The sequence below is a fragment of the Brachyhypopomus gauderio genome, chromosome 19 (genome assembly GCF_052324685.1).
Source record: "Brachyhypopomus gauderio isolate BG-103 chromosome 19, BGAUD_0.2, whole genome shotgun sequence".
Classification (NCBI taxonomy): Eukaryota; Metazoa; Chordata; class Actinopteri; order Gymnotiformes; family Hypopomidae; genus Brachyhypopomus; species Brachyhypopomus gauderio.
The window spans coordinates 12,290,421-12,362,509 of record NC_135229.1 but is presented as its reverse complement, the minus strand read 5'-3'; the positions used below and the strand labels follow the sequence as shown (position 1 = coordinate 12,362,509).

Here is a 72,089-nt window from a genome sequence, read left to right as displayed (position 1 = left end):
TCTTTATGCTGGCTGGAAACACAAACACGGTGGAAGCAAGTAGTGGCATATCATTTCACTGGCAATACTACCAACGGAGCACAGTACACTAAAAAAAAAAATCGTAAAAAAACGGTAAACGACTGGCAGCAGCGGCTGCCAAACAAAAACTTTAATTTTAAAGTAAAAAACCCTGATTTAAATTAAGTGGAAAAACAATAAATTTACAGAAAAATTCATTAAACATTCTGCAGAAATACCGTTATTTTACAGATTTTTCCTGGATTATGATTTAGCACTTTTAATAAAGTGACAGCACTAATATTTTTGCAGAGAAATATTGTTATTTTACAACTTTTCCCTGAATTATTACAATTAAGCACTTTCAATAAAGTGACAGTACTAAAAGTTTTGCAGAGAAATACCTTTATTTTACAACTTTTCCCTAAATTATTACAATTAAGCACTTTCAATAAAGTGACAGCACTAATAGTTTTGCAGAGAAATACCTTTATTTTACAACTTTTCCCTGAATTAGTACAATTAAGCACTTTCAATAAAGTGACAGCACAAAAAGTTCTGCAGAGAAGTACCGTAATTTTACAGATTTTTCCTGTCCATATTCATCGTGACTTCCAGGACAAACTCAAATGTGGAATGCAAACTGCAAAGTTATTTTATACAAATGAAAAAGTATATTATACCAATGTTGAGCACCTCAATGTCCTCTATCATCACTTTTAATCATTTAAATCCCCAGGACTGTACTCAGTGTCTTTCTCCATCACCAATATCAGTAGCCTGAACACAACTACAAACACATAACACTGATGTGACATGAAAGATACACTCCTTCTCATTTACATGTAGGACATTTAGCAGACACTCTTATCCAGAGCGCCTTACGAAGTGCTTTGCCATCTGTTCACAGAATTAATTCTAAATAGTACATAGATAGGTCAGAATTCAAGATACCCTCGAACCAGAATACTACTAAACTACAGAAATCAATGCAAATACCTAGAAGTACACAAAAACATAGGCTGAATATTGCTAAACTACAGAAATTAAAATGGATACCTACAAGAAATGCAAACTCACATAGGTACTATATCATACAACGGAAACAACTATGACAAGTGCTAGAGATTTAGTCTGTTCTACAGATGAGTCTTCAGTCATTTGAAGACTGCTAAGGACTCTGCAGTCTGGACAGTCAATGGAAGCTCATTCCACTATCTCGGAGCCAGGACAGGTCTTGAAGTTTGTTTTCCGTGAGACTTTAAGCATGGCGTTTTAAGCCAAGCCGTACTTGAGGTTCAAAGTACTCAAGGTTTGGATGGGGCTTTGACCATGGCCATCATGTAGGGAGGGGTTGGTCCATTTTTGGCTTTGCAAGCAAGCATCGAGGTTTTAGATCTGATGTATGCAGCTACTGGAAGGCAGTAAAGAGAATGCAGCACTGGAGTGACATGTGAACTTGGGGAGATTGAAGACCAGTCATGCAGCTGCATTCTGGATCAGTTTGTAGAGGTCTGATGACCCATAGAGAAAGATCCGTAAGTAAGCAGTTGCAGTAGTCCAGCTTTGAGATGATGAGAGACTGTAAAAGCACCTGGGTAGCTTCCTGTGAAAGAAAGGGTTGTATTCTCCGTATGTTGCAGAGAAGAAATCTGCAGGATCTGGTCATTGGCCTCTCAGAAGTGAAAAGCTGAAGTCTGCCTGTTAAAAAGTTGCAGACAAAATCCAAAGTTAGCTGCTGTTAATTTTGTGCCAATAACATTACAAATATTATAGTACAAATATATAGCAAAGCCATTTCAAAAAGGGATCACACTTCTGTGTTATGTTGAATCATGACAATGATAGCACTTAATCTTGGAAAACACATAAACAGTGAAGAGGGATTCAGGAGGTGGCAGATCCTGAAGATCCAGTGTAGTGGTGCAGCAGGGAGAGTCACTCACCTCAACATAATGGCCAGATTGATTTGTACTGTGAGCTAGGCTGTGATGCTCCTGCTCTGGGCTGTGATGCTCCTGCTCTGGGCTGTGTTGCGCTCCTGCTCTGGGCTGTGTTGCGCTCCTGCTCTGGGCTGTGTTGCGCTCTAGCTCTGTACAGTAAACAAAATGTAGGCCAAACTTGGTGCATATAATTTTTTTGCTTTACATATTTAACATATGAGAAAAGCATATTTATTCCCTAAGGGTAAAAATGCAATGGACAAAATCTTCACAATGATCCCAATAATGGTGTTTTAAGTTTTTACACAAACCATACCTGGTCTCCTTCACCCTTTCTTTCTTCAGTGCAGATCTGCATTAGCTTAACTGAGAAGTGGTCCAGCAGCAACATGAATTTTAATTGCATAGGATTTCCTCCATTAATCTGGAAAGGTTTCGACAAAAAAAATGCTGCAGTTTTAAGTCTATTCATATTCATTACATATTGTAACGGTGTTGAGTCAGAAGGACCAGAATGAATCATGACACCAATGTTAGCGAACTGTTATTTTATAAGCAACACGCTAAAAGCATAAACAAGTGCCAAATACACTGATTCTAATGGGAAAAGGGAGGGGGAACACTAACACATACAACACACATCCAGGGAAACAGGGAACTCACCGCGGGTCCTGCTGGGAGGCCTGTAGACTCCACCCCTCGTCGCTGCCCATTGGCGGACGGTACAATATTCAGCCGCGCAGAACGTGATGGAGGCGGATTTTTTAAACCTCATTAATGTCTGCCACTCAAAATACAGATCCAGAGTGCTAAAAATGTAGAAATTACGTCCGATGAGACTGAGACCGAATTTGAGGAACTAGCTGTCGCTAGATTTAGTTATGTTCAATGAACCTTATAACAAAGACTTGATTACCGCATAGAGCATTATTTAACCCATTATGTATTTAACAGTGACCGAATTAAAGTATTTTAAAGCATCGGAAAATATTAGATATTAATATTTTATTGTTTTCATCTTTATCAAATGAAACATTCACGTGAAATGTGTTTTTAAACTGGGCTAACTAGCTAGTTAACTAGCTAACGTTGGCTTACATAAAGTAAGGACGTTTTCTTACCTGATGTCACCAATAATGCTTCACTTAAATTTTCTTCCTCTGTGCCCCGTTTCCATCTTATTTTGTTGAATCATCCAACGATAATCCGCTCAAAATAATAATTTGGCAGGTAGATGTAAAATAATCCAGGTAGCTAGCTAGCCACCACAGCTCGTAGGCTGACCATCAGCACACACTGAAATTTTCAAACATGACCTGAGAGGCGCAAACAGTTGTCATTGGCCAGTTTCCTGAATGACAGTCAGATTAACCAATTATGGTTAAAAGCAATGAGCTCAAATCACGTTTATGCCCCTAGCCTAGAGATAACATTTATATTTAAGTGGTTGTTCAACTTGTGTTTTTATTCCAGTGTGTAACTATAGGCACACACATTTTTAAGTTTAAAAGCCTGTTCCATTACAATGTACGTCTACCAGTATATCAGTTCATCTGTCTCTCAGTGTGTTACAGGTTATTTCCTTGGTTATGTTCAAGTATAGACCCAGTGTTTAGAAATGTTTCTTTTAAAAGTCCAGCGCCCAAACAAACTGCCATTTTCTATTGCCATTGACTGCACAAGAACTAAAATGAGAACAGACATCAATAGAGATGGAACAATCAACAGAAATCTCCTACAGCCATTACTACAGTTACATACTTTAGATATGCCAATGTAAAAATCTAATGTCTGAACTGACATTAGGAAGTCACTCTTCATTCTATAGGCATCATAAAAATGAGCATTTTCAACTGCAGAAATTATTTTCAATTACCATCACGTTCTGTGGCAAATTAATATGTCCGAACCTATATATTTTGTTCATTTTTCTCCTGAACATCAATGGATCCTCTGAATTACGAGGACGCCTAACAATCAAAATACGAGTATTGATACATGTAAGCCACATTCATTTCTGACATTGAAAATCATGTTTAAACCAGCAGTGCCAAAAGACATAAGATTTTGATTAAAATGACAGAGAAAAAAACTTTTTAGTTCTTACAGACATAAACCTTTATATAATCAACCGAATGTTTAATTGCAGATAATTGCTGTAATTATACATGAATCTGTATATAATTTAAGAAAGCAGAAAAATACCGTATAAATAATACTGTATTATTTCCGTAAAAAAACGAGAAAAGCATGTAACTTGTAATTATTGTCATAATACTTAAAATAAAAGACATTTTGTCAAATTACAAATGTCTGTAATTTTACAAAGTTTTGCATACAATTGGAAAAAATGTTAAAATACATTAAATATTTACAGTTATTTTACATAAAATTAGGATTTTTTTTTTTTTACAGTGTAAGCTCAATAATTTCTAATTGTTTTAAACCTCGCAAAAACATGGACGGATTGTCCTGAGAGACAGACTGCATTAAATATCCTGCCAGCAGCAGAAACTAGAAAGGGCTCTTTAAATTGAGAGCGATGTACGGTGAGTTAATGAAGCTACTGTACCCCTGCTGTGCGTAAATGCGCACATTGCTCCTCCAAACTTTCCATATGTTTTTTTTTCATAACACAGTAGAGAAACTGCCAACCTCTGAGCAGTAGCCGTTCGTCCTTCTGTTGACTGCTTGCTAGCATGGTCTGCATGCCTCGTAGCAAAGTGACGGCTGATTTCGTACTCTTTGAAAACTGCAACCGTTTCTTGGCATATCACACATACAGCCGTTGATCAAAGCTCAGTGAGAAAAATATTTTGTTGTCCACTCAACACACTTTTTAAGCACTCGGCACTCAGTTCCCACTTTCTTTTCTTTAGTCCACTCATTTTTACCTTTAAAAAGCCTAACGGGCCTTATGGTACGTGTACGTTCCGTCCAAAGCATTTTTGTTTTTTAATCAAGTATTTGGAGAGCGCGAGCTGACTGGATTTTATTGTTTTTTTTCCTTCACTTTGCCGTGTGTTATATTTGCAAAACGACACATTATATTTCCAGAATTATTTTCTGTATGAAAAATAAAATAATAAAATAAAGCCTTAATAGAGAATTTAAAAACGAACTGATAGTGAAAATGATTCCCAAAAGTTTTTACATAAACCGGATGTAAAAAAGGGACATCTTATTTTTAATAGTTGCATACTTTTTGTTGCAAAGCTAAAATATCAATGAAAATCCAGTAGGCCCTACTCCAAAATCGCGATTAAGGCTTTTAAATACTTTTTAAGGGCCTTCATTTTTCCAATATTGATTTATCAACTTATAGTACTTTTTAAGACCCGGCGGACACCCTGTACAACCACAAAATAAAAACTACAATGGTGATGACACTTACATCAATTTTAGACACTTTTACTTTCTGTGATTTAAAGATTTGATTTTAAAGATTTGACCAACTTTATTTGGTTTAGAAGTGGTTTGTATGTCAAATTATTTTACGTTAATTCTATTTTAGTTTATTATAAATCTTGGTTGCCTAATTGTCTAACTGATATAACAAAGTTGGGGATTCACCTCACCTTAGTGATGCTAGTGAAATGCCAAATTATCCCCTTGAAAATTATAACCCTTGCAAATATAAATATATCTAGCTTTGGGATTATTAATAAGGCTAAATCGAGGTTAATGGTTATTGTAACTCTGTTAGTCCTCGACGACGTCTTGATGCTGATTCTAAATCAATATAACTATATAAAACACAAATATGGAATGGCGCTTTTTAATTAATAGCGGTCCTTAAACTGTGGTGGTATAACGTTATATGCCATATCATATGATATAGGTAAATGACGGACGTAGTATGTTCGAGGTTATGAAAACTGCCCAGTCGCCTACTGAAAGAACGCACTGCTTTAAGATTTGAGCAGAACGTATTGCATTGAAATCTAATGCCTACTGCACGGCATTTCGGACGGAGCCACGGATCCTCCAACGTTAGAGCCTTAATATGAGGTTATCCGAATTGAGCATTTGGAACAGGTGAAGTGCACAGGTTTCTCCATGTAATCTGTCTGCGCAGTCCAAATACGATGTTAACGCAGTCTAGAACCGATATAGACCATAAAATCTACAGTATTAATGCTGGAAGCATGTTTGGACTAACATATGTTTGAACTTTACTGACCTTTTATTTGAAACTTGGAGGGACTTCTGAGATTTTGCCTCTGTGATTTGTTGAAGCTCTTTGGGTATGTCCCCTTTATCAGAAACAGGTATCGTGTCCCACTTCTCCTCAATTGCACGTTTAACTGAGTATCGCAGAAATGACTGCGATGAGTGCAAGCGTCATTACCATTTCATGGTTATTTACTTGTATTTAATAAAATTGATTCAAAATGTAAAATAGCCCAACTGAACGAACGTCGAAGTGCTATTTTCAAGGTCAGTCAACTAAAACCATTTAGGATGGAATGATAAAAGAGAGCACAGTTATTTGCTGGCAAGGATAAAACAAACTGACTAGCAGACATTTGGAACCTCCACGTATTAGAAACAAAGCAGTAGTGATATTTCTCAGGTCTTTCCGAGGATATTCACAAAAATATTTAATAATTGTTGACAAAAAAGTAAATTGGCAAAATAAATGGACAGTCATTGTGAATTCAAGAGAAAAAAATGCTGACAACGCAAAATTATAGGTGTACGTTGTACACTGACATGAAAATACCTAAGTAGGACATTCGATGGGTAGCACAGATTTTTATAACACCGGAGTGGATCTGATACATGTCCAGGGCCAGAGTGGATGTGATAAATGTCCCAGCCCAAACTACTGAGATTAACATGGGCCAGCCCAATGTGATTTGCACTTGAAGACTCGGCCAATTAGTAGTTTTAGTTATTATCTAACTGTCACTATGACAACACGGCCAATTAGTAGTTTTAGTTATTATCTAACTGCGTCCCTACGACAACACGGCATATGAAGTCACAATGCAGGAGACCTATAAAAGTCGCCACAGACAGTGTTTAATTTAACCACAGATGGTTTGATCGTCACCGAGGTTGAAGTAGCGACTACAGCGGTTCAGCGATATCTTGTGCGACTATTCCAAGTGATCATCAACAAATCAACAAATGATGAGGGTAAGTTCATGTTCCTTTGAGCTTTTTCCATAATCTCACTTTAGTCCGAGTAAGTTCGAGAGAGCCGCTTCTCAGTTTATTTATTGAAAATGACATTCCTCGTCGAGACAGTTCTCTAAAGTTGCTTTGTAGCAACAGTGATTGTAGAATATTGCACAAAAATAGAACTAAATTGCTTTCGACCACAAATGGCGACTCACATTAACATTAATTATCCGGTTACATCCCAGTTACTTCATTTTACGGCCTCTTATCACATTTAAGATGTGTAACCAATTAATATTGGTTATTAACCATCTGAGGTCATTAAGATAGATCAATATTCTCTCCTTGAGAGTCCAGCGGTGTTGAGAAAAAAAATCAAATTATGAAATGTTCGTATTCCCCCTATCCTGTCTGCACGTTTGTCCGCAGCCTGTATTTTCACAGAAACGTGTTTAATGCATAATGTAGCTTACTTTATAATTATTTCACTCGCCACTGGCGACAGCATTATTTTTTTATGGGTAAGGATTTTTTGTAATTGGAAAAATATCCATCCTTTTCTTTTGAGTTTGTATTTTAAAAGTTAAACGATAGACTCCAGCTCCCGCTCACGTGTTCGTCTCTGCCCATCAACAAATGCAGGAATCCGATCACCAGCATGACTCGCAAAACGGAGCTGAAACTTTAGCACTAAGCGTTGAAAATGGCCAAGCGAAAAATATCGCATTTTTTCCCACACAGTCTACATCTCTGTCGGACCCAAAGAGGACACACTTCTTTATAACTGTACATAATTTTAAATTAATTTTAATGGGATCAAAAGTCACTCGTATGCATACTAGGAAACTTCAGTAAAGTTTGTTTCACGTTCGAGTATTCGGAATTTTCTTCAATAACTAAGACAGTATTGGCAAAAGTGCTATAATAAAATTCTTGTTTCTGGCAACCAAGATAAACATCTACAACTTTATTTACGTCAGGAATAGACGTATTTTAAATGTGCAACTTTCACCACTGCAACGTCTAAGGCACCGTCTACAAATGACCTTAACACAGACGCAAGTGGCGGTCGTGAAGGCCCCAGAGCACTACACACTGTTTTTTGTAATAATTTCAATAGCTTATAAACGGTCCTTCATAAGACCACCAAACAAGTTGTATTACATAAAGTGCATGGTGTACGGCAACTGACAACTTTTTTAAAAAAGTGGGTCGCGACTTAATGACAATGGGGGGGAAAAAGTGGGTCCCGGGCTGAGACCAGTTGAGAACCCCTGCGATAGTCATCATGAAACTCATTTTTTCTTCATTTTCTCTACTACAGTCTAAGAAAGCTGGGCCAGCAGAAGAGCTTCCTGAGGGCTGTGATGTGTCTGCCCCCAGCGTGAAAAACAAGCAGGCAAAGAAAGACCGTAGCAGATGGTTTTCAGGTGAGATTTAGCGTGATTACATGTTACCAAAACGTGATGCATTATGAGGTTATTTATTCATAACTATAATTTTCCACAATTTATGTTTTTAGTGACATTTGCTTATGTGCATCATTAGTCTCTGCCTCATAGATGCTTAAAGTAAATGTTTCTTTCACCACAGCTATTTGCTGTACTAGAGTGGAGGAGGCAGTGATTGAGGATCTCAACACTCCTCCATGTGGGAAAAGTGGTGGAGTCAAATCCACCTCTGGGATTAATCCAGCTGTTCTAACTGAAGAGCTGAGGAATACACTGCCAAGCAATGTGAGTACGAATCTCTGTATCTGTCTTCCTATCTGCCTGTGTGTCTGAGTTACCATAGCAACATGAGCCTTTGGCCATGTCTGGTCAGACCTTCACAACAGTAGATGTTCTTTACATTAGCATTTTACTTCTTAAAGAAATAATCAGCTTAAGGTTAAAAAAAGTAATAATTAAAAATCATTAAGCTTTTGGATACTGATGAACTTTTTACACTTTCCTTTAACCTAACTAGATGAAAATGGAGGATTTGATTGAAGTGCTGGAAAAAATCTCAGCATGGGTCAAAGTGGCAGTGAAGGAGGTGGTTGCTCAGGACCTCATCCCTATAGTGAGGAACCTGATGCTGGAAAGGATTGCGGCTCTGGACCGAGTAAAGGCACAAATGAGCTGCAGGGAGACTCGGTCAGTGCTGTCTGACCTTTCTGAGGAGGCACTCCAGTCGGGCATCGTGAGGAGATTTGTGAAGACTGCTTCAGAAACTTTTCTCCAAGAACGCCTTGGGTTGACATCCTGGACCAAGCCTGACACTGATCACTACGGTTCTAGAAGCGCATCTGTGACGGAGGCTGACGTGGAAGTGAAGCTGTCACTACAGAGATGCTGCTCTGAGCTGTCAGCTCTGATTGCCCTCACTCTGTTCGGTGATGTCGCTGGCATCACCATCTCTCGGACAGAACAGGACCATACAGGCTCCGCTCTGCAGAGTGCAGCACAGACAGTGGACGTGGGGCTGGAGAAGAAATCTTGGTGGTTCAGGTTTCCAAGATTTCTGAAGCGGAGATTCAAGGTATCTGTTTTTAAAATGTATTTATTCCCAGTCACACCATTAGCTTTAGACTCTGCTCTTCTGAATGATTTTCAACCATACATTTATGCTACCGTCAATCATATTTTGAATGATTTGTTTATATCAAATTGTCTGCTCTTTTTAAAGAAACGGACAAACTAAGTGCATGTTCACACGGAGGACCAGGTGGTGGACAAACATATTCCAGATGGTACGCATTTTAGTATTTCATGAAGTTTAATTCATGACAGTATTATTTATAAAGAACCGAGTCTTCCATGGTTTAGTAGTCTTCCATGGTTTAGTAGTCTTCCATGGTTTAGTAGTCTTCCATGGTTTAGTAGTCTTTCCTGCTGCACAACTAATAGGGCATGAACAACAATAATGACAACAGCATGGAAGACTACACACAGCATCCCTCTCACGCCGTCTATTTGCTTTGACTTTGCAGGTTTCCAGTCTACCAGTGCTGAAGCACCATCCACCTCTGACAAGACCATCCCTAAGCTCAGGAGAAAGTCGATGCTGTCACGGTGAGGCGGCCCCCTACCGGCCGTCTCTGTCCACAGCGGCTGTTGTTGTTATTGTCTGGTGACGTCATGTGTGTCCCTCAGGTGGGCGGAGCCCGTGATCCGTCTCACCTGAGGGTCGTTTGTTTGCCTATATATGTCTTGTCTTTGTACCAGTTGACCGCTGGTCATTATATCCTTAATTTGGATCTATTGCACGGGTTTTAGGTTTTGCACACTTTATATTAAACCACCCTTTTTCCCTGAGACTTGGCGTGATCGCTTCCTTTTTGTTGCTCACACCTGCCCGTCACAGATGCGTTCCAGATTGGCAACGGCTTTCTCCAAGATCTGCAGAAAATGAGGGGAAAACACCTACTTGGGTTACATTGCTGGAAGTAGAAAATGTGTTATTCAATTAAAATGAAGAAAAAAAAGAGAACCAGACTGCTTCATTGTGATACCTGCATGACAGAAGGCAATATGCATTGTGTCCTGGTCCACAAATTGCATTACTCCTCTTCTCCTGGAAGTCTGGGTGAAGATCAGGTTGCACAGCTGTCTGTGGTCTCTACTCCAGGAAGAAGCACTGGAGACCTACATGATGGAGAGGAAGAAAGAGACAGAAAAGCAAAATAAAGACTTTGATGGGGTCAGAGACCTGACCCATCACCTGGACTGTGTATGTGTGTATATATAAGAGGAATAACTCACTAGAGGTCCTTCGTCCTCAGGGGAGGAGGGCCGTCTTCCAGGGCTTCCCTGGTGCTGGCCGGTAGAGCCCACGGTCATCGGCAGAAGGGGGGGAGGCAGGTCCTACTGAACCTGTAGGAGGAGGACAGGAAAAGTTGTAATGCTGAATGTGATGTTTAGCAAACAATAGCATACAGTTATGTTTGTGTATGTTGTACATGTTTCAATGGCGACGTATGTAGTCCTGCTCCAACGTAGGTGGTAGAGTCTAACAAAGTTGGGGCCGGGGCTACTCATTTAAATGCCGAGCATAGGATCTTTCAAGGGAGAACTTCACGGGGGCAGCGAGTGTGGCCAGACATGCCGCTAAGCTTTTACTGCACAGTTTTACCAATGTTTTATCCAGTTTAAGGGACTATGTTCATGTGTGTGCTGCACAAATTAAAAAACAATGGGTGAAGTCTATCGTTGGAGTTAAGTCATGTTTTCGGGGAAAACCCTGGCCTTTTCAGTGTATACATTGTTGTGAAGCCGCATCCACCCCCCCCCCCCCCCCCCCCCCCAAAGGCATCTCCACAAAGACCAAACATAGTTCAATGTTTGAACATAGTTCAAAACATTTTGTTTTTATGTGGAAAAGTAAAAGGCATGATACATAGTGAGATTAGAACTTTGTATAAGAATCTATTAAAATGCTGTGTAGGTGATTAAAAGCCTGGAGGTGGGCGTGGAGGGGGTCCTCTTGGTGGGTCTGGTCTGGTGGAGAAAACAGCAGGGTCCGGTGTCTCCAGGGTCTGGGTGTGATTAGACTCATGTGACCTGAAAAGGCCACCTGAATCGATGGAGACACCCTTATACGTCACAGAAAATTCTGATTGCTGAAAAACACAAATAAGAGTAAAAATAAGTAAAGATGCCTTTAGGAATCATTTTCTAAATACCCCATAAGTAAGTCTAAATGTATTCAGGTATGAGCAGTGTTGGGAACATTACTTTAAAAAAGTAATTATAGTTACTCACTACTTGTTCAAAAAAGTAACTGAGTTAGTAACTGAATTACTCTATAATAAAAGTAACTCGTTACCAGGGAAAGTAACTATTTGCATTACAGTACAAAAGTTATATGCCAATGAATAAGGATTTTTTGAAAAAGCAGTTTTCACAGTCAGTTGAAATGAGTAGATCATAAAGGTGTTTAAATGTTGACATTTATTGCACATCAACATACCAGTGCAGGATAAAATCCTTTATAATCCCAAAACTTTGGAAAAAAAGAAACAAAAGTAAACAGTTACACTATATAAAGTGCATTTACATCTATCAAATTAAATTAAATTCTCTCAACCTGAGAACTGGTTTGTTCACAACAGAAGTAAACTTAACAATTAAACCTCTATTCTTAATTAAATAAATCAAATACCCAGTCTGGTAGACATTCAGGAACTTCAAGTATTTTCTTAAATAATGTTTATATCGCCAACTTGAATATGCAAATTTTTCTTCAGCTTACTTCTGACTCGCCATTTCTGTCTCTTCTCCGTTTGTGTCGTGTCACTGGAGTGCTTCGGCACGCGTGTAAAAACACTGGCTCTGATTGGCTACCATAACGCTGCCTTAGCCAATCGCTTACTGACTTGTTAAGATAAACAGGTGTTACACCGAGAACTTGTGACCTATCGAGATCTGTTACTCCTCACTAGCCTGGGCAGCGGTCCGCTCGCATTACTGTTAGTATATCAATATATAGTAACGCACCGCTTTTAATGACCAGTAACGTCAACGGCGTTGTAACGACAGGAAAAATCCCTTTACTGACAAAATGACGCCATTACCTAACGCTGTTAAAAATAATGCATTCTTATTATTGTAATAATAATTATATTATAAATAATTATTGTTATTTGCAACACTGTATATGAATAACTGATGATTGATTGATTGATTGATTGATTATTATTAGTTCCATGTAATTTTTTGTAATGAGTTTACTGGTCTGGCCCCCTTGAGGTCCGATTAAGTTGTATTCGGCCCCCAGACCAAAATGAGTTTTTTGCTACTTTGACGATGCAAAACCCATAAAATGCAGGTGGTGGAGGTGAAGCTTCAGCACAAGTCCATCTACAGTGGGTGGCAGAGTGAGCACTGGTGGGTGCTCAACAATTCTACTGGATAGATGCAGAGGTGAGTCATGGGAACAGGTTCACAATTTCAGTAAGAATGGACATGCTACTGTCAACGTCCCTTCAACCTAATCTTTTCTTTGTATTTGTAGCTTACCCTTCACCACTTTGCCAGCGCTAGTGCCGTGGCCTGCATCAAAGTAACGAAGAGTCTTGACTATAAGTATCAAGACCAGAGGACTTAACAACATCAAGAACTGATCGTCGGGATTATTAGAACAATCACCATTGTCAGTGTGCAAGGAACTGTGAGGAAAGCCAGAAAGAATCACCATCCGTGGACTATTCATCATCACCGTGGACAACCATCAGGATTTCAGATTCGACCGTTATGGGATTTTTGGTTATCAGCAGCTGATTATCAGTGCTCCTGTCACCCTCATCAGACCTCTACAACTAATTCAGAATGCTGCAGCATGACTGGTCTTCAATCTCCCCAAGTTCTCACATGTGACTCCTCTGCTACGCTCTCTTCACTGGCTTCCAGTAGCGGCACGCATCAGATATAAAACCTTGATGCTTGCTTACAAAGCCAAAAATGGACTGGCCCCTCCCTACATGATGTCCATGGTCAAAAGCCGATCCGTACAGCGAATACTCAGAAACTCAAGATGGCTCGACTTGAAACTCCATGCTTAAAGTCTCATGGAAGACAAAGCTCCAGACTATTCTCCGTCCTGGCTCCAAGATGGTGGAACAATATTCCATAAGCTGCTAGGACTGCAGAGTCTATTGCTATCTTCAAGCGTAGACTGAAGACCCACCTGTTTGTTGAGTTCTTACCAGAGCACTAACTCAGCTGATACCACTTGAGGTTGTTCTTTAAATGGTATGTCTGTCGATGGTTATTTGTGCTTCTTGGCAAATGTCTAACTTACAAAAACACTAGATAATGACATGGACTCCTGTAGTTTAGTAGTAGTCTGACTCAATGGTATCTTGAATCCTGCAGTGTCTACTGCAGGGGTCACCAACATTTTTGAAACTGGGAGCTACTTCTTGAATACCAATTATAGCGGAGGGCTACCAGATTGATACACATCAATGGAACGAAAGTTGTTGAGGGGGGGGTGGGGGGTCGATTGCTAAGCGGACATCCAGCTGCCAGATGCTCAGGTACCAGATCAGGAACAGAGGATTCACGTGTCTAACTGAACTGTTCAAATATGAGTGCTTAGGGAGGTGTTGTGATGCAGAGAGAAATAAACCACATTGGTCTCCCTGTTACCGTGCGTAGATGTTTTGCAGATTTGCAGCAAGGCAGGCTCACTAGTCGTAGCTCTTCACAGAAGAAGAAGCTCCTGAGAGCCCTGAATGCCTGTACTTCAGTCAGATGCCCTGCGTTTGGAGAGGACTACGAACAGGTTCAGTTAAACAACCTCTGAGCCATTCAGAACACATCAGAACCACATGCAGTAGTCTGCAGGAACTGCACACAACCTTCTTTATTTTCTCACTCTGTTGCTGCTGAAGTCCAGGAGCAATGCTCTTCTGATGTACTGTCTTCCACAGGATGCCCATGAGTTCCTGATGATGTGTTTGCTTCAGCTGAAAAAGGAGGGAGAGACACTCAGGGTTTCCTCCTTCTCTTACATCTGCCCTGTTGCAAATTTTTCAGTGGTGAGCAGTCTGACATTATCCACAAACATGCTGTAAAAACTAAAGTGACTATTGACATCTTGCTACCCTGACAAGGCACTACATCAGTGACGTAGCTGAGGAGAAAGGAGAAAGCTGGTTAACATTCAATGATTCAAAGGTTTCAAAAATGAATGAGCCAGCAATCCTTAAGCGCAGGGCAAGAACAGCCTACCTGCTCTTCTACATGCAAAGATAGGAGCTCACCTTCTCACTGAGGTATAGTAGGGGCAGTATCCCCCTAAACCCAACTCCATGCCAGGTCCAAGTGAAGATGACTGAAATGATGACTGACAGAATTTCCAGCATCCTGTCCTCTAAGCCCTGTTTGTCCTTTCAACCCCATTACCATCTTCAACCCCGTTACCCTAGTCTCAACCCTGTCACACCTACATTTTAATACATAATTTTAAAAAGGCAGATGCTATTTGCACCCGGGTATATGCAGCAGTATGTGTTATTTGCACCCGAGTATATGCAGCAGTGTGTGCTATTTGCACCCGGGTGTACATAGCAGTGTGTGCTATTTGCACCCGGGTATATGCAGCAGTGTGTGCTATTTGCACCCGGGTGTACATAGCAGTGTGTGCTATTTGCACCCGGGTATATGCAGCAGTGTGTGCTATTTGCACCCGGCTATACGTAGCAGTGTGTACTATTTGCACCCAACATTTTGATTTATCAAAGATTAGTACTATTCTTTTGTGTTCCATTTTACTTACAAATTATTTTACAAGAAGTGAAGATACTTTTATTTGGGGTTATGGGGTAGACCTGTTTGAATTTTGTTTTTCACTTGTGAGTCTTTTTCTTTACCATGCTTAGAATTTAAATAGCAATTTAATTATCCTAAGTCGCTTACCGCTAATGGCAGTAATCACATGGTAAATACTACATGTAATATACACTGCCAGTGATAAATAATGTTAAAACAAAATGTAACACAAGTTAATATCTGTCTGTAGCACCCTGATATGTACACCACATTGTATGTGTCACGTTATGGTCCCCGACCCCTCCCTTTGGGCGTGTGTTTACGTCGTCTGCGTCAGTGGATCTCCGTGGGTGCGGTTGCGTCCTGTGATAATTCGTTTTACCTGTGGCTCGTCTCGTCATCATGTGGGGTTTATGTAGTTTGTCTATTTAATGTGCGTTCACGCAGTGTCTTGTGCTCGTCGTTGTTTGAGTCTACGTGTCTCTATATGAGTGTTAAACGTGCGCTGTCTGCGCTATATGTGTAAAGACAAATAAAGTAACGTCTGTAGCGAACAGGATTCTGTGTCTCGTCCTTCTCCCAGTCGCCAGCGTTACAGTATGATGTATACAAATATTCTTCCTGCCAGTACATTATCAGCCTCTTTAATTTTATTTAATTTCACAGAATGCAGAAGACAGATTCTATGACTAATTCATTTTTTCTGGATGGTTTGTACATTTTTTAAAGAAATAAATTGGGGTTTTTATTATTTACATCATGTTTAAATAAATTTTAATTTTGTGCATTGGATGGTAGCCCTCTTCACTCCATAATCTCAGTGCTCTCTGGAATTCCTCACAACTGTCGAAGGAGTATCCTTCACAAATGTTCTTTAGCTTTTCTTCCTTCTTGGGAGAAAACACAAATATTAGCTTATATAAAATAGTCATTACATTATAAGTCTGGCATATTGACTCTGTCATGCAAAAACCTTAATTCAAAAGGACTGTACATCTTTTGTTATACACATTCATGTCCTTTGTGTGTACTGAAACAACACAAAAATAGAGAACAAAAAGACAAAATTATATAATTTTACACAAAACTCAAAAAATAGACTGGACAAAATTGTTTTTGTAAGATAGCAATGCGACTGTCACGTAGGGCTACACCCCCCTCTCTGTCACTTCGGGTTCCTGTCCTTGTGTCTGTGTTGTTCCCTGCGTGTCTGTCTCCATGGTTTCCCCTCGTCTGACACGCCCGTGTCATCAGTGTCTTCACCTGTGTGTCTAGTTTAGTTCTGTGTATTTATAGTCCCAGTGTTTCACTTATCGGTTATTGGTTGTTTTGTTCTATTTGGTTAGTTTGTGCTCTTGTTATTCATGCTCTTTGGTCGTGTTGTGCTCTTGTTATTCATGCTCTTTGGTCGTGTTGTGCTCTTGTTATTCATGCTCTTTGGTCGTGTTGTGCTCTTGTTATTCATGCTCTTTGGTCGTGTTGTGCTCTTGTTATTCATGCTCTTTGTTCAGTGTTCTACGCTTCCTGGTCTGTGAGTTCTACTCATTTCGTTGCTCAGTCGTCTGTGTTTTCTGTAGCCTGATTTTCTAGTTTGTATGCGTTTACCCCGTGTTTGGTTTAAAGTGTTCGTTCGGTGTCTTAGTTTAATTCTTAGTATCGTCATGCCTGTTTATTTGTCAAACCTGGATGGCTCGCCCGTTATGACCCCTGCCTGTTTGAACGACTTTGATCATGATCATTCCTCTTAATAAATCTCGCTCTCCTCAGCGTTTGTGTCTGCCTCCAAGCTCTGTAGCGCCAGTTAGTGTTGCCACCTGTCCCGGTTTTCACGTCGCTGTCCCGGTTTGTCCCGGTTTTCCTTCTTTTTAATATTCGGTCCCGGCAAAAAATAAAAATCATTTAATGTCCCGGTTTTCACTAGGTTAGTTCAAACGACTATTTAGACTGTTTCTGCACACTTGAAATCTGTCTTTTTTTTCTCGCTGTGTCCATTTTACACCCCCCACCCGGTAACACTTTACGTTCGCCACTATTATGCTCCTATTAGCTCAAAAATATATCAGTGTTCGTTGGATAATAATTCTCACACTATTTCTTAAATATATATCTTAAAATGTAAAGTTAAATTGAGTGATGGACCTTTTATACATAACTATTAACCAAATTCTGCTTACCGTTTCCTACTGTCTCCGTTTCGGTTCCTTTGAATTTGCGCCTTTTCGCTCCCGCGCATTCATTGGTAGACATGCGCAGATGGGTTCGCTTTTTTTTTTTTTTTAATTAAGGGGTGAAAATAGCCTCGCTGTGTGGCAAATGCTACTTGTACCCGGGTGCAAATAGACACTCCGTTTTAAAAAATGCATTGAAAAGTAATTTAATGTTTGTTGACTTCTGTCTAAAATGTTGAGTTATTATAAGCTTATTGATTTTTGTGAAGATTCTTTAGTTGAACCACACTTTTAATGAAAAATGACAAGAGCGCTTTCATGAAAAGGGACATTTCAGACTTTAGTATTGCAAAAAAGTGAGATTCTATATCATTTTTGTATTCACAGTTATTGAATTAGTGTTGAGGATATCTGATGAATATGAAAATATTGATTTCTTCAGAAATGCATTTTATGATCATATTCAGAGAGCTTCCACTGTGTACGTAATGGGGTTGAAGAAAAACATTGCCCAGATCTTGAAAAAATGACCAATAATAATAAAGAGCTAATGCCTGAGATGAGGAAATATGATTTTCTGATTGGTAAAAATATCCTTAATGCTGTGATGTATACAGAGAAATTATACATTTAAGCAAAAAATTTGAAAATGTCAAAGTCCAATTTGAACCATTATAGTGGAGTGACCCAGGTGTGTCGGAGTCCTGCCAAGCACTTAACGATTCGGTGAACAAATCTTTTGAAGGAATCTATTTAGTGAACTGATTCTAATGATTCAGTTCATCTAAAACACATATGTCAAAGTCAAGGCCCGCGAGGGTCCGCGCGGCGAAAATGACGTAATCGCAGTGGCTCTGCCTGTGCGCGAGGGTCTCGCGTGCTGTCGATTCTCGAGGTCGTGCACATCTCGAATTTTGTAACTTTGCGCGCGCCACGCCTCAACGCAATGAACAAAGTCATGTTTGCAGGGTTCATACACCTTTATAAGGTGGAATTAAAGCACTTGTACGTCACTTTAAAGGTCCATTTCAATATTTCCCAGCACGTTAAACTTAATTAAGTTAAATATTTATACATATACTCGAAATGGTTCGAAATAATTCGCTTTTTATCACATTATTTAATGGTTGTTTTTTATTTTCAAAACGCTCAATCTTAACGTCTTCATGATCTCTCATGTTTCGTCCTGGAATTACAAGAGGCTCGTATTTGTTAACGTAACGTAATACAGCAATTTGTTGTGAAACGAAGTAGTTACAATTTCAAGCATTTTCAAGTACTTTAGCCTAAATTCCAGCACTTTTCAAACCTGCAACACAAAGCAACATTAAAATTCGGAGTCGCGCACTATGGTCACTCGCGAAAGTATAAACCTAAATCAGCAGTCAAAGCAGACATCAACGTTCAGCTATCCCCCTCCTCAAAAATGGCTAAACGTAAGGTGGACACTGAGAACAGGGGTTTCAAGCCAGGTTGGAGGCAGAGTACATGTACTGCGATACTGAGAAATGTTCATAAGAAAGGCCTGTGATTATATTTTGTTGATTTACTACCCCCTTGTGGTCGGATTTGAGTTAGGTTTCGTTTTGCTGAAAGTCAGTCAGTCGAGCATGATTGCCTGTAGCACGGCAGAGAGACAGTGTTTCCAGCATTTTTAAACCTGCACCTGAGTGAGTGAGAAGACAACATGTTAAAAACACACACACACAAAATACCTCTGACACTATCAGATGTAAAGCCCCACCTTGATGAAGTAGCTGGTTCAAAGCACAAGCTGGGACATGAATAACATTGTAAAGTTTCAGGCATCACCTGTTACAGGGAGCAGGAAAAGCCAACCAACACTTGGGTTCATTGCACAATATCACCATCAGCACACAATATTGCACAATGATAATAAAGATTTTACAGTAGTCTACTAACTACAGTCACAGCTAAATTAAGAATACACCATACATAATAAACATACAAGATTCGGTTATATTTGAGTGTAGTGGAAATTCCCCCAAATGCTCATGATACAACCAAACAGACAGCCTGCCTGCACAAGCACATAAAGGAACACACACTCAGCAGCAAGGAGCTGTTCAAGTGGGACACGTGCAGGAAGGGGTTCCTCTAGTAAAGATGGAACTGAACCTGAAGCTGCCATTCTGCAACGCCGCGGGCAGACCTTCGACAAGGGGGAGGAGCCGTCTTCCTGCCCATCATGCCTCTTCCTCTGAGACCCTGCTGATACACAAGGGTTTGCAGATCCACACTGAAATCCTTCAAGAAAAGTGGTGAATGACCGGCACACGTGGATTCTTTGCATTTTTTACTCATGTTTCATTTTCCCTCATTGTTGTTTAGCCAGACATCTGCACCCTGAAGGAAGAACCAACCAAGCTTGAGTGGTGGGTAAACACGTTGGTGAAGACAGGATTGTATCTGCAGGATTGTACGTGACTGTTCCACTTTTCATCCTGCTCTCCTCTGTCCTGGTCCTATGGAGGCCAGTAGGGGGCGTGTGCTGTGTCTTGGAGAAAGGGTTGGGTTCCTGTACACCATCTCTACTACTGCATCTGAGTCTTCTGCCTGAACAGAGCTCATCTTGGTTGGCTGTATGGGTTTTTGTTTTGATGCTTAACTCCTCAACCCTGCTTACCTACAACTAAAGATGGAAATAGGTGCAGATGAAGGACTAATGTGCATAATATGTAATAGTTTTGGTTAAGGTTTAAATAAAGGTTAAGGGAACTCACTTATCCAATAGCTCACTGTAGGTTACGAGATATAACTAACCAACTTCACAAAGTTCCTTGCTATAAACAGTAGCCTGCTTTGTCAGAGGTTTACTATACAGCTACAGTTACTAAGGGGTTGGCATATAAAACGTATGCAACAGATTAAGTATTTTATAGGGAATAGGTGTTATTATACATTTACCTTTATCTGATACTTATTAGGAGTTAATCTGGCCTGCTATGGATATAACTAAGAAAAGTTGGTTAAGCAATTAACTAGATTTATCTATTAACAACTAGATTAATTTATTATCAAACAGTACTATTCTAAATCAATGTATGAAAAGGTAGTTATTCTCATGGAAACAGTTATACAGACCAGTGCAGGGTGTCTCAATGTGCAAGAAAGCAGAGGGGAAGAGAGGAAAACAGAAGAGACCCTACACCAAACTCCTCTTCCTTTAACACCCAGCGCATATCAAAGGAACCGCAATTATCAACAACAGGTTAATCTGTGGGAATTTGTTTGATGATATAACCAACATAGTACATTTACACACAGGACCCCCACCTCTGTGTCTCTACCTTCTTTCTGAACTGAAGACGTAGTCTTTCCCACTACACAACATGCTGCAAAATGAGTCCAAGCAAGCCTGGCAAATACACAGATAAACCAAAACACAAACGGTCAGTTTTAGCCCATTTCAATGGGGACTCCTTGAGTCACACTTCCCCCACTATGCCTATGTATGACCTCCAGGGAAAGACCACCCTCTGTTACCACTCATGGTTTAACACATCAAATCCTGCATCCCGCACAGAAACATAACATTCTGACACTTCTGCATGGCCTTGATCTGTTCGCCCTGTGAGTGACCGGCAGACAAGACACAGGGTCTGGTTCAGGCAGGGTGTCAAGAAGTAGCATGTGTTTATTTAATCCCCATGTAGAGGCAAGAAAACTATTTACAGAAACAAACCAAGACATAAAAAACCCAAAATGTGATAGTTCACAAGTTCCTCACATCAATTGTCACACTGCACAGTTCAAGCGTCAAGATCATTTCTTACTTTCAGCATTACATACTCTGCCACCAAAAACCTGCTCAAACAATTCTCATCAGGCCTTTTATAGTGCTACACAGGAAGTGGTGTGATGTCACTTCCTGGATTTTTGGTGGTAAAACCCAACCCATAAAAGCACTCTACACATAGTTGCCAGGTTCGCAGTTTTCACGCCAAATTGGGCTGGTTTGAAAATCCAGCCGCAGGTAAAAATTCTGGGGTTGCTGGCTGCAGTTTTTTGGGCAGGAGTTACAAATCAAAACTAAGAATCGATCCCGATATAATAGTCAATTTTAGTTTAGGCCCTTCAGAAGCCTAAACTAGCCCAAACCCTAAAGTTATTGACTGAAGGGCGGGTTTTACACTGAATTTGTGTAGGATATTTTTGTAGGACCTGGCAACCCTGACTCTACAGAACCCAATCTGTTTTCTCAACAAAACAACATGGCTGCCTTTCTCTGCATACCAGTCACCGGTATTGCTCAAATAAAATGAACATTTTTCATTACATACATTATATAACCTTTCCTTTTTTCTGTGCAGGTTCTCCCTTGGTAAGCTGATTAATATTACTCAATAAAAAGTAAATTGCATCCTATGTGTCTTCATTTAGTTATTAACTTACATAATGAAATCAATGTCAATACTTATGTTGTGTACATTGTGGTGAAGGGTAGCTCCATCACACGCCCCATTTGGGTGCCAGCAGGTTTTGTGCTTATGAGATTGTAGGTCAATGTCTAGGAAATGACCTGCAGAAGCTTCTTTTGTCAGGTTCTCAACAGCTTACTGGTCATCTGGAGAGGTGCAGCTACGGTGGTCTTATTTTATCCATGATTCTTTGGGTTTACAGTATGTCCTCTGAAAGAATGTTTTGAACACATCCAGCATTTGGCAAGGAACATTGTAGGAGTCCTCCTAGAAATAATGAAATCAGAGCTGGCTGAAATTATGCTGGCTGCTCCTGACTAGTTAGTTGATGTTTTGTTTTTTGTGTTTATAGGTGACGTATTCCTTGAAACTTCTTACCTCAAGTCTGAAACGGCATGTTTTAGAAGTGGATGCTAGTTTTGCCTGCAATTTCCTCTTCTTTTCCACTGTACACAGTGTGGCATGTACTCATGTATTTAACCATTTAAATACATTTCTGCCCATATCAGAGTTGGCCTCAGTGGGAATATGCAGATATGTGGCCAGTTGGTCTTTTGCTGGTGAACCTACATCAGCATGTTCTATCTAGAGCCTTTCTCTGGCATATCTCTGCAAGGCATCATGGGTATATGAGGCCAGAGAAGCTTCTAGAGTTCTTTGTCATTGTAATCATGATCAAAGTTCCACAGCAAGCAAAAATTATCATTTGAGTAACCTGATTTTTAATTTTTACAAATTGATTGTCTTATGCACATAGTTGATTAGGGAAATTAAAGAGAGGGTCACAAACTATAGTGGATGATTTCTGATAAATTGATGTCCTAATTCAGCCTATTTGACATGAGTGCTTTAATTCGCCTAAATGCATTATGAACCTAAAATAGATTTATGAGGAAATGGTACAGTGCAATCTGTGCAAACTTACTGTGATGATAGTTAAGGGTTCATACTCTCATGCAGCAGTCTTTTGGAATTATGGGAGATTTCTGAGAAACTGATAACCAATTTCTGATAAATTTATCTCCAAGCCCTAAGAACATATTAAGACTTCAATGTGGATTTTTGAAAAATGGTACAGCAGAATCTGTCTACATTTGCACCGGGGGATAAACAAAGACTACCCACTCTTGGGTGGTAGTAGAATTTTTTTGGCATCATGGGAAAATTCAGACAAATAGGAAACCACAGTCTCATTATATATATATATATATATATATATATATATATATATATATATATATATATATATATATATATATATATATATATGTGTGTGTGTGTGTGTGTGTGTGTGCGTGTGTGTGTGTGTGTGTGTGTGTGCGTGTATAATATTTATATATATATATATATTTTATTATTATGTATATACAGGGCAGTCATGGCCTGGTGGTAGGGAACTGGTCTTGTGACCGGAGGGTCGTGGGTTCGATTTACAGACCTGAGGCCATGACTGAGGTGCCCTTGAGCAAGGCACCTAACCCCAACTGCTCCCCGGACTAGGGCTGCTCACTGCTCTGGGCACATGTGATCCACAGCCCCCTAGTAATAAACTAGTGTGTGTGTGTGTTCTAACTGCACAGATGGGTAAAATGCAGAGGACAAATTTCGATTGCGGTGAAAAATCACAATTGACAAAATATGGCACAATTACATTTTTATTTACATTTTATATATAATGTATGTCAGGGGTACTCAACTAAATTTGTCCGCGGTCCAATTTTGGCAGATACCTGTGACCTGAGGTCCGGTGCGGTGGGGGTGGCAAATGTAAGTTGTTGAGCGGGGGGGGGGGGGGGGTGGCGAACGTAAGTTGTTGAGCGGGGGTGGCAAACGTAACACTCGTGACGGAGTGTTTATCTTTTGTCCGTATCCAGTTAATCAGGAATGAGATTGGGTCCGGACAGGACTGCGTTCGGGTCCGGATCCGGACCGCGGTCCGCCAGTTGAGTACCCCTGATGTATGTATATGTACATACAACAAATATGTGACTATGACGGACTTGTATACAAAATGGGTTGTTGCTGAGCCTCTGCAATCTAAGATCACAAGTGAAGTGTCAGCTGCAATCATTAAGAAGCTGTACTTGTTCGGCATGGTCAAGAAAATTATTACTGACCAGGGAAGAGAGTTTGTTAATGAGGTTAATATTCAGTATAACTTAACTTTTATATTATCATATTTACCATATCACATTTTACATTTACATTTTTACTTTGATATTTACACAGCTGAACGAGAACATATTTGCAGCTCGCAATGTTAAACATGCAGTTTCAAGTGCAGGTGATGAGGTGTTGATATTCCAAAACCCTAATAAAACACACAGAAAAGACTCCCTTGCAGACCGGCATCAAGGGCCTTTTTCTGTAGATACCATCACTGCTAAAGGTGTGACAACTGTGGTGAAAGACTAAGGGACTCGTTGCTGCATTAATGTCTCACATCTTAGGCCTTTCTACCAATTGAAAAGTTTTGTCGTCATTGGTGTTCAAGATTATTGTATATTGGGAAATTTCTACTCTTAATAATATTCCTAATTTCTCTTGTCAGACTATGGACCAACCAGTTTCATGTCGCATCAGGACCATGAATACTGGACACCTAAAAATTATGAGCATTTATATGCTTTCTCTGTGGAGAAATGGGAAAAATACTTGGGTCCTATTGAAGAAAAACAGTTTCATCTAAACTCGTCATGTGAACTTCGCTTCCTCACATTATTTAACTCTCACTCTTACACTGTCAAGCACTGTCTCTCACACTCTAAATTAAGTAACTGATTATTATTATTAATTTCAGCTGAAATACATTTTGGACACTAGCCGTCCAGAAACAGAGCTTATCATTAAAGATGGTGATGTCTGTCTAACACGTGAGGACTTCTGGAGTCTCGGATTAAACCGATGCATGGAATCTACTGTATATATTATATATGTTGCAGAATGTTTACTCTAAGAAAAATCTAACTAAATTGATTTTGTTTGCATTTTACTCCGTTTTGTTTTTATAGATTGAGAATGCATGTTTTAAGCTCATCACTGCTGCTCGAAGACATGTAATCAAGAGTCAAATTATTGTTTTGTGGGTTTAATGTCCTTTTTTTGTATGGGTATTTTTATAGAGTTCCTAATTATTCTTAAATAGGGCAAAGATGTTCACATTGTGGACATGTATGTCATTCCCACGTGGAAGACATCAGATGTGGACCCACTGTCAAGCTTACCGGTAATATTGTTATAAGGCACTTATATAAGTCACACTCATGAATGCCCATAATTTTGTACAAAAACGAAGTAATCTTTTTATATGTATTTCTCTACAATACCAGGACAGTCAGTGCTCCAAGGATGCTATTTTGTTTCCTGCATGGAATAGGCAAAAGGATCAGGCATATCACTTTTTGCTATGCGTTGAGTTACAACTATTAAGATAGATATTTAGAGATTCTTTTCTGATTCTGATAGAACAAAATAATAAGTTGCCTATCTGGTCATTTTTAAATATGCCCAATGCAGGTTTTACTGGTAGCAGAGAAAGAGATCATTTTTCTAGACTCTTTACTGCCTGATGGTTTTGGAGATGAGGCCTACAGAACTAACTATATTTAGGTTAAGATAAAATAATATTTACTGAAGTAAAACTTAATTTACTTTATTGCCTCTATGGCTCCAGGTTTAAGTAAGAGCCTTGTTCTACGGCTCATGTCATGTCTTTCTCAAAACCTGCTGTGAACAGAAAGGTTAGCCATGAGCACAGACAATATCTTGAGAAGTGGGAGATAGACTACTTTTTCGTAGAGCTCAGGGGCATCCCGACATGTCTTATATGCTCAGATAAAGTTGCTGTGCACAAGGAGTACAATATCAGACGTCATTACACAACTAAACATGCTGAGGAATATGCAAAATATCAGGGAGAAGAGAGAAAGTGCTGTGCCGCCAAGCTTAAAACATGTCTACTGCGGTAGCAAGATTTTTTCAAGAAGGCAAGCAAAGAAAGTGATGCTGCTGTCGAAGTTAGCTGCGTGATGAGTGAGGTGATTGCTAAGGCTGGAAAGCCATTCAAAGATGGCGAGTTCATCAAAAAGTGCATGTTAAATGCTGCAAGTAGTCTGTCCAGAAAAGAAGGGGTCAGTTTAGTAACATCAGCCTTTCAGCCAACACAGTGGCAGAGCGCATTTCTGACCTGTCAGGTAACATTTACGATCAACTGCGTGAGAAAGCTAAACATTTCCATGCATACTCTGTTGCTCTTGATGAGAGCACAGACGTCACTGACACTGCGCAGCTCGCAATTTATGTCCGTGGTGTTGACGGTTGTTTTGAAGTAATGGAGGAGTTGCTCACAGTGATTCCAATGCATGGCCAGACCACTGCTCAGGAGATATTTTGGAAGATGCCATTGTGGATGCTGGCTTGCTATGGAAGAGTTTTGCTGGAATAACAACCGACAGAGCACCATCAACGACAGGGAGGAAGAATGGACTCGTGGGACTTGTTCAAAGAAAACTGGAGGAAGAAGGTGTGGAAGAGGCTATTGCTCTCCATTGCATTATCCATCAGCCGGCCCTTTGCAGCAAATGCCTGAAGTTTGACAGTGTGATGTTTGATGTTGTGAAATGCATCAACCATATCAGAACCAGGGGCTTGAAGCACCGTCAGTTCCGTTTTGGGGGAAATAGACTCATCATATGAGGATGTGCTCTAATTCACAGAGATACGCTGGCTTAGCAGGGGAAACGTCTTGAAGAGGTTTTTTGAGTTGAGAGCAGAAGTGAAAGCCTTCATGGAGAAGGATGGGATGGCTGTTCCTGTACTTAGTGATCCCAAGTTGATCATGGACTTAGCTTTTCTGGTTGACATCACACCGGAGCTGAATGTACTGAACAAGAAGTTACAAGGCCAGGGGCAGCTTGTGAGTGCTGCCTATGACAACATCAGAGCATTCTCCACAAAACTTGGGTTGTGAAAAGCCCAGCTTTCTCAGACAAACCTCTGCCATTTCCCAGCATGCAAGGCACTCATGGATTCAGGCACACCATTCAGTGGTGAGAAGTATGCTGATGCCATTGTAAAGCTCCAGGAAGAATTCTGATCCCTTCTCCTTCGATGTGAAAGATGCTCCTCCTGAGCTTCAAATGGAGCTAATTGACCTGCAGTGCAATTCTGAACTCAAAGCCAAGTTCAGGGAGGTGAGTGGAAAAGCAGAGAACCTTGGACAATTTTTGAGAGAATTGCCCCCCCACCTTCCCTGAGCTTTCCAAGATGTTCAAGCGGACCATGTGCCTTTTTGGAAGTACCTATCTCTGTGGAAAGCTCTTCTCCACCATGAACTTTAATAAGTCAAAGTTCCGGTCCAAACTTACTGATGAGCATCTTCAAGCCATACTGAGGGTCTCAGTTGCTTCTTCCCTCAAGCCAGATGTGGCTCAGCTGTGTAAGATGAAGTGCTGCCAGGTCTCTGGTAGCAAGGAGTAGGAGGAAGAAAGAGGAGCCAATGTTCTGAAGAACTGTTCATGTTCTGAATTGTTATTATTGTTAGTTAAGTTAGAGAAGATTGGATTGTTCTTTTATTGTGGAATATTTGATGCGGCCCAGCCTCACCCAGACTCTACCTCCAGCGGCCCCCAGGTACGAGGATTTTGAGACCCCTACTATATATATAAAATGTATGTGTATGTACAGTTAGGGCCAGAAATATTTGGACAGTGACACAAGTTTTGTTATTTTAGCTGTTTACAAAAACATGTTCAGAAATACAATTATATATATAATATGGGCTGAAAGTGCACACACCCAGCTGCAATATGAGAGTTTCCACATCCAAATCGGAGAAAGGGTTTAGGAATCATAGCTCTGTAATGCATAGCCTCCTCTTTTTCAAGGGACCAAAAGTAATTGGACAATGGACTCTAAGGGCTGCAATTAACTCTGAAGGCGTCTCCCTCGTTAACCTGTAATCAATGAAGTAGTTAAAAGGTCTGGGGTTGATTCCAGGTGTGTGGTTTTGCATTTGGAAGCTGTTGCTGTGACCAGACAACATGCGGTCAAAGGAACTCTCAATTGAGGTGAAGCAGAACATCCTGAGACTGAAAAAAAAGAAAGAATCCATCAGAGAGACAGCAGACATGCTTGGAGTAGCAAAATCAACAGTCAGGTACATTCTGAGAAAAAAGGAATTGACTGGTGAGCTTGGGAACTCAAAAAGGCCTGGGCGTCCACGGATGACAACAGTGGTGGATGATGGCCGCATACTTTCTTTGGTGAAGAAGAACCCGTTCACAACATCAACTGAAGTCCAGAACACTCTCAGGGAAGTAGGTGTATCTGTCTCTAAGTCAACAGTAAAGAGAAGACTCCATGAAAGTAAATACAAAGGGTTCACATCTAGATGCAAACCATTCATCAATTCCAAAAATAGACAGGCCAGAGTTAAATTTGCCGAAAAACACCTCAAGAAGCCAGCTCAGTTCTGGAAAAGTATTCTATGGACAGATGAGACAAAGATCAACCTGTACCAGAATGATGGGAAGAAAAAAGTTTGGAGAAGAAAGGGAACGGCACATGATCCAAGGCACACCACATCCTCTGTAAAACATGGTGGAGGCAACGTGATGGCATGGGCATGCATGGCTTTCAATGGCACTGGGTCACTTGTGTTTATTGATGACATAACAGCAGACAAGAGTAGCCGGATGAATTCTGAAGTGTACCGGGATATACTTTCAGCCCAGATTCAGCCAAATGCTGCAAAGTTGATCGGACGGCGCTTCATAGTACAGATGGACAATGACCCCAAGCATACAGCCAAAGCTACCCAGGAGTTCATGAGTGCAAAAAAGTGGAACATTCTGCAATGGCCAAGTCAATCACCAGATCTTAACCCAATTGAGCATGCATTTCACTTGCTCAAATCCAGACTTAAGACGGAAAGACCCACAAACTAGCAAGACCTGAAGGCTGCGGCTGTAAAGGCCTGGCAAAGCATTAAGAAGGAGGAAACCCAGCGTTTGGTGATGTCCATGGGTTCCAGACTTAAGGCAGTGATTGCCTCCAAAGGATTTGCAACAAAATATTGAAAATAAAAATCTTTTGTTTGGGTTATGTTTATTTGTCCAACTACTTTTGACCTCCTAAAATGTGGAGTGTTTGTAAAGAAATGTGTACAATTCCTACATTTTCTATCAGATATTTTTGTTCAACCCATCAAATTAAACGTTACAATCTGCACTTGAATTCTGTTGTAGAGGTTTCATTTCAAATCCAATGTGGTGGCATGCAGAGCCCAACTCGAAAATTGTGTCACTGTCCAAATATTTCTAGCCCTAACTGTATGTATATATCCGCAGGTACAATTATAATAATTATAATAATTTATATTATTATTATTTATATTACTATTATTATTTAATTATTATTATTACTATTGTTATTATTTTAAACTGTTTACAAAGGTGTCGTAAAATGTAGCAGTAGTGTCGTAAAGTGTTAACGCAAAGTTTGCATGCGCAAAATATCTGCCCGATACGTCCCTGGGCCAATCGCAACACGCATGCGCACATTTTCTCACGCATGCTCGGTACGGATCGGGCAGAGTGTACGGATCAGGGAATCACAGTGGCATATGCCACTGACATCTGTACGTAAGATGTCGATGTTAATGACATATGCCAGCGTAACCTTTACGTAAGCGTATGCCTTTCCGTGTTATTACCGCTACTGGGTGGCGTTGTCCAATCAACGATTTCCCAGGCTTTCCCACTGGGACCTACCTTTTCCGGTTTGTTAATGTCGTGTTTTTGTTAATGTTGTTGTGTTTTTGTAATTTGTAATTGGGCTTAGTTAATGTCACTGTGTTTTTGTAATTTGTAATTGTGCTTAGTTAATGTTGTGATTTTGTTAATGTGATTGGGTTTTTGTTATTTGTAATTGTGTTTAGTTAATGTCGTTGTGTTTTTGTTAATGACATTGTGTTTTTGTCATTTGTAATTGTGCTTAGTAAGTATCGTTGTGGTTGGCACTTCACGGCCACTGTAATGTACAGACCGGTACACACCGTATATGAAGGGAGAATTGAACCCAAATGCCGTTAGAAACCAATAAGGATGAATGCTTATCACTGGGACTGTGTGTATGAAATAAAACACACGCGAACAAACAGAAAGCACAGCATAAAACCACTATGCATACACACAGTGGCAAAACGAAACTCAAAATGATGCGGAAAACTCAACGCGTAAAAATAAAGCACAACCGTAGAATGGAAAACAACGTGGAATACTCAACATGTGAAAAGGCAAAACTAAACCGTATAGACACGGGAGGAAAATAACAAAGGCAACGAAAAGAACGCGGAAGAAACTCAACGCGTAAAATGAAACCAAGGACGCCAGGGGAAGTGACCGGCAACAGACGAACGCCGCAACAAAACAAAACCCTTCCCAAAATAAAAGAGTAACTGACAGGAAGAGATAAGACTGGAGGAAAACTTGAGATGGGCCAGAAGTGGCGCAGGAGGTAGATACTCGAATAAGTAAAAGTAAAAGGTAGAGAGAGAGAACAAGAGAAAGAGAGTAAGGTGGAGAGAAACATTCACACGGGAACGCACTAGGACTGACTCGGTGCCTCTTATGGAGGTAGAAGGTGTGGCATCCAAGCCAGCCCTGACACAGCCAGCAAGGCATCATTAGGGGAGCTAGTGTGTTTGGTACACCTTTACTGCCTCCGTCTGCTGCCCTCAAAACTGAATCTATGGAATAGGGGAAAAAAAACCCATTTAGAACTCAGAATAAATAGAGGAACAGTACAGATAGAACAATCCTAAATTGCATTTTTGATTAATAAAGTACTACATATAAGCATATACCACTTAGAGCATTCAATTGTTATATAGTACACTATGCCTGACCCAGATTTTTCTGGTCCATAAGCAACAACTTGATAAGCTCATCCAATATTACATTGCACCTTGCTTATTACTCAATATCAGTGGCCCAGACTATGTAATTTGGTGGCTGTCCTCTAGTCTCATGCCCAGTTCCATTTACTAACCTGACTTAGTTCTGAAGGCCTTCTGAAAACCACTGATGTGCCAGAACATCCTCGAGCACAGGACGTTTTTCAGGGTCCTTTTGCAGACACCATGTTAGCAGATGGCGGCAGTCTGTGTGTGTAGCAACGGGATTAGTTGAGAAAGAAAATCAGTTACCATCTGAAACCTCTGATCTGACTGTTCTAATGGCTTATTCAAAGTTTTTAAATGACAGAACTGTACAGAAACCTTCATCACTAACAAAAACTAAAAAGACTGAACAAGTCTTTTTTATAATTTTAAGACGGTTACAAAATGTTGTATTGCCAATTCTCCATTCTTCATTAGTACATTTTATGAATCTGTGGTTGTGTATTACATTACCAGATGAAATAATTACATAAATGATCATTTTGCAATTTAGAATTTCTAGTTATCTTGAAGATGCTTCTGCCTTTTCACCTCTGGATGGGTTTCCCTTGAAGCAGAGGTGTGCCTCAACAATGTCCTCCTCCTTCTCAAAGGGCACATCTCCACAGATAATGCTGTAGAGGAGCACACCCAGACTCCAGATGGTGGCTTGACGGCCCTCATACGTCCTGTCAATCAGCCATTCAGGTGGGCGGTATACCTTGGTGCCTAAGACAATGAGAGAGAATCATCAGTAACAAAATAACAAGTTTATAATAGTCTCTAATTTGATCCCATTTTTTAACTTGAGGTGCACATTTCATTCCTATGGTAAATAACCTTCAAAGCGCCTGTAGGGTTCGGTCTTAAGCAGATCGCCACAACCAAAGTCGATCAACTTGACGTCAAGGGTGTCGGTGTTGACCAGAAGGTTTTCTTCCTTGACGTCTCTATGCAGAACTCCACGGTCACGGCAGTGAAGGACAGCCTGAACCACCTGACGCATGATCAATCGTGCCAGTGGCTCAGGTAGTTGGTATTGGTGCAAGTCCAAGAAATCAAACAGGTCCATGCAGGGGATGGGTCGCTCCAGAATCAAGATGAAGCAGTCGCAATCAAACCATTCTAGCAGCTCCACAATATGCTGACAACGAGGTGGCTTGCACACCATCTCCATTAAAGCCACCTCTAAGGGGAGACTGCGAGTTTCGCCGGGCTAAAATTAGGGAACACATGGTTAGTATGGGTTTGAAGTTTTATAGTGGAATTATGGTTAGCAGGTTAACATGAAAGGGATCTGGATTGGTACCAATCATTAGATGAAACCTGAATCTAAAAGTGAACTGTTTTCCATTCGTGTTGGGAGGAGTCACTGAATGGAAAATTAACAGCTTTGCGTTTATAGTCCCTTTGCAGTTTTACCCATCTAAAAAGTTCCAGACATTGTTGCAATATTACATAAGTAAAGATATTGAACTTACAACAGTGATGAACCGTTCTGTGTGATGCTTCGGCACAAATTTAATGGCGATCTGGTCACATAAAAAACACAGCAAGTGAAGTTGTTTACACAAAACAGTCAGTACATTTAACATATATCTAAGGGCTTGCAGATGGTAGCCACAGCTTCTCAGGTAACTCATAAATCTGGAGTCTGATAAATACTCATCCACAGATTGTCAAGCTTATTACATTGTATAATCAGGATCTTTGTGTTCAAAAAGTGGAAAAAGGTCAAGGCACATTAGATTTGACCACTTGATTGCCATGTGAATAACAAAGGCTCTCTAGGGAAAATAGCTCCTTTCAAAGTTCTAATCACAATCTAAAATAGAAATTAAGTCCCAAAATCATTCTTGTATTGTGTGCTGATGCTCACCTGTTTTCCATCAGCCTTGCGGACTCCTGCATACACTGAGCCGTATCCTCCTGTGCCCAGGAGATCTCCCACAGTGTAGCGTGAATTGAAGCTCACTACATGAAACAAAAACAAGTTACATCATTGTACAACATAAGATTCAGTCAAAATAAATTTCAGCAGGTGTAAAATGCTGGTAGTGTTGAGGGTGCTATTCTAGACAGACCTTTGCACTCCTCCTCTCTCTTCTCTCTCTTCTTCTTCTTTGCCCGCGTCTCCATGGGGTGGGGTGTCAAGTCTTGAGGAGCATCCCCTTTCCTCTTCCTACTCCGCCTCAGAGGTTCCTCTTCTCGCCCTCGCTTTGCAGACAACTTGCAGCTTCTGCTCACCTTGCGCTCAGCTAAAATGAAGAGAACACAATGTTTATGTAACCTTTAAGTAACAATAGAATTATTTTAACATTAACCAATGGTTGACACATCTGAATTATACAAGTAAAAAAAACATATTCCACATTTCAAACAGAATATAATCAAATACAAATAAATTTAATTGAAATAGAAATGCTAGTTGAAATCTTAATCACTGCTGTTTCCCCATGTTTTTCTGCAATAATAATTTTAAATGTGAGCATCCTCTCTTTCTCATCCTCAATCATTTCTAAATCATTTCTTTGAAGAAAATGTAACTCGTGTGCTTGAAGAAAATGTATATGTACTATATGCACTGTAAATACAATTTCATCTTTCTTTGTTTAGACATTAGACTGCAGAAGCCAATGCCAATCTCGCCAGTAAACCACAGAGGGAGTAAATGTAGGCACTCCTTCAATGCTTGCTTTAAAACCATAGGATACATAGGCAGTATCAAAACACAAACTACTGAGAGACAGCAATTTTAGTTGTAATTTTAGAGACCATTTTGTGTTAATGCATCATTTATATTGGGGGTCTTTTATTTTGACATTTGGGGGGTTTGTGTTTTGTGGAGTGGCGAGATTACAGCTCGTGTTGTGTTCGGTGGATTGCTCCTACTTGCGAGGTGGATTAAAAAAAGTTAATAGTCCCATCCGTTGGCTCTAGTGTGGAATTTTGTTGAATAAGGCCTTTGTTCGGAAGCTAGAGTTTATTTTAAACTCCCACGCCTTTCATTACTAACACACCCGATAATTATATCTGAGAATTATATATATGAGCAAATATAGTGTGTGTATCCTTATTTGTAGTAGTAATTCCGATCGCAAGATACATGCAAGGTAGGATGTGTTAGCTCAGTGGAAGTGGAAATTACCCAACACAATTTAGTTTGTATAGGCCAAACTACGGCCCCTTAGGCTTTTTAATCCGACCCGCCAAACCTGTCTAAATGATAGTAAGAACGTCATTCATTTCCCCTTTTTACCCTTTCATCTGCAATACCATCGTTTCCCCAATAGATGGCGCATTAATCCAGACACATTGACCTCCGTTGGAGTGTAACTTTCCTGCTGCCGTTTTGCCCTTCGGTAAAAATGAGAGGAGCAAAGAAAAGAAAAGAAAAGTGGACACGGAGTGCCGAGTGTCTAAAAAAGAGTGGACAACAAAATATTTTTTCACGGAGGTCCAGCACAATCAACTGACTGCAATAAAACATTCAAGTCTAGTCTTGCTTGTAAGCTCACATTGTCCTTGCCCACAGAAGTGGGTACAAAGCACAAACTCCTTATATCACACAGACTGCTGCTGCATGCCACTGTTTAAAACTGGCCAGGTGATACCCAATACTTAAATAAGCCATGTTACATAGATTACAAAGATTAATAGATATATGCTTTGGCAGCAGTCCAGATGAGGTATCAGAAGCCAGCAAAGCAGCATGACAATGTTTTGTTTAGATTGTTTGGGGGTGTACTAAAATAGTGAAAAATGACATCTGTAATCCATATTATCAGTATTACCCGTATTATCAGTATTATACTATGCTGGTATAACAATGATTCGAAGCATTATCACCTTAGACTAAACACACCCACCTAGCAGATAACGAGTGTCACAGTACACCCACACTGTATGTGGGTCGTCAAGGTGCCCACTCTAAAGTGCTCTACTCTACACCAAACATATCACAGCAAAGTAATGAATGGAAAATGAAATACATTCAAATTCATTTGTCTTCCTCTGGTCCATCTGGTTCATTCATTTGTCTTCCCCTGTTTGTAATAAATACTGTCCACATGTTTCATAATACAAATATGCAGTCATGGTCACTTGGCAGTCATGGCTGAGTTGTTGTTATTCACATTCCCTTATAATACAGCTGACTGTCGAATGTTTAGGAGCAAGGAAATTTCATGACTGGATTTGTTGCACAGGTGGCATATTGTCACAGTTCCACGCTGGAAAGCACTGAGCTCCTGAGAGTGACCCATTCACAAATGTTTGTAAAAACAGTACGCGTGCCTAGTAAAAATATCTTATCAATGTCTATATGAAAGAAGAGGATCTGCCTCAGAACCTCGCCTTGAACATGGGGTTGAGCAAGGTGTCTCTGCCTCTCCATGTCAGGGCCTAAATGCAAAACACCAACCCAGGGCACAGAGGATGCATGAGCGTGTACTGTTAAGATCATCAGGTCTATAAGAAGGGCTACAGTGCCATGTGAATTCATTACAATGTTGAAGACTATGTGATGTCTCATTTTCTGATAAAACTGATGTTTTACTGGTCAGGTCATGTGCAGAAAGCTGATGGTTCTGCACCTCTGCCAGACCTTACAAACAAATAAATGTTTTTTTTTCTACTTTATCATGCATGGTTATTTGGTTTGTTGAATATGCATGTAATCTTCAGTGTTACACAGTACCAGTGTGGAGTGGACCTGTGGGCTGGTGGATGTCCCATATAGATGGTCCTTCTACAGGCATGCTAACATGGCTGACATTTGAGGGTCCGGCCGTACTTCCGCCGTGGATCACTGGCTCTTGGGGGTTGTAGGACACACCTGAAAATCCCACAGCAGGTAAAGTGAACCCCAGCACGCCTCACAGTGAGGCTCAAATGCCTTGTAAGTGTTTCCCAATGAACAAGTAATTATAAGAAGGGCTATGGTGCCATGTGATGTCATTAGAATGTGGGGAGAATGCTTAAGAATTTGTGATGTTAGAAATCTGTTTCTTTTTAAAAATGTTTATTTTTATTTGCTTTATTCATGGCCACATGGACAATGTTAACACATATATGTAACATGGTGGGATTTATGAAAATTGTGCTGAGTCAAAGAAATCAAAGAAATAACCCATGCTCCATTAATTATATTATCCTGTACACATGAAATAAAGAGCTTGACAGTCATCAATAGAATAAATATACATGTTATTTTTCTGAACCTTAGAAACCTACTACATAAATGTGTATATTTAATTTTTTATTATTATGAATAAGCCTATGGAAATCCATACTCATAAGAACTAAATATACTGTCTTACATAGAAGTATAAAATTATGTACAGTATATGAAAATGTATTTTTCTCACCATGAGTGGTACAACCTGGTGTGTCTATGAAGTTGTTTTGTTCCTGCCCAGGCCTTGGCTGGTCAATTCTGCAGGGGTAAAAACTCATTCTCAAGGTGAAAAATAGAAAGGATAGAAAGATAGAAAGATCTACAAAAAATAGAAAGTAAATCAGATCTTATTTGTAAGATTTGTAAGGGTTGTAAGTCACAGAGCAAAATCTCATACGATCAGTTCTGAGCTTTTCAGCATCAAAATTGAAATCAAAACATTCCATCTTCCCAACCAAACATTCTAAACCAAACATTCCAAAGTTGAGTAGCACATGTAATATCACAACTTCCAATTTTTTAACCAAAACACCAAATCAGCCAGGCTGCTACAATAACCTGATGCAGCCTGGCTTGTATACACCTTTCATACACCTTTTCCCTGGTCAAAGTCAGGCACTTTCAATGTCTATTTTCTTTCAATTTCTATTTTCAATATTTTCCAGTACCTTACAGCTTAGGTGTAATTACAAATCAGTGATTCTTGAGACAAGGGACAAAACGGGGTTACAAATATACACTGCTCAAAAAAATAAAGGGAACCCTTAAACAACACAATATAATTCCAAGTCAACCACACTTCTGTGAAACCAACCTGTTCAGTTAGGAAGCAACACTGATTGTGAATCAATTTAACCTGCTGTTGTGCAAATGGAATAGACAACAGGTAGAAATGAGAGGCAATTAGCAAGACCCCCCCCCCCCCCCCCCCCCCTATAAAGGAGTGGTTCTGCAGGTGGGGACCACAGACCACTTCTCAGTACCTATGCTTTCTGGATGATGTTTTGGTCACTTTTGAATGTTGGTGGTCCTTTCACACTCGTGGTAGCATGAGACGGACTCTACAACCCACACGAGTGGCTCAGGTAGTGCAGCTCATCCAGGATGGCACATCAATGCGAGCTGTGGCAAGAAGGTTTGCTATGTCTGTCAGCGTAGTGTCCAGAGGCTGGAGGCGCTACCAGGAGACAGGCCAGTACACCAGGAGACGTGGAGGAGGCCGTAGGAGGGCAACAACCCAGCAGCAGGACCGCTACCTCCGCCTTTGTGCAAGCAGGAACAGGAGGAGCACTGCCAGAGCCCTGCAAAATGACCTCCAGCAGGCCACAAATGTGCATGTGTCTGCACAAGCGGTTAGAAACCGACTCCATGAGGATGGTATGAGGGACCGACGTCCACAGATGGGGGGTTGTGCTTACAGCCCAACACCGTGCAGGACGCTTGGCATTTGCCAGAGAACACCAGGATTGGCAAATTCGCCACTGGCACCTTGTGCTCTTCACAGATGAAAACAGGTTCACACTGAGCACGTGACAGACATAACATGAGACGCCGTGGAGAGCGATCTGCTGCCTGCAACATCCTTCAGCATGACCGGTTTGGCAGTGGGTCAGTAATGGTGTGGGGTGGCATTTCATTGGAGGGCCACACAGCCCTCCATGTGTACACCAGAGGTAGCCTGACTGCCATTAGGTACCGAGATGAGATCCTCAGACCCCTTGTGAGACCATATGCTGGTGCGGTTGGCCCTGGGTTCCTCCTAATGCAGGACAATGTTAGACCTTATGTGGCTGGAGTGTGTCAGCAGTTCCTGCAATGTGAAGGCATTGAAGCTATGGACTGGCCCGCCCGTTCCCCAGACCTGATTGAGCACATCTGGGACATCATGTCTCACTCCATCCACCAACGTCACGTTGCACCACAGACTGTCCAGGAGTTGGCGGATGCTTTAGTCCAGGTCTGGGAGGTGATCCCTCAGGAGACCATCTGCCACTTCATCAGGAGCATGCCCAGGCGTTGTAGGGAGGTCATACAGGCATGTGGAGGCCACACACAATACTGAGCCTCATTTTGACTTGTTTTAAGGACATTACATCAAAAGTTGGATCAGCCTGTAGTGTGTTTTTCCACTTTAATTTTGTGTGTGGCTCCAAATCCCGGCCTCCATTGGTTAATAAATGTGATTTCCATTGATGATTTTTGTGTGATTTTGTTGTCAGCACATTCAACTTTGTACAGAACAAAGTATTCAATGAGAATATTTCATTCATTCAGATCTAGGATGTGTTATTTGAGTGTTCCCTTTATTTTTTTGAGCAGTGTATAATAAGTATGAACTCCTAATAATTATATTATTTCTTTAAGTGATAGAATATTTAAAAGGTAATCACAGTAAATAGTATATGTCTTTTATATCCAGCAGTTTCAAAAACTGAGGAAATAAGGGATGAGGATACAGAGAGAAGGGAAAGTGAGATTGAACAAAGAGAGAACATGGCTAGTGAGGAGAGACAGGGAGAGCTAATACAACCCAGTGAGCCAGCAGCCAGTCAGCATAACCATCAGCCAGAAGCCAGCCAATCAGAGCTATTGAAAAAATTAAAGAGACAAGAAAGAATCATGAGGAAAACAAAGGCAGCACTACAAAAAATAAGGAAGGAAAATGCCACTCTCAAGAGACACTGAAAGTTAGGGACACAAAACTGATCAAAAGATCAAATGAAAGCATTAGGCAGACTAACCACAAAAGGGATGAAATTGAGCAATGAGACAATTAAGAAGGCGTTGAAAATTGGCTTTACTGCTGGTGGGACAGGTTACAAGACCCTGCAGGAACTGCAATTTCCCCTGCCAGGAATAAGAACCCTACAGAGAAGGATGCAATGCGTTAGATTTGAGCCTGGTGTGCTGACAGAGGTGTTTGATTTCCTTAAACTGAAGGTAGATGGGTTGACAGAGATTGAACGGGAATGTGTGTTGACCTTGGATGAAATGGCAATCACACCAAGTGTGGAGTTGCATATGCTTACCGGCAAACTCTACGGTGATGTGACTTTGCCAGGTCACACAGGAGTAGCAACACATGCTTGTGTCTTTATGCTGGCTGGAAGCACAAACACGGTGGAAGCAAGTAGTGGCATATCAAGTAGTGGCATATCAAGTAGTGGCATATCATTTCACTGGCAATACTACCAACAGAGCACAGTACAGGCCAATAATTATTGAATTAATACAAAGGGCAGCATCCATAGGGCTACATGTGTTCAACGTCACCACTGACATGGGTAGCCCTAAGCAGGCCATGTGGAGATCCTTTGGGGTCAACCTCAATAAAACATCTGGGCCACATCCATCAGCACCAGACAGACAACTTTATTTCATGCCTGATGTCCAGAGCCGGCCCTGACCAATGTGGTGCCCTAGGCGAGATTTTGGTTGGTGCCCCCTGCATCATCAATCATTGTGTTGATTGTGTCACTATTAAAGAAACAAATAAAAAGCAAATGACTTAAATATTACCATATAACAAGCAATAAATATAAAGGTGTTGCACAAAAAATATTTTAAAACTATTTTACATAACGTAGTGCAGAGAACAACTTTTAAATATTAATAATAAATTTAAAATAAAAATAAAAAAACTACCACCAGTGCAAATCAGGGCAATTTGCCTACTGCAACATTATTATTTCAAAAGTGCATTCGCAATGAACAGAGGGTTAGTATGTATTTATTTTAAGCTAAGCTAATCATAGCACCTCCTAGGATTGGGCAGTATGATGACTCTTTTCACCAAGATCATACAGAGGGGAAAAAGCCACAATGACAATTGAGTGTTGTGAGTCAAGCGAGCTGGTTTCAAAGAAAAACACAACAGCTACAGATTGGCAACATTTTGGATTTGTTTCAAATAAAAAGGAGACCATTGGAGCACGCCCCCACGATTTTAATTCGATAATATGATTGGTTGATAAAACTGCCAATCTATAATAAAAGCTCTCAATGTAAAAGGGCCTTTCTCTCTTTTACCTAGAAACAACGGTGTGAAATATTCTGATTGGTAGATTTTTTATTTCACTGCTGAGGTTGTTTTCCAGCACAAGTACGAAAAGTGGATTTGAAAGCCGATTTATAGGAAAAATACAAATTATTGGTGAAGCGTTATTAACATATATTACATATAATAGATAAAGCATCCTTTTTAAGATCAATTAACCTTCAGAGAAGGCGTTGAAGTCCCTGACGATTCGCCAATGGTATAGTGTTAATTCACCACATATTGCCATTATATTACCTGTTTTTCTGCCTTTTTGAGGTCTTTACAGGGAGATGTCACTCACTCTGTGGTGTACAGAGAAACAGTAACGAGGTGCGCAGAGCGCGCGGGAGGGCGGGTTGGCGCGCGGGTGATAGGTGTCGTGTGTTGTTATTATAAGAATTATTAATTTGACTAATATTATTAAACAATGAAATTATGATTATGTGGACTTTGCTTGTTTTCACATTTATTAATTGTTCATTTGTTAAAAATAAAAACCGCATGCACGCGAGCGCCCCCCTGGACAGCCGGCGCCCCTAGCATTTGCCTATGTCGCCTAATGGAAGGGCCGGCCCAGCTGATGTCCCACATCTGGTAAAGAGCTTAAAACGTGCCCTTGTCCGTGGACATGTGTTCAAAATTCCTGAGGACATTGTAAACAAAGAGAACCTCCTCTCTAATGAGGTTTCAGTGGTCCCTATTAAAGACCTAGTGGCCTTTCAGGAAGGGATGGCATTAAAAATAGCTCCACATCTGTCAGCTGCAGCCATCGAGCCAAGTCACTTTGACAAGATGAAGGTTGGTCCTGCTCTAAATGTATTCAGTAAGGCAACAAGTGCTGGGCTGAAACACATGGTGCAGCAAGAAAAACGCCCTCTGTCCTACACAACTACAGCGTGGCTACTGGAGCAAGTTGATCATTGGTTCAATCAAATGTCATCTCGTCATCCAATTAGGGCCTTGAGCAGACTGAAGATGGAGGAGTAGCAAAAGGCCATCACCTTCCTCCAGGACATTGTCCATCTGTTCCGTGGGATGAAGATTGGTCAGAAGGGACACTGGAAGCCTGTTCAGACTGGGGTGATAATGGCAACAACATCAATTTTAGCCATACGAGAAGAGATGCTGACTAGAGGACACAGGTTTGTGTTAACATCAAGTTTCACACAAGACTGCCTTGAAAATACCTTCAGCTGTGTGAGGTCTAAAAATCCTGTCCCAACTCCAGTGGAATTCCATCGTGCACTGAGGATCATATCTGTGGGACAGTTCCTCACAGCCATCAGGTCTGGGAGCTACCTGGAAAACAACAGTAGCTTTTTGGCAGACTTCTTGGACACAGTGGAGCAAAATGTCATACCATCAGTCAGAGTGGAACAGCTAATGGCGGTCAACAGAGCTGCACCTGACCTCACAAAGAGCGAGAAATGCATTCTCTTCCATCTTGCTGGCTACATCGTCCACAAGGTCATCAGGTTTGCCGGCATCTGTGAAAAATGCAAAATTGCAGCACAGCACAGTGATGACAATCCTGCTGGAGAAAACAGCATCTTATTGAACTTAAAAGAGTTCAAGGCAGGTGCTCTTTGTCATCCTTCCCAAGACGCATATGATTTCATTCACCAAATTGAGGAACTATTTAGGAACAAGACTGGTTCCTGCCTCATGGAACTCCCTGATGCAGTGAGGGTCTTGGAGAAACAAGCTCAGGCACTTTACAGTAAGCTTCCAGCTTGCTGTGGAGTACAAGACAAAATCATGAAAAGATTCATACGGCTAAGGTTGAGAATTGAGGCAGCAACAATACCAAATGACAGAAAGAAGAAACAGTTAAAAGATGGTCATTTTGGAAGCAAGAGCCAATCCAGAAAGTTGAAAAACAACTCCAAGAGCCAAGCTTCAAAATCCGGCAACCCCTAAACAGCTCCAAATGTGCCATCAAGCCCATTAGTCACTCCAACAGAAACATTTGGACTAATCATTGCTCCTACAAATGCTCCAGCCCCCCCAGCCAACATCACTACTCCTACACTCCTACAGCCAACATACGGCAGTGTAATAAACATTGATTTCTTATTGCTATTTGAAACTTACCTTGTTGTGTTTTCAATCTCATCATGGTCAGCACCCAATTATCCCACAGCAGGCAACTAATATACACCAACAAGATAAATTAAATACAACATAAATAATACAATAATAGAATACAAGTCTAGTATGGTTACATATGATTACATATATCATACTGTACTATAACATTTTAGTATGTTGTATTCCTCTTTAGTCTTGTAAGATTCATTGATCAAAAGTGCCACCCTAGTTTCAACTTATCTTGTGTTTTCAATCTCTCTTGATGACCTTCCCTCTCCCTTTGCCATCAATCCAAAGTCTGCTGAGCATAATACAGATAATAGTCAACAGAATAACAAAACCTACAAACACTTGATCTATAAATTACTGTTGTGTACTATTTAGAAGTCTTAAATATGCATTCTAATCAATATCAGCAGTGATGTATCACAAGAACGGCTCTCCTACTTATTGTGCGTTAGCTTAACGTTAGCTGGTACTCCAAAATGGATATCCTCATTTCAGCTGCTCGACCCAACACACTCTACAATCACACTCAAATGTTATATTTAACCAATACTTAGCTGCCCCGCAAAAACATTGCGTTTAGGTGAAATGGCATTAAGAGTGGAATTTACAATTAATAGGCTGTCAGTGGTTAATGTGAAATCTCGCTAACCGTATTCACGTTGCCTTAGCATACATTTAGTTCCCTAAATCTGCTTATTAAGAGGTGGATAATTCACTAAAATATTTTAATGCACATGTTAATTTGATTCTGATGTCCTTATAATACACAATCTGATTTTTTAAGCGTACTAACCTGTAAAAGTGTATCACAGATGGTCCACTGCTCCAGTTTGACTGCGCTGCTCGTATTTGCTGCTAACTTCCGGGAACTATTGACAGGCTCCACGATCCGCCATTGCTGTAAAAAAAACTGCTCTAAAAAACTACCCCAAATATGTTTTGAACTACAAATGAATTAAAAAATTTAAATTTTCTAGTGGTATTTCTAGCTACAAATGGGGACATCTCCTGGGCATATTTCTGTGCCTTTAGCCCCCGTTTGTGCTTGGCAGATTGTTCGTGCTGACGGACATCGTTCCTTCCCCCATGAGAGACACTAAAATCACAGCTACATATCTTACAGAATGAGTAGCTATGCCCCTTCATGCTCCTCTTTAGGAAAGTAAATTCCCTGTCCCATTCGTCAAGGTACTCACACGTACGCTTAGCTTTTTAGGCAGGACTGCCTTCTCTCGTTAAACCCATCTTTGATTTGTTGTTCCAGGTCTGCTCCCAATGTCGACACTAAACCCACGAGTTTTTAATTTATTTTTTTTAAAGCATTCACGTGCCGCTCCAAACAGAATTCTGTCACTAGCCTCGCGAGAACTGCTACCTGCAGTAGTCTGGGTGGGTAGCAGTTCTCGCGAGGCTAGTGACAGAATTCTGTTTGGAGCGGCACATGAATGCTTTAAAAAAATAAAAATTGAAAACTGAAAATACGGGACAAATACGGGAAAATAAAAATACGGGACGACGCCGGGGCAGAGCGGTAAAATACGGGACTGTCCCGGCCAAAACGGGACACTTGACAGGTATGGTCAGAGGGCGTAATATGCCGACTTCAAGCTGATTGGTTTAGTAGCCTCACTATGCAAAATAGTAATGCATTGTGGTACCGAAATCTTATTTTGCACAGGGAAAAAATGGAATAATGTTTGAACAGTTAATGTAGAACTAAAATATATATGTAATGTAGAACTATTCTGTTTCCTAAATATATTTAGGTTAATATACTTTTTGGCATACCATCATCGAGACATATATGAATTTCCATTGCTATATATAATGTACAAATGGCCTTCATCAACCGTGTTGCAGGGAAGCGCTGGCTGTGTGCTCCCTTCGGAAGGAATGGAATTGAAGGCATGAGCTCCCAGTGACCAGCAACACACGGTTAGATGCCACCTTGCTTGTGGTGGCATCTAACCGTTATTTCTACTACAATGCGCAATTGTAATCTCCACATTGGGCCTTACCATCACGGGATACTTTGTTTCATTCGTTTTTAGCTACCACAAAACTCCAGGCTGTGCACTTTTGTACACTGTGCTCAATCATTCAAGCCCGTGTTGGCTGCTACAAATCTCATCTAGAGCACAAACAAAAGTCACTCAAATTTGCTTTGACAACATAGGATTTGTGTGTCCACACATCCCCCAAAAAAGCAGAGATGTCACATTAAGGCGCAAAAATGAGTTTGACTGACTGTTTTACAATGTCAATGTAGCTGCTTTAAAGTTATCTAAAAAGGTGAGCTTCTGAACAAAAGTACTGCATATGAGTTTAACAAAATTCAAACCTTTTTAGCTCCAGAATCACTGCGAGAATAATCAGTCACTTCTTACAACTGTGATTGGCCAGGTAGTATTCATGCTGTGCATTGATTGGCTAGATAGAGGAGGGCCATGTACTGACTTAAACTACAACACAGTCACTAGAGCTGCCTCAACAAGCCAAATACAGGATTAGAGCTGCATGTATGAACATCACACACTGATAATGGAGTCAGACTGTGTTATGGTGTTTTATGTGAGCAATGTTGTGTGTGTGTGTGTGTGTGTGTGTGTGTGTGTGTGTGTGTTTCCCCAGGATCTGGTGTAAGAGTAAAGACACAATGCACACAGACATCAGATACAGTTTGTGAGCCACTGGAGAGTCACTACTGTACTGAGCAAGTCCGGGGCAGCTTGATAGTCACGTGATTCACGGAGGCTTCCGATAGTTCCAGGAAGTTCAATCTGAGCGTATAAACACAGAGACAGAACCACGATTTGAGGATTATTGTGACCTTATAGCGAGCAAATTTAGGCTAATGTGAGAGCACATTGCTGTTTAATGCTTTGATTGTTTTATAATTGTTATATATTACGTTCATTTATATATTTAGAGGGACAGGAAGGGGTGAGAAATTCAGATCAGATTAATTTTCCAACATTAACATATCTTTAAATCATGGTGATTTCTGTAATCCCGTGGTATTGGGGACCTAAGTAATCTAAATGACTAACGTACATTTTCTGACTTTCAGATACGACAGAAGGAAATTCTTTGACTTCATTGTGCAGAAATCTGCTTTAAAAGGGTACATTAAAACACATTACATTTACATCCAGACGGTATATGACATGTTAAAATACATTGATAATTTATATATAGCTTGTCTTTTTAATACACACTTATTTACAGCAATGAATTCATGAAATAAATCTCTAATAATCTCAAATATGAATATCATGTCAAGCAGTTTTTGTGTGTCCTTTCCTCCGTGTTGTTAGTGTAGTGTCCACCATGGTTTGCTGTGCTGCATGGGGATGCTCCAATCGATCCGAGAAAGGAGCAAAAATGTATGGTTTCCCCACTGATACTGAGAGGAGAAAAAAATGGTTGGCTCAACTCACCAGGAGCAATTTTACCCTCACTAAAGATTAGAATAGCAAAAAAAAAATTGAAGTAATCATCAAACACTCCATTGGCACTTTTCACAATAAACACACTATTGGAAAGCTTAATGCCTGATTTATTAAAATACAGAATAGTGAACAAAAAAAATCAAAGACTCCAGACAGACTCGGGTGCAGGGTGAGGGTGCTATCTAGTTGCAGGCTCCATTGAATCCCCTATGGTTCTTTGGCTTAAAGAGAGAGAGGAGAAAAAGACAGGAGAAAATGATTATTATGAGTATTGATGTGATATGAATTTGAACTTGTTGCACAGCCTTGGTTGTTTTTTATATGTGTAATGAGTGTATACATATCCAGTAAGTGTTCTCTAATACTGTGTATTCACCCACTATGGGATATGTATATGGGTAGACAAAACTGAGTTGTCATGCGTGAGGAGTAAACTCACATCACTCTGCAGGCACATTTTGAGGCAGAGCAGTTCATCAGAACCAAACAGGGCAAGACCAGGCTGAGAGCAGATGCTGTTCCCACCATTTTTGTGCATCGCCCCGCACTCAGAAAGAGGAAGCCCCCTGCACTACGATGCACCACTGGACCTGTAAAGACAGGGCCCACAGCTGCTGATCATAGCTATAGTGTTAGAAGTGACCCAGGTATAATAAGTATGAACTCCTAATAATTATATTATTTCTTTAAGTGATAGAATATTTAAAAGGTAATCACACTAAATAGTATATGTCTTTTATATCCAGCAGTTTCAAAAACTGAGGAATTAAGGGATGAGGATACAGAGAGAAGGGAAAGTGAGATTGAACAAAGAGAGAACATGGCTAGTGAGGAGAGACAGGGAGAGCTAATACAACCCAGTGAGCCAGCAGCCAGTCAGCATAACCATCAGCCAGAAGCCAGCCAATCAGAGCTATTGAAAAAATTAAAGAGACAAGAAAGAATCATGAGGAAAACAAAGGCAGCACTACAAAAAATAAGGAAGGAAAATGCCACTCTCAAGAGACACTGAAAGTTAGGGACACAAAACTTAAGAAAACGTTTTCAAAAGATCAAATGAAAGCATTAGGCAGACTAACCACAAAAGGGATGAAATAGAGCAATGAGACAATTAAGAAGGCGTTGAAAATTGGCTTTACTGCTGGTGGGACAGGTTACAAGACCCTGCAGGAACTGCAAATTCCCCTGCCAGGAATAAGAACCCTACAGAGAAGGATACAATGCGTTAGATTTGAGCCTGGTGTGCTGACAGAGGTGTTTGATTTCCTTAAACTGAAGGTAGATGGGTTGACAGAGATTGAACGGGAATGTGTGTTGACCTTGGATGAAATGGCAATCACACCAAGTGTGGAGTTGCATATGCTTACCGGCAAACTCTACGGTGATGTGACTTTGCCAGGTCACACAGGAGTAGCATGCTTGTGTCTTTATGCTGGCTGGAAACACAAACACGGTGGAAGCAAGTAGTGGCATATCATTTCACTGGCAATACTACCAACGGAGCACAGTACACTAAAAAAAAATCGTAAAAAAACGGTAAACGACTGGCAGCAGCGGCTGCCAAACAAAAACTTTAATTTTAAAGTAAAAAACCCTGATTTAAATTAAGTGGAAAAACAATAAATTTACAGAAAAATTCATTAAACATTCTGCAGAAATACCGTTATTTTACAGATTTTTCCTGGATTATTATGATTTAGCACTTTTAATAAAGTGACAGCACTAATATTTTTGCAGAGAAATATTGTTATTTTACAACTTTTCCCTGAATTATTACAATTAAGCACTTTCAATAAAGTGACAGTACTAAAAGTTTTGCAGAGAAATACCTTTATTTTACAACTTTTCCCTAAATTATTACAATTAAACACTTTCAATAAAGTGACAGCACTAATAGTTTTGCAGAGAAATACCTTTATTTTACAACTTTTCCCTGAATTAGTACAATTAAGCACTTTCAATAAAGTGACAGCACAAAAAGTTCTGCAGAGAAGTACCGTAATTTTACAGATTTTTCCTGTCCATATTCATCGTGACTTCCAGGACAAACTCAAATGTGGAATGCAAACTGCAAAGTTATTTTATACAAATGAAAAAGTATATTATACCAATGTTGAGCACCTCAATGTCCTCTATCATCACTTTTAATCATTTAAATCCCCAGGACTGTACTCAGTGTCTTTCTCCATCACCAATATCAGTAGCCTGAACACAACTACAAACACATAACACTGATGTGACATGAAAGATACACTCCTTCTCATTTACATGTAGGACATTTAGCAGACACTCTTATCCAGAGCGCCTTACGAAGTGCTTTGCCATCTGTTCACAGAATTAATTCTAAATAGTACATAGATAGGTCAGAATTCAAGATACCCTCGAACCAGAATACTACTAAACTACAGAAATCAATGCAAATACCTAGAAGTACACAAAAACATAGGCTGAATATTGCTAAACTACAGAAATTAAAATGGATACCTACAAGAAATGCAAACTCACATAGGTACTATATCATACAACGGAAACAACTATGACAAGTGCTAGAGATTTAGTCTGTTCTACAGATGAGTCTTCAGTCATTTGAAGACTGCTAAGGACTCTGCAGTCTGGACAGTCAATGGAAGCTCATTCCACTATCTCGGAGCCAGGACAGGTCTTGAAGTTTGTTTTCCGTGAGACTTTAAGCATGGCGTTTTAAGCCAAGCCGTACTTGAGGTTCAAAGTACTCAAGGTTTGGATGGGGCTTTGACCATGGCCATCATGTAGGGAGGGGTTGGTCCATTTTTGGCTTTGCAAGCAAGCATCGAGGTTTTAGATCTGATGTATGCAGCTACTGGAAGGCAGTAAAGAGAATGCAGCACTGGAGTGACATGTGAACTTGGGGAGATTGAAGACCAGTCATGCAGCTGCATTCTGGATCAGTTTGTAGAGGTCTGATGACCCATAGAGAAAGATCCGTAAGTAAGCAGTTGCAGTAGTCCAGCTTTGAGATGATGAGAGACTGTAAAAGCACCTGGGTAGCTCCCTGTGAAAGAAAGGGTTGTATTCTCCGTATGTTGCAGAGAAGAAATCTGCAGGATCTGGTCATTGGCCTCTCAGGAGTGAAAAGCTGAAGTCTGCCTGTTAAAAAGTTGCAGACAAAATCCAAAGTTAGCTGCTGTTAATTTTGTGCCAATAACATAACAAATATTATAGTACAAATATATAGCAAAGCCATTTCAAAAAGGGATCACACTTCTGTGTTATGTTGAATCATGACAATGATAGCACTTAATCTTGGAAAACACATAAACAGTGAAGAGGGATTCAGGAGGTGGCAGATCCTGAAGATCCAGTGTAGTGATGCAGCAGGGAGAGCCACTCACCTCAACATAATGGCCAGATTGATTTGTACTGTGAGCTAGGCTGTGATGCTCCTGCTCTGGGCTGTGTTGCGCTCCTGCTCTGGGCTGTGTTGCGCTCCTGCTCTGGGCTGTGTTGCGCTGTAGCTCTGTACAGTAAACAAAATGTAGGCCAAACTTGGTGCATATAATTTTTTTGCTTTACATATTTAACATATGAGAAAAGCATATTTATTCCCTAAGGGTAAAAATGCAATGGACAAAATCTTCACAATGATCCCAATAATGGTGTTTTAATTTTTTACACAAACCATACCTGGTCTCCTTCACCCTTTCTTTCTTCAGTGCAGATCTGCATTAGCTTAACTGAGAAGTGGTCCAGCAGCAACATGAATTTTAATTGCATAGGATTTCCTCCATTAATCTGGAAAGGTTTCGACAAAAAAAATGCTGCAGTTTTAAGTCTATTCATATTCATTACATATTGTAACGGTGTTGAGTCAGAAGGACCAGAATGAATCATGACACCAATGTTAGCGAACTGTTATTTTATAAGCAACACGCTAAAAGCATAAACAAGTGCCAAATACACTGATTCTAATGGGAAAAGGGAGGGGGAACACTAACACATACAACACACATCCAGGGAAACAGGGAACTCACCGCGGGTCCTGCTGGGAGGCCTGTAGACTCCACCCCTCGTCGCTGCCCATTGGCGGACGGTACAATATTCAGCCACGCAGAACGTGATGGAGGCGGATTTTTTAAACCCCATTAATGTCTGCCACTCAAAATACAGATCCAGAGTGCTAAAAATGTAGAAATTACGTCCGATGAGACCGAGACCGAATTTGAGGAACTAGCTGTCGCTAGATTTAGTTATGTTCAATGAACCTTATAACAAAGACTTGATTACCGCATAGAGCATTATTTAACCCATTATGTATTTAACAGTGACCGAATTAAAGTATTTTAAAGCATCGGAAAATATTAGATATTAATATTTTATTGTTTTCATCTTTATCAAATGAAACATTCACGTGAAATGTGTTTTTAAACTGGGCTAACTAGCTAGTTAACTAGCTAACGTTGGCTTACATAAAGTAAGGACGTTTTCTTACCTGATGTCACCAATAATGCTTCACTTAAATTTTCTTCCTCTGTGCCCCGTTTCCATCTTATTTTGTTGAATCATCCAACGATAATCCGCTCAAAATAATAATTTGGCAGGTAGATGTAAAATAATCCAGGTAGCTAGCTAGCCACCACAGCTCGTAGGCTGACCATCAGCACACACTGAAATTTTCAAACATGACCTGAGAGGCGCAAACAGTTGTCATTGGCCAGTTTCCTGAATGACAGTCAGATTAACCAATTATGGTTAAAAGCAATGAGCTCAAATCACGTTTATGCCCCTAGCCTAGAGATAACATTTATATTTAAGTGGTTGTTCAACTTGTGTTTTTATTCCAGTGTGTAACTATAGGCACACACATTTTTAAGTTTAAAAGCCTGTTCCATTACAATGTACGTCTACCAGTATATCAGTTCATCTGTCTCTCAGTGTGTTACAGGTTATTTCCTTGGTTATGTTCAAGTATAGACCCAGTGTTTAGAAATGTTTCTTTTAAAAGTCCAGCGCCCAAACAAACTGCCATTTTCTATTGCCATTGACTGCACAAGAACTAAAATGAGAACAGACATCAATAGAGATGGAACAATCAACAGAAATCTCCTACAGCCATTACTACAGTTACATACTTTAGATATGCCAATGTAAAAATCTAATGTCTGAACTGACATTAGGAAGTCACTCTTCATTCTGTATTTTCAACTGCAGAAATTATTTTCAATTACCATCACGTTCTGTGGCAAATTAATATGTCCGAACCTATATATTTTGTTCATTTTTCTCCTGAACATCAATGGATCCTCTGAATTACGAGGACGCCTAACAATCAAAATACGAGTATTGATACATGTAAGCCACATTCATTTCTGACATTGAAAATCATGTTTAAACCAGCAGTGCCAAAAGACATAAGATTTTGATTAAAATGACAGAGAAAAAAACGTTTTAGTTCTTACAGACATAAACCTTTATATAATCAACCGAATGTTTAATTGCAGATAATTGCTGTAATTATACATGAATCTGTATATAATTTAAGAAAGCAGAAAAATACCGTATAAATAATACTGTATTATTTCCGTAAAAAAACGAGAAAAGCATGTAACTTGTAATTATTGTCATAATACTTAAAATAAAAGACATTTTGTCAAATTACAAATGTCTGTAATTTTACAAAGTTTTGCATACAATTGGAAAAAATGTTAAAATACATTAAATATTTACAGTTATTTTACATAAAATTAGGATTTTTTTTTTTACAGTGTAAGCTCAATAATTTCTAATTGTTTTAAACCTCGCAAAAACATGGACGGATTGTCCTGAGAGACAGACTGCATTAAATATCCTGCCAGCAGCAGAAACTAGAAAGGGCTCTTTAAATTGAGAGCGATGTACGGTGAGTTAATGAAGCTACTGTACCCCTGCTGTGCGTAAATGCGCACATTGCTCCTCCAAACTTTCCATGTTTTTTTTTCATAACACAGTAGAGAAACTGCCAACCTCTGAGCAGTAGCCGTTCGTCTTCTGTTGACTGCTTGCTAGCATGGTCTGCATGCATCGTAGCAAAGTGACGGCTGATTTCGTACTCTTTGAAAACTGCAACCGTTTCTTGGCATATCACACATACAGCCGTTGATCAAAGCTCAGTGAGAAAAATATTTTGTTGTCCACTCAACACACTTTTTAAGCACTCGGCACTCAGTTCCCACTTTCTTTTCTTTAGTCCACTCATTTTTACCTTTAAAAAGCCTAACGGGCCTTATGGTACGTGTACGTTCCGTCCAAAGCATTTTTGTTTTTTTAATCAAGTATTTGGAGAGCGCGAGCTGACTGGATTTTATTGTTTTTTTTCCTTCACTTTGCCGTGTGTTATATTTGCAAAACGACACATTATATTTCCAGAATTATTTTCTGTATGAAAAATAAAATAATAAAATAAAGCCTTAATAGAGAATTTAAAAACGAACTGATAGTGAAAATGATTCCCAAAAGTTTTTACATAAACCGGATGTAAAAAAGGGACATCTTATTTTTAATAGTTGCATACTTTTTGTTGCAAAGCTAAAATATCAACGAAAATCCAGTAGGCCCTACTCCAAAATCGCGACTAAGGCTTTTAAATACTTTTTAAGGGCCTTCATTTTTCCAATATTGATTTATCAACTTATAGTACTTTTTAAGACCCGGCGGACACCCTGTACAACCACAAAATAAAAACTACAATGGTGATGACACTTACATCAATTTTAGACACTTTTACTTTCTGTGATTTAAAGATTTGATTTTAAAGATTTGACCAACTTTATTTGGTTTAGAAGTGGTTTGTATGTCAAATTATTTTACGTTAATTCTATTTTAGTTTATTATAAATCTTGGTTGCCTAATTGTCACACTGATATAACAAAGTTGGGGATTCACCTCACCTTAGTGATGCTAGTGAAATGCCAAATTATCCCCTTGAAAATTATAACCCTTGCAAATATAAATATATCTAGCTTTGGGATTATTAATAAGGCTAAATCGAGGTTAATGGTTATTGTAACTCTGTTAGTCCTCGACGACGTCTTGATGCTGATTCTAAATCAATATAAATATATAAAACACAAATATGGAATGGCGCTTTTAATTAATAGCGGTCCTTAAACTGTGGTGGTATAACGTTATATGCCATATCATATAACATAGGTAAATGACGGACGTGGTATGTTCGAGGTTATGAAAACTGCCCAGTCGCCTACTGAAAGAACGCACTGCTTTAAGATTTGAGCAGAACGTAATGCATTGAAATCTAATGCCTACTGCACGGCATTTCGGACGGAGCCACGGATCCTCCAACGTTAGAGCCTTAATATGAGGTTATCCGAATTGAGCATTTGGAACAGGTGAAGTGCACAGGTTTCTCCATGTAATCTGTCTGCGCAGTCCAAATACGATGTTAACGCAGTCTAGAACCGATATAGACCATAAAATCTACAGTATTAATGCTGGAAGCATGTTTGGACTAACATATGTTTGAACTTTACTGACCTTTTATTTGAAACTTGGAGGGACTTCTGAGATTTTGCCTCTGTGATTTGTTGAAGCTCTTTGGGTATGTCCCCTTTATCAGAAACAGGTATCGTGTCCCACTTCTCCTCAATTGCACGTTTAACTGAGTATCGCAGAAATGACTGCGATGAGTGCAAGCGTCATTAACATTTCATGGTTATTTACTTGTATTTAATAAAATTGATTCAAAATGTAAAATAGCCCAACTGAACGAACGTCGAAGTGCTATTTTCAAGGTCAGTCAACTAAAACCATTTAGGATGGAATGATAAAAGAGAGCACAGTTATTTGCTGGCAAGGATAAAACAAACTGACTAGCAGACATTTGGAACCTCCACGTATTAGAAACAAAGCAGTAGTGATATTTCTCAGGTCTTTCCGAGGATATTCACAAAAATATTTAATAATTGTTGACAAAAAAGTAAATTGGCAAAATAAATGGACAGTCATTGTGAATTCAAGAGAAAAAAATGCTGACAACGCAAAATTATAGGTGTACGTTGTACACTGACATGAAAATACCTAAGTAGGACATTCGATGGGTAGCACAGATTTTTATAACACCGGAGTGGATCTGATACATGTCCAGGGCCAGAGTGGGTGTGATAAATGTCCCAGCCCAAACTACTGAGATTAACATGGGCCAGCCCAATGTGATTTGCACTTGAAGACTCGGCCAATTAGTAGTTTTAGTTATTATCTAACTGTCACTATGACAACACGGCCAATTAGTAGTTTTAGTTATTATCTAACTGCGTCCCTACGACAACACGGCATATGAAGTCACAATGCAGGAGACCTATAAAAGTCGCCACAGACAGTGTTTAATTTAACCACAGATGGTTTGATCGTCACCGAGGTTGAAGTAGCGACTACAGCGGTTCAGCGATATCTTGTGCGACTATTCCAAGTGATCATCAACAAATCAACAAATGATGAGGGTAAGTTCATGTTCCTTTGAGCTTTTTCCATAATCTCACTTTAGTCCGAGTAAGTTCGAGAGAGCCGCTTCTCAGTTTATTTATTGAAAATGACATTCCTCGTCGAGACAGTTCTCTAAAGTTGCTTTGTAGCAACAGTGATTGTAGAATATTGCACAAAAATAGAACTAAATTGCTTTCGACCACAAATGGCGACTCACATTAACATTAATTATCCGGTTACATCCCAGTTACTTCATTTTACGGCCTCTTATCACATTTAAGATGTGTAACCAATTAATATTGGTTATTAACCATCTGAGGTCATTAAGATAGATTAATATTCTCTCATTGAGAGTCCAGCGGTGTTGAGAAAAAAAATCAAATTATGAAATGTTCGTATTCCCCCTATCCTGTCTGCGCGTATGTCCGCAGCCTGTATTTTCACAGAAACGTGTTTAATGCATAATGTAGCTTACTTTATAATTATTTCACTCGCCACTGGCGACAGCATTATTTTTTTATGGGTAAGGATATTTTGTAATTGGAAAAATATTCATCCTTTCTTTTGAGTTTGTATTTTAAAAGTTAAACGATAGACTCCAGCTCCCGCTCACGTGTTCGTCTCTGCCCATCAACAAATGCAGGAATCCGATCACCAGCATGACTCGCAAAACGGAGCTGAAACTTTAGCACTAAGCGTTGAAAATGGCCAAGCGAAAAATATCGCATTTTTTCCCACACAGTCTACATCTCTGTCGGACCCAAAGAGGACACACTTCTTTATAACTGTACATAATTTTAAGTTAATTTTAATGGGATCAAAAGTCACTCGTATGCATACTAGGAAACTTCAGTAAAGTTTGTTTCACGTTCGAATATTCGGAATTCTTTCTTCAATAACTAAGACAGTATTAGCAAAAGTGCTATAATAAAATTATTGTTTCTGGCAACCAAGATAAACATCTACAACTTTGTTTACGTCAGGAATAGACGTATTTTAAATGTGCAACTTTCACCACTGCAACGTCTAAGGCACCGTCTACAAATGACCTTAACACAGACGCAAGTGGCGGTCGTGAAGGCCCCAGAGCACTGCATACTGTTTTTTGTAATAATTTCAATAGCTTATAAACGGTCCTTCATAAGACCACCAAACAAGTTGTATTACATAAAGTGCATGGTGTACGGCAACTGACAACTTTTTTTAAAAAGTGGGTCGCGACTTAATGACAATGGGGGGGGGGGGGAGTGGGTCCCGGGCTGAGACCAGTTGAGAACCCCTGCGATAGTCATCATGAAACTCATTTTTTCTTCTTTTTCTCTACTACAGTCTAAGAAAGCTGGGCCAGCAGAAGAGCTTCCTGAGGGCTGTGATGTGTCGGCCCCCAGCGTGAAAAACAAGCAGGCAAAGAAAGACCGTAGCAGATGGTTTTCAGGTGAGATTTAGCGTGATTACATGTTACCAAAACGTGATGCATTATGAGGTTATTTATTCATAACTATAATTTTCCACAATTTATGTTTTTAGTGACATTTGCTTATGTGCATCATTAGTCTCTGCCTCATAGATGCTTAAAGTAAATGTTTCTTTCACCACAGCTATTTGCTGTACTAGAGTGGAGGAGGCAGTGATTGAGGATCTCAACACTCCTCCATGTGGGAAAAGTGGTGGAGTCGTATCCACCTCTGGGATTAATCCAGCTGTTCTAACTGAAGAGCTGAGGAATACACTGCCAAGCAATGTGAGTACGAATCTCTGTATCTCTGTCTTCCTATCTGCCTGTGTGTCTGAGTTACCATAGCAACATGAGCCTTTGGCCATGTCTGGTCAGACCTTCACAACAGTAGATGTTCTTTACATTAGCATTTTACTTCTTAAAGAAATAATCAGCTTAAGGTTAAAAAAAGTAATAATTAAAAATCATTAAGCTTTTGGATACTGATGAACTTTTTACACTTTCCTTTAACCTAACTAGATGAAAATGGAGGATTTGATTGAAGTGCTGGAAAAAATCTCAGCATGGGTCAAAGTGGCAGTGAAGGAGGTGGTTGCTCAGGACCTCATCCCTATAGTGAGGAACCTGATGCTGGAAAGGATTGCGGCTCTGGACCGAGTAAAGGCACAAATGAGCTGCAGGGAGACTCGGTCAGTGCTGTCTGACCTTTCTGAGGAGGCACTCCAGTCGGGCATCGTGAGGAGATTTGTGAAGACTGCTTCAGAAACTTTTCTCCAAGAACGCCTTGGGTTGACATCCTGGACCAAGCCTGACACTGATCACTACGGTTCTAGAAGCGCATCTGTGACGGAGGCTGACGTGGAAGTGAAGCTGTCACTACAGAGATGCTGCTCTGAGCTGTCAGCTCTGATTGCCCTCACTCTGTTCGGTGATGTCGCTGGCATCACCATCTCTCGGACAGAACAGGACCATACAGGCTCCGCTCTGCAGAGTGCAGCACAGACAGTGGACGTGGGGCTGGAGAAGAAATCTTGGTGGTTCAGGTTTCCAAGATTTCTGAAGCGGAGATTCAAGGTATCTGTTTTTAAAATGTATTTATTCCCAGTCACACCATTAGCTTTAGACTCTGCTCTTCTGAATGATTTTCAACCATACATTTATGCTACCGTCAATCATATTTTGAATGATTTTTTAATATCAAATTGTCTGCTCTTTTTAAAGAAACGCACAAACTAAGTGCATGTTCACACGGAGGACCAGGTGGTGGACAAACATATTCCAGATGGTACGCATTTTAGTATTTCATGAAGTTTAATTCATGACAGTATTATTTATAAAGAACCGAGTCTTCCATGGTTTAGTAGTCTTCCATGGTTTAGTAGTCTTTCCTGCTGCACAACTAATAGGGCATGAACAACAATAATGACAACAGCATGGAAGACTACACACAGCATCCCTCTCACGCCGTCTATTTGCTTTGACTTTGCAGGTTTCCAGTCTACCAGTGCTGAAGCACCATCCACCTCTGACAAGACCATCCCTAAGCTCAGGAGAAAGTCGATGCTGTCACGGTGAGGCGGCCCCCTACCGGCCGTCTGTCCACAGCGGCTGTTGTTGTTATTGTCTGGTGACGTCATGTGTGTCCCTCAGGTGGGCGGAGCCCGTGATCCGTCTCACCTGAGGGTCGTTTGTTTGCCTATATATGTCTTGTCTTTGTACCAGTTGACCGCTGGTCATTATATCCTTAATTTGGATCTATTGCACGGGTTTTAGGTTTTGCACACTTTATATTAAACCACCCTTTTTCCCTGAGACTTGGCGTGATCGCTTCCTTTTTGTTGCTCACACCTGCCCGTCACAGATGCGTTCCAGATTGGCAACGGCTTTCTCCAAGATCTGCAGAAAATGAGGGGAAAACACCTACTTGGGTGACATTGCTGGAAGTAGAAAATGTGTTATTCAATTAAAATGAAGAAAAAAAAGAGAACCAGACTGCTTCATTGTGATACCTGCATGACAGAAGGCAATATGCATTGTGTCCTGGTCCACAAATTGCATTACTCCTCTTCTCCTGGAAGTCTGGGTGAAGATCAGGTTGCACAGCTGTCTGTGGTCTCTACTCCAGGAAGAAGCACTGGAGACCTACATGATGGAGAGGAAGAAAGAGACAGAAAAGCAAAATAAAGACTTTGATGGGGTCAGAGACCTGACCCATCACCTGGATTGTGTATGTGTATATATAAGAGGAATAACTCACTAGAGGTCCTTCGTCCTCAGGGGAGGAGGGCCGTCTTCCAGGGCTTCCCTGGTGCTGGCCGGTAGAGCCCACGGTCATCGGCAGAAGGGGGGGAGGCAGGTCCTACTGAACCTGTAGGAGGAGGACAGGAAAAGTTGTAATGCTGAATGTGATGTTTAGCAAACAATAGCATACAGTTATGTTTGTGTATGTTGTACATGTTTCAATGGCGACGTATGTAGTCCTGCTCCAACGTAGGTGGTAGAGTCTAACAAAGTTGGGGCCGGGGCTACTCATTTAAATGCCGAGCATAGGATCTTTCAAGGGAGAACTTCACGGTGGCAGCGAGTGTGGCCAGACATGCCGCTAAGCTTTTACTGCACAGTTTTACCAATGTTTTATCCAGTTTAAGGGACTATGTTCATGTGTGTGCTGCACAAATTAAAAAACAATGGGTGAAGTCTATCGTTGGAGTTAAGTCATGTTTTCGGGGAAAACCCTGGCCTTTTCAGTGTATACATTGTTGTGAGGCCGCATCCACCCCCCCCCCCCCCATTCCCCCCCCCCCCCCCCCAAAAGGCATCTGCACAAAGACCAAACATAGTTCAAAACATTTTGTTTTTATGTGGAAAAGTAAAAAGCATGATACATAGTGAGATTAGAACTTTGTATAAGAATCTATTAAAATGCTGTGTAGGTGATTAAAAGCCTGGAGGTGGGCGTGGAGGGGGTCCTCTTGGTGGGTCTGGTCTGGTGGAGAAAACAGCAGGGTCCGGTGTCTCCAGGGTCTGGGTGTGATTAGACTCATGTGACCTGAAAAGGCCACCTGAATCGATGGAGACACCCTTATACGTCACAGAAAATTCTGATTGCTGAAAAACACAAATAAGAGTAAAAATAAGTAAAGATGCCTTTAGGAATCATTTTCTAAATACCCCATAAGTAAGTCTAAATGTATTCAGGTATGAGCAGTGTTGGGAACATTACTTTAAAAAAGTAATTATAGTTACTCACTACTTGTTCAAAAAAGTAACTGAGTTAGTAACTGAATTACTCTATAATAAAAGTAACTCGTTACCAGGGAAAGTAACTATTTGCATTACAGTACAAAAGTTATATGCCAATGAATAAGGATTTTTTGAAAAAGCAGTATCACAGTCAGTTGAAATGAGTAGATCATAAAGGTGTTTAAATTTTGACATTTATTGCACATCAACATACCAGTGCAGGATAAAATCCTTTATAATCCCAAAACTTTGGAAAAAAAGAAACAAAAGTAAACAGTTACACTATATAAAGTGCATTTACATCTATCAAATTAAATTAAATTCTCTCAACCTGAGAACTGGTTTGTTCACAACAGAAGTAAACTTAACAATTAAACCTCTATTCTTAATTAAATAAATCAAATACCCAGTCTGGTAGACATTCAGGAACTTCAAGTATTTTCTTAAATAATGTTTATATCGCCAACTTGAATATGCAAATTTTTCTTCAGCTTACTTCTGACTCGCCATTTCTGTCTCTTCTCCGTTTGTGTCGTGTCACTGGAGTGCTTCGGCACGCGTGTAAAAACACTGGCTCTGATTGGCTACCATAACGCTGCCTTAGCCAATCACTTACTGACTTGTTAAGATAAACAGGTGTTACACCGAGAACTTGTGACCTATCGAGATCTGTTACTCCTCACTAGCCTGGGCAGCGGTCCGCTCGCATTACTGTTAGTATATCAATATATAGTAACGCACCGCTTTTAATGACCAGTAACGTCAACGGCGTTGTAACGACAGGAAAAGTAATTAATTATATTATCCCTTTACTGACAAAATGACGCCATTACCTAACGCTGTTAAAAATAATGCATTCTTATTATTGTAATAATAATTATATTATAAATAATTATTGTTATTTGCAACACTGTATATGAATAACTGATGATTGATTGATTGATTATTATTAGTTCCATGTAATTTTTTGTAATGAGTTTACTGGTCTGGCCCCCTTGAGGTCCGATTAAGTTGTATTCGGCCCCCAGACCAAAATGAGTTTTTTGCTACATTGACGATGCAAAACCCATAAAATGCAGGTGGTGGAGGTGAAGCTTCAGCACAAGTCCATCTACAGTGGGTGGCAGAGTGAGCACTGGTGGGTGCTCAACAATTCTACTGGATAGATGCAGAGGTGAGTCATGGGAACAGGTTCACAATTTCAGTAAGAATGGACATGCTACTGTCAACGTCCCTTCAACCTAATCTTTTCTTTGTAGTTGTAGCTTACCCTTCACCACTTTGCCAGCGCTAGTGCCGTGGCCTGCATCAAAGTAACGAAGAGTCTTGACTATAAGTATCAAGACCAGAGGACTTAACAACATCAAGAACTGATCGTCGGGATTATTAGAACAATCACCATTGTCAGTGTGCAAGGAACTGTGAGGAAAGCCAGAAAGAATCACCATCCGTGGACTATTCATCATCACCGTGGACAACCATCAGGATTTCAGATTCGACCGTTATGGGATTTTTGGTTATCAGCAGCTGATTATCAGTGCTCCTGTCACCCTCATCAGACCTCTACAACTAATTCAGAATGCTGCAGCACGACTGGTCTTCAATCTCCCCAAGTTCTCACATGTGACTCCTCTGCTACGCTCTCTTCACTGGCTTCCAGTAGCGGCACGCATCAGATATAAAACCTTGATGCTTGCTTACAAAGCCAAAAATGGACTGGCCCCTCCCTACATGATGTCCATGGTCAAAAGCCGATCCGTACAGCGAATACTCAGAAACTCAAGATGGCTCGACTTGAAACTCCATGCTTAAAGTCTCATGGAAGACAAAGCTCCAGACTATTCTCCGTCCTGGCTCCAAGATGGTGGAACAATATTCCATAAGCTGCTAGGACTGCAGAGTCTATTGCTATCTTCAAGCGTAGACTGAAGACCCACCTGTTTGTTGAGTTCTTACCAGAGCACTAACTCAGCTGATACCACTTGAGGTTGTTCTTTAAATGGTATGTCTGTCGATGGTTATTTGTGCTTCTTGGCAAATGTCTAACTTACAAAAACACTAGATAATGACATGGACTCCTGTAGTTTAGTAGTAGTCTGACTCAATGGTATCTTGAATCCTGCAGTGTCTACTGCAGGGGTCACCAACATTTTTGAAACTGGGAGCTACTTCTTGAATACCAATTATAGCGGAGGGCTACCAGATTGATACACATCAATGGAACGAAAGTTGTTGGGGGGGGGGTGGGGGGTCGATTGCTAAGCGGACATCCAGCTGCCAGATGCTCAGGTACCAGATCAGGAACAGAGGATTCACGTGTCTAACTGAACTGTTCAAATATGAGTGCTTAGGGAGGTGTTGTGATGCAGAGAGAAATAAACCACATTGGTCTCCCTGTTACCGTGCGTAGATGTTTTGCAGATTTGCAGCAAGGCAGGCTCACTAGTCGTAGCTCTTCACAGAAGAAGAAGCTCCTGAGAGCCCTGAATGCCTGTATTTCAGTCAGATGCCCTGCGTTTGGAGAGGACTACGAACATGTTCAGTTAAACAACCTCTGAGCCATTCAGAACACATCAGAACCACATGCAGTAGTCTGCAGGAACTGCACACAACCTTCTTTATTTTCTCACTCTGTTGCTGCTGAAGTCCAGGAGCAATGCTCTTCTGATGTACTGTCTTCCACAGGATGCCCATGAGTTCCTGATGATGTGTTTGCTTCAGCTGAAAAAGGAGGGAGAGACACTCAGGGTTTCCTCCTTCTCTTACATCTGCCCTGTTGCAAATTTTTCAGTGGTGAGCAGTCTGACATTATCCACAAACATGCAGTAGAAACTAAAGTGACTAATGACATCTTGCTACCCTGACAAGGCACTACATCAGTGACGTAGCTGAGGAGAAAGGAGAAAGCTGGTTAACATTCAATGATTCAAAGGTTTCAAAAATGAATGAGCCAGCAATCCTTAAGCGCAGGGCAAGAACAGCCTACCTGCTCTTCTACATGCAAAGATAGGAGCTCACCTTCTCACTGAGGTATAGTAGGGGCAGTATCCCCCTAAACCCAACTCCATGCCAGGTCCAAGTGAAGATGACTGAAATGATGACTGACAGAATTTCCAGCATCCTGTCCTCTAAGCCCTGTTTGTCCTTTCAACCCCATTACCATCTTCAACCCCGTTACCCTAGTCTCAACCCTGTCACACCTACATTTTAATACATAATTTTAAAAAAATGCATTGAAAAGTAATTTAATGTTTGTTGACTTCTGTCTAAAATGTTGAGTTATTATAAGCTTATTGATTTTTGTGAAGATTCTTTAGTTGAACCACACTTTTAATGAAAAATGACAAGAGCGCTTTCATGAAAAGGGACATTTCAGACTTTAGTATTGCAAAAAAGTGAGATTCTATATCATTTTTGTATTCACAGTTATTGAATTAGTGTTGAGGATATCTGATGAATATGAAAATATTTATTTCTTCAGAAATGCATTTTATGATCATATTCAGAGAGCTTCCACTGTGTACGTAATGGGGTTGAAGAAAAACATTGCCCAGATCTTGAAAAAATGACCAATAATAATAAAGAGCTAATGCCTGAGATGAGGAAATATGATTTTCTGATTGGTAAAAATATCCTTAATGCTGTGATGTATACAGAGAAATTATACATTTAAGCAAAAAATTTGAAAATGTCAAAGTCCAATTTGAACCATTATAGTGGAGTGACCCAGGTGTGTCGGAGTCCTGCCAAGCACTTAACGATTCGGTGAACGAATCTTTTGAAGGAATCTATTTAGTGAACTGATTCTAATGATTCAGTTCATCTAAAACACATATGTCAAAGTCAAGGCCCGCGAGGGTCCGCGCGGCGAAAATGACGTAATCGCAGTGGCTCTGCCTGTGCGCGAGGGTCTCGCGTGCTGTCGATTCTCGAGGTCGTGCACATCTCAAATTTTGTAACTTTGCGCGCGCCACGCCTCAACGCAATGAACAAAGTCATGTTTGCAGGGTTCATACACCTTTATAAGGTGGAATTAAAGCACTTGTACGTCACTTTAAAGGTCCATTTCAATATTTCCCAGCACGTTAAACTTAATTAAGTTAAATATTTATACATATACTCGAAATGGTTCGAAATAATTTGCTTTTTATCACATTATTTAATGGTTGTTTTTTATTTTCAAAACGCTCAATCTTAACGTCTTCATGATCTCTCATGTTTCGTCCTGGAATTACAAGAGGCTCGTATTTGTTAACGTAACGTAATACAGCAATTTGTTGTGAAACGAAGTAGTTACAATTTCAAGCATTTTCAAGTACTTTAGCCTAAATTCCAGCACTTTTCAAACCTGCAACACAAAGCAACATTAAAATTCGGAGTCGCGCACTATGGTCACTCGCGAAAGTATAAACCTAAATCAGCAGTCAAAGCAGACATCAACGTTCAGCTATCCCCCTCCTCAAAAATGGCTAAACGTAAGGTGGACACTGAGAACAGGGGTTTCAAGCCAGGTTGGAGGCAGAGTACATGTACTGCGATACTGAGAAATGTTCATAAGAAAGGCCTGTGATTATATTTTGTTGATTTACTACCCCCTTGTGGTCGGATTTGAGTTAGGTTTCGTTTTGCTGAAAGTCAGTCAGTCGAGCATGATTGCCTGTAGCACGGCAGAGAGACAGTGTTTCCAGCATTTTTAAACCTGCACCTGAGTGAGTGAGAAGACAACATGTTAAAAACACACACACACAAAATACCTCTGACACTATCAGATGTAAAGCCCCACCTTGATGAAGTAGCTGGTTCAAAGCACAAGCTGGGACATGAATAACATTGTAAAGTTTCAGGCATCACCTGTTACAGGGAGCAGGAAAAGCCAACCAACACTTGGGTTCATTGCACAATATCACCATCAGCACACAATATTGCACAATGATAATAAAGATTTTACAGTAGTCTACTAACTACAGTCACAGCTAAATTAAGAATACACCATACATAATAAACATACAAGATTCGGTTATATTTGAGTGTAGTGGAAATTCCCCCAAATGCTCATGATACAACCAAACAGACAGCCTGCCTGCACAAGCACATAAAGGAACACACACTCAGCAGCAAGGAGCTGTTCAAGTGGGACACGTGCAGGAAGGGGTTCCTCTAGTAAAGATGGAACTGAACCTGAAGCTGCCATTCTGCAACGCCGCGGGCAGACCTTCGACAAGGGGGAGGAGCCGTCTTCCTGCCCATCATGCCTCTTCCTCTGAGACCCTGCTGATACACAAGGGTTTGCAGATCCACACTGAAATCCTTCAAGAAAAGTGGTGAATGACCGGCACACGTGGATTCTTTGCATTTTTTAATCATGTTTCATTTTCCCTCATTGTTGTTTAGCCAGACATCTGCACCCTGAAGGAAGAACCAACCAAGCTTGAGTGGTGGGTAAACACGTTGGTGAAGACAGGATTGTATCTGCAGGATTGTACGTGACTGTTCCACTTTTCATCCTGCTCTCCTCTGTCCTGGTCCTATGGAGGCCAGTAGGGGGCGTGTGCTGTGTCTTGGAGAAAGGGTTGGGTTCCTGTACACCATCTCTACTACTGCATCTGAGTCTTCTGCCTGAACAGAGCTCATCTTGGTTGGCTGTATGGGTTTTTGTTTTGATGCTTAACTCCTCAACCCTGCTTACCTACAACTAAAGATGGAAATAGGTGCAGATGAAGGACTAATGTGCATAATATGTAATAGTTTTGGTTAAGGTTTAAATAAAGGTTAAGGGAACTCACTTATCCAATAGCTCACTGTAGGTTACGGGATATAACTAACCAACTTCACAAAGTTCCTTGCTATAAACAGTAGCCTGCTTTGTCAGAGGTTTACTATACAGCTACAGTTACTAAGGGGTTGGCATATAAAACGTATGCAACAGATTAAGTATTTTATAGGGAATAGGTGTTATTATACATTTACCTTTATCTGATACTTATTAGGAGTTAATCTGGCCTGCTATGGATATAACTAAGAAAAGTTGGTTAAGCAATTAACTAGATTTATCTATTAACAACTAGATTAATTTATTATCAAACAGTACTATTCTAAATCAATGTATGAAAAGGTAGTTATTCTCATGGAAACAGTTATACAGACCAGTGCAGGGTGTCTCAATGTGCAAGAAAGCAGAGGGGAAGAGAGGAAAACAGAAGAGACCCTACACCAAACTCCTCTTCCTTTAACACCCAGCGCATATCAAAGGAACCGCAGTTATCAACAACAGGTTAATCTGTGGGAATTTGTTTGATGATATAACCAACATAGTACATTTACACACAGGACCCCCACCTCTGTGTCTCTACCTTCTTTCTGAACTGAAGACGTAGTCTTTCCCACTACACAACATGCTGCAAAATGAGTCCAAGCAAGCCTGGCAAATACACAGATAAACCAAAACACAAACGGTCAGTTTTAGCCCATTTCAATGGGGACTCCTTGAGTCACACTTCCCCCACTATGCCTATGTATGACCTCCAGGGAAAGACCACCCTCTGTTACCACTCATGGTTTAACACATCAAATCCTGCATCCCGCACAGAAACATAACATTCTGACACTTCTGCATGGCCTTGATCTGTTCGCCCTGTGAGTGACCGGCAGACAAGGCACAGGGTCTGGTTCAGGCAGGGTGTCAAGAAGTAGCATGTGTTTATTTAATCCCCATGTAGAGGCAAGAAAACTATTTACAGAAAAAAACCAAGACATAAAAAACCCAAAATGTGATAGTTCACAAGTTCCTCACATCAATTGTCACACTGCACAGTTCAAGCATCAAGATCATTTCTTACTTTCAGCATTACATACTCTCCCACCAAAAACCTGCTCAAACAATTCTCATCAGGCCTTTTATAGTGCTACACAGGAAGTGGTGTGATGTCACTTCCTGGATTTTTGGTGGTAAAACCCAACCCATAAAAGCACTCTACACATAGTTGCCAGGTTCGCAGTTTTCACGCCAAATTGGGCTGGTTTGAAAATCCAGCCGCAGGTAAAAATTCTGGGGTTGCTGGGTGCAGTTTTTTGGGCAGGAGTTACAAATCAAAACTAAGAATCGATCCCGATATAATAGTCAATTTTAGTTTAGGCCCTTCAGAAGCCTAAACTAGCCCAAACCCTAAAGTTATTGACTGAAGGGCGGGTTTTACACTGAATTTGTGTAGGATATTTTTGTAGGACCTGGCAACCCTGACTCTACAGAACCCAATCTGTTTTCTCAACAAAACAACATGGCTGCCTTTCTCTGCATACCAGTCACCGGTATTGCTCAAATAAAATGAACATTTTTCATTACATACATTATATAACCTTTCCTTTTTTCTGTGCAGGTTCTCCCTTGGTAAGCTGATTAATATTACTCAATAAAAAGTAAATTGCATCCTATGTGTCTTCATTTAGTTATTAACTTACATAATGAAATCAATGTCAATACTTATGTTGTGTACATTGTGGTGAAGGGTAGCTCCATCACACGCCCCATTTGGGTGCCAGCAGGTTTCGTGCTTATGAGATTGTAGGTCAATGTCTAGGAAATGACCTGCAGAAGCTTCTTTTGTCAGGTTCTCAACAGCTTACTGGTCACCTGGAGAGGTGCAGCTACGGTGGTCTTATTTTATCCATGATTCTTTGGGTTTACAGTATGTCCTCTGAAAGAATGTTTTGAACACATCCAGCATTTGGCAAGGAACATTGTAGGAGTCCTCCACCTAGAAATAATGAAATCAGAGCTGGCTGAAATTATGCTGGCTGCTCCTGACTAGTTAGTTGATGTTTTGTTTTTTGTGTTTATAGGTGACGTATTCCTTGAAACTTCTTACCTCAAGTCTGAAACGGCATGTTTTAGAAGTGGATGCTAGTTTTGCCTGCAATTTCCTCTTCTTTTCCACTGTACACAGTGTGGCATGTACTCATGTATTTAACCATTTAAATACATTTCTGCCCATATCAGAGTTGGCCTCAGTGGGAATATGCAGATATGTGGCCAGTTGGTCTTTTGCTGGTGAACCTACATCAGCATGTTCTATCTAGAGCCTTTCTCTGGCATATCTCTGCAAGGCATCATGGGTATATGAGGCCAGAGAAGCTTCTAGAGTTCTTTGTCATTGTAATGATGATCAAAGTTCCACAGCAAGCAAAAATGATCATTTGAGTATTGAAAAAAAAATGATCATTTCAATGATAATTTCAGCCTATTTGATATGCGTGCTTTAATTCGCCTAAATGCATTATGAACCTAAAATAGATTTATGAGGAAATGGTACAGTGCAATCTGTGCAAACTTACTGTGATGATAGTTAAGGGTTCATACTCTCATGCAGCAGTCTTTTGGAATTATGGGAGATTTCTGAGAAACTGATAACCAATTTCTGATCAATTTATCTCCAAGCCCCAAGCCCTATATATATATATATATATATATGTGTGTGTGCGTGTGTGTGTGCGTGTATAATATATATATATATATATATATATATATATATATATATATATATATATTTTATTATTATGTATATACAGGGCAGTCATGGCCTGGTGGTAGGGAACTGGTCTTGTGACCGGAGGGTCGTGGGTTCGATTCACAGACCTGAGGCCATGATTGAGGTGCCCTTGAGCAAGGCACCTAACCCCAACTGCTCCCCGGACTAGGGCTGCTCACTGCTCTGGGCACATGTGATCCACAGCCCCCTAGTAATAACTAGTGTGTGTGTGTGTTCTAACTGCACAGATGGGTAAAATGCAGAGGACAAATTTCGATTGCAGTGAAAAATCACAATTGACAAAATATGGCACAATTACATTTTTATTTACATTTTATATATAATGTATGTATATGTACATACAACAAATATGTGACTATGACGGACTTGTATACAAAATGGGTTGTTGCTGAGCCACTGCAATCTAAGATCACAAGTGAAGTGTCAGCTGCAATCATTAAGAAGCTGTACTTGTTCGGCATGGTCAAGAAAATTATTACTGACCAGGGAAGAGAGTTTGTTAATGAGGTTAATATTCAGTATAACTTAACTTTTATATTATCATATTTACCATATCACATTTTACATTTACATTTTTACTTTGATATTTACACAGCTGAACGAGAACATATTTGCAGCTCGCAATGTTAAACATGCAGTTTCGAGTGCAGGTGATGAGGTGTTGATATTCCAAAACCCTAATAAAACACACAGAAAAGACTCCCTTGCAGACCGGCATCAAGGGCCTTTTTCTGTAGATACCATCACTGCTAAAGGTGTGACAACTGTGGTGAAAGACTAAGGGACTCGTTGCTGCATTAATGTCTCACGTCTTAGGCCTTTCTACCAATTGAAAAGTTTTGTCGTCATTGGTGTTCAAGATTATTGTATATTGGGAAATTTCTACTCTTAATAATATTCCTAAATATTTCTCTTGTCAGACTATGGACCAACCAGTTTCATGTCGCATCAGGACCATGAATACTGGACACCTAAAAATTATGAGCATTTATATGCTTTCTCTGTGGAGAAATGGGAAAAATACTTGGGTCCTATTGAAGAAAAACAGTTTCATCTAAACTCGTCATGTGAACTTCGCTTCCTCACATTATTTAACTCTCACTCTTACACTGTCAAGCACTGTCTCTCACACTCTAAATTAAGTAACTGATTATTATTATTAATTTCAGCTGAAATACATTTTGGACACTAGCCGTCCAGAAACAGAGCTTATCATTAAAGATGGTGATGTCTGTCTAACACGTGAGGACTTCTGGAGTCTCGGATTAAACCGATGCATGGAATCTACTGTATATATTATATATGTTGCAGAATGTTTACTCTAAGAAAAATCTAACTAAATTGATTTTGTTTGCATTTTACTCCGTTTTGTTTTTATAGATTGAGAATGCATGTTTTAAGCTCATCACTGCTGCTCGAAGACATGTAATCAAGAGTCAAATTATTGTTTTGTGGGTTTAATGTCCTTTTTTTGTATGGGTATTTTTATAGAGTTCCTAATTATTCTTAAATAGGGCAAAGATGTTCACATTGTGGACATGTATGTCATTCCCACGTGGAAGACATCAGATGTGGACCCACTGTCAAGCTTACCGGTAATATTGTTATAAGGCACTTATATAAGTCACACTCATGAATGCCCATAATTTTGTACAAAAACGAAGTAATTTTTTTATATGTATTTCTCTACAATACCAGGACAGTCAGTGCTCCAAGGATGCTATTTTGTTTCCTGCATGGAATAGGCAAAAGGATCAGGCATATCACTTTTTGCTATGCGTTGAGTTACAACTATTAAGATAGATATTTAGAGATTCTTTTCTGATTCTGATAGAACAAAATAATAAGTTGCCTATCTGGTCATTTTTAAATATGCCCAATGCAGGTTTTACTGGTAGCAGAGAAAGAGATCATTTTTCTAGACTCTTTACTGCCTGATGGTTTTGGAGATGAGGCCTACAGAACTAACTATATTTAGGTTAAGATAAAATAATATTTACTGAAGTAAAACTTAATTTACTTTATTGCCTCTATGGCTCCAGGTTTAAGTAAGAGCCTTGTTCTACGGCTCATGTCATGTCTTTCTCAAAACCTGCTGTGAACAGAAAGGTTAGCCATGAGCACAGACAATATCTTGAGAAGTGGGAGATAGACTACTTTTTCGTAGAGCTCAGGGGCATCCCGACATGTCTTATATGCTCAGATAAAGTTGCTGTGCACAAGGAGTACAATATCAGACGTCATTACACAACTAAACATGCTGAGGAATATGCAAAATATCAGGGAGAAGAGAGAAAGTGCTGTGCCGCCAAGCTTAAAACATGTCTACTGCGGTAACAAGATTTTTTCAAGAAGGCAAGCAAAGAAAGTGATGCTGCTGTCGAAGTTAGCTGCGTGATGAGTGAGGTGATTGCTAAGGCTGGAAAGCCATTCAAAGATGGCGAGTTCATCAAAAAGTGCATGTTAAATGCTGCAAGTAGTCTGTCCAGAAAAGAAGGGGTCAGTTTAGTAACATCAGCCTTTCAGCCAACACAGTGGCAGAGCGCATTTCTGACCTGTCAGGTAACATTTACGATCAACTGCGTGAGAAAGCTAAACATTTCCATGCATACTCTGTTGCTCTTGATGAGAGCACAGACGTCACTGACACTGCGCAGCTCGCAATTTATGTCCGTGGTGTTGACGGTTGTTTTGAAGTAATGGAGGAGTTGCTCACAGTGATTCCAATGCATGGCCAGACCACTGCTCAGGAGATATTTTGGAAGATGCCATTGTGGATGCTGGCTTGCTATGGAAGAGTTTTGCTGGAATAACAACCGACAGAGCACCATCAACGACAGGGAGGAAGAATGGACTCGTGGGACTTGTTCAAAGAAAACTGGAGGAAGAAGGTGTGGAAGAGGCTATTGCTCTCCATTGCATTATCCATCAGCAGGCCCTTTGCAGCAAATGCCTGAAGTTTGACAGTGTGATGTTTGATGTTGTGAAATGCATCAACCATATCAGAACCAGGGGCTTGAAGCACCGTCAGTTCCATTTTGGGGGAAATAGACTCATCATATGAGGATGTGCTCTACTTCACAGAGATACACTGGCTTAGCAGGGGAAACGTCTTGAAGAGGTTTTTTGAGTTGAGAGCAGAAGTGAAAGCCTTCATGGAGAAGGATGGGATGGCTGTTCCTGTACTTAGTGATCCCAAGTTGATCATGGACTTAGCTTTTCTGGTTGACATCACACCGGAGCTGAATGTACTGAACAAGAAATTACAAGGCCAGGGGCAGCTTGTGAGTGCTGCCTATGACAACATCAGAGCATTCTCCACAAAACTTGGGTTGTGAAAAGCCCAGCTTTCTCAGACAAACCTCTGCCATTTCCCAGCATGCAAGGCACTCATGGATTCAGGCACACCATTCAGTGGTGAGAAGTATGCTGATGCCATTGTAAAGCTGCAGGAAGAATTTGATCACAGGTTTGCAGACTTCAAAACATTTTTGCTGATCCCTTCTCCTTCAGTGTGAAAGATGCTCCTCCTGAGCTTCAAATGGAGCTAATTGACCTGCAGTGCAATTCTGAACTCAAAGCCAAGTTCAGGGAGGTGAGTGGAAAAGCAGAGAACCTTGGACAATTTTTGAGAGAATTGCCCCCCACCTTCCCTGAGCTTTCCAAGATGTTCAAGCGGACCATGTGCATTTTTGGAAGTACCTATCTCTGTGAAAAGCTCTTCTCCACCATGAACTTTAATAAGTCAAAGTTCCGGTCCAAACTTACTGATGAGCATCTTCAAGCCATACTGAGGGTCTCAGTTGCTTCTTCCCGCAAGCCCTCAAGCCAGATGTGGCTCAGCTGTGTAAGATGAAGTGCTGCCAGGTCTCTGGTAGCAAGGAGTAGAAGGAAGAAAGAGGAGCCAATGTTCTGAAGAACTGTTCATGTTCTGAATTGTTATTATTGTTAGTTAAGTTAGAGAAGATTGGATTGTTCTTTTATTGTGGAATATTTGATGCGGCCCAGCCTCACCCAGACTCTACCTCCAGCGGCCCCCAGGTACGATGATTTTGAGACCCCTACTATATATATAAAATGTATGTGTATGTACAGTTAGGGCCAGAAATATTTGGACAGTGACACAAGTTTTGTTATTTTAGATGTTTACAAAAACATGTTCAGAAATACAATTATATATATAATATGGGCTGAAAGTGCACACTCCCAGCTGCAATATGAGAGTTTCCACATCCAAATCGGAGAAAGGGTTTAGGAATCATAGCTCTGTAATGCATAGCCTCCTCCTTTTCAAGGGACCAAAAGTAATTGGACAATGGACTCTAAGGGCTGCAATTAACTCCGAAGGCGTCTCCCTCGTTAACCTGTAATCAATGAAGTAGTTAAAAGGTCTGGGGTTGATTCCAGGTGTGTGGTTTTGCATTTGGAAGCTGTTGCTGTGACCAGACAACATGCGGTCAAAGGAACTCTCAATTGAGGTGAAGCAGAACATCCTGAGGCTGAAAAAAAAGAAAGAATCCATCAGAGAGACAGCAGACATGCTTGGAGTAGCAAAATCAACAGTCAGGTACATTCTGAGAAAAAAGGAATTGACTGGTGAGCTTGGGAACTCAAAAAGGCCTGGGCGTCCACGGATGACAACAGTGGTGGATGATCGCCGCATACTTTCTTTGGTGAAGAAGAACCCGTTCACAACATCAACTGAAGTCCAGAACACTCTCGGTGAAGTAGGTGTATCTGTCTC

At 40.3% G+C, this 72,089-nt stretch overlaps 1 protein-coding gene and 7 long non-coding RNA genes across 8 annotated transcripts; 1 reads left to right on the top strand and 7 right to left on the bottom strand.

The window, feature by feature from the left end:
* Positions 1-1,969: 1,969 nt before the first annotated feature.
* Positions 1,970-2,678, bottom strand: LOC143483308 (uncharacterized). Its single transcript, XR_013122473.1, has 3 exons — positions 2,607-2,678; positions 2,260-2,367; positions 1,970-2,092 (listed from the first exon to the last, which is right to left on the bottom strand). It is a non-coding gene; the product is annotated as an uncharacterized LOC143483308 (long non-coding RNA).
* Positions 2,679-6,878: 4,200 nt separating this feature from the next.
* LOC143483043 (uncharacterized) lies at positions 6,879-8,734 on the top strand. Its single transcript, XR_013122370.1, has 3 exons — positions 6,879-7,088; positions 8,398-8,503; positions 8,667-8,734. It is a non-coding gene; the product is annotated as an uncharacterized LOC143483043 (long non-coding RNA).
* Positions 8,735-18,416: 9,682 nt separating this feature from the next.
* LOC143483262 (uncharacterized) lies at positions 18,417-21,302 on the bottom strand. Its single transcript, XR_013122455.1, has 3 exons — positions 21,251-21,302; positions 20,797-20,878; positions 18,417-19,728 (listed from the first exon to the last, which is right to left on the bottom strand). It is a non-coding gene; the product is annotated as an uncharacterized LOC143483262 (long non-coding RNA).
* A 10,103-nt stretch (positions 21,303-31,405) lies between these two features.
* Positions 31,406-36,431, bottom strand: LOC143483373 (serine/threonine-protein kinase pim-2-like). Its single transcript, XM_076982211.1, has 7 exons — positions 36,252-36,431; positions 35,582-35,719; positions 32,967-33,140; positions 32,762-32,856; positions 32,364-32,414; positions 31,723-32,098; positions 31,406-31,611 (listed from the first exon to the last, which is right to left on the bottom strand). Exons 1-7 carry the CDS (start codon positions 36,337-36,339, stop codon positions 31,406-31,408), a joined length of 1,128 nt encoding a protein of 375 aa, XP_076838326.1. The 5' UTR covers positions 36,340-36,431.
* Positions 36,432-39,428: 2,997 nt separating this feature from the next.
* On the bottom strand, positions 39,429-42,426 carry LOC143483327 (uncharacterized). Its single transcript, XR_013122477.1, has 6 exons — positions 42,195-42,426; positions 41,724-41,836; positions 41,511-41,587; positions 41,288-41,399; positions 41,102-41,175; positions 39,429-39,538 (listed from the first exon to the last, which is right to left on the bottom strand). It is a non-coding gene; the product is annotated as an uncharacterized LOC143483327 (long non-coding RNA).
* Positions 42,427-45,742: 3,316 nt separating this feature from the next.
* On the bottom strand, positions 45,743-46,290 carry LOC143482740 (uncharacterized). The gene is made up of 2 exons (XR_013122288.1): positions 46,092-46,290; positions 45,743-45,873 (listed from the first exon to the last, which is right to left on the bottom strand). It is a non-coding gene; the product is annotated as an uncharacterized LOC143482740 (long non-coding RNA).
* A 1,265-nt stretch (positions 46,291-47,555) lies between these two features.
* Positions 47,556-50,806, bottom strand: LOC143483010 (uncharacterized). Its single transcript, XR_013122357.1, has 5 exons — positions 50,121-50,806; positions 49,663-49,808; positions 49,316-49,423; positions 49,024-49,148; positions 47,556-48,778 (listed from the first exon to the last, which is right to left on the bottom strand). It is a non-coding gene; the product is annotated as an uncharacterized LOC143483010 (long non-coding RNA).
* Positions 50,807-63,099: 12,293 nt separating this feature from the next.
* On the bottom strand, positions 63,100-65,654 carry LOC143483220 (uncharacterized). The gene is made up of 3 exons (XR_013122443.1): positions 65,593-65,654; positions 65,139-65,220; positions 63,100-64,070 (listed from the first exon to the last, which is right to left on the bottom strand). It is a non-coding gene; the product is annotated as an uncharacterized LOC143483220 (long non-coding RNA).
* Between the last annotated feature and the right edge of the window lie 6,435 nt (positions 65,655-72,089).

Excerpts from the sequence above, each read along its gene's own strand:
- LOC143483373 (XM_076982211.1), bottom strand. The coding sequence starts at position 36,339 with ATGAGTTTTTACCCCTGCAGAATTGACCAGCCAAGGCCTGGGCAGGAA. Across the intron at positions 35,720-36,251 it reads ACCAGGTTGTACCACTCATG|GTGTGTCCTACAACCCCCAA; the intron begins GTGAGAAAAATA and ends TGGGATTTTCAG. Across the intron at positions 31,612-31,722 it reads ACCCTACAGGCGCTTTGAAG|GCACCAAGGTATACCGCCCA; the intron begins GTTATTTACCAT and ends TCATTGTCTTAG.